The 72,089-nt window shown below is 39.5% G+C and overlaps 1 protein-coding gene across 1 annotated transcript; it reads right to left on the bottom strand.

Annotated features, from left to right (window-relative positions):
* Positions 1-53,515: 53,515 nt before the first annotated feature.
* On the bottom strand, positions 53,516-68,022 carry stk33 (serine/threonine kinase 33; the record flags this gene model as incomplete). The annotated part of the gene is made up of 14 exons (XM_083920327.1): positions 67,950-68,022; positions 61,279-61,395; positions 60,627-60,740; positions 60,372-60,476; positions 60,065-60,203; positions 57,731-57,816; positions 57,044-57,131; positions 56,089-56,164; positions 55,877-55,989; positions 55,615-55,700; positions 55,456-55,528; positions 54,652-54,809; positions 54,023-54,109; positions 53,516-53,659 (listed from the first exon to the last, which is right to left on the bottom strand). Exons 2-14 carry the CDS (start codon positions 61,393-61,395, stop codon positions 53,516-53,518), a joined length of 1,386 nt encoding a protein of 461 aa, XP_083776453.1. The 5' UTR covers positions 67,950-68,022.
* Positions 68,023-72,089: the final 4,067 nt, after the last annotated feature.

Raw genomic sequence — 72,089 nt, 5'->3', positions numbered from 1 at the left:
AGTGGAATAATCAGACACTTCCAGCATGTTGATTTCAATTTGTGTGTCCTTTTGAGTCTTCAGTGAGAGACAGCACAACATGGAGACAATTTGTATACATCCACCCTTAATAAACATGGCCCCGTGAGGAAGAAGATGCCACAGAAATTGTGTTTTATTTGCTTTTTTTGAAGTTCAGGGTTTAAAAACAGTAAATAGTGGACAAGTAATCAAAGGCATGTGATGAGAGATTTCACGGGTGGTTATCTCCAGGTCCTTGCTGCCATTTCTGTGTGTGCTGAGAGATTGTGGAGAGCTCGGTGTGCCAAGCGCCCAGGGCTGCTGCAGTGACTGCTCTCCTTTAAAACCATGCTGGCACAGAGCCCCCTATCGAAGCCAAGGCCTGACTCCGTAAGCATTCATTATGGCATCCATTAGAATAAACATCTCAACCTCCCCCAAGACCGGCTCCCTTGCTTTTAAGTGCCGTTTGACAAGGCTGCATCCAAGCTGCAAAATGAGAACAGTGCCCACATTTTATTGTATTTATTTATTCATTTCTGTATTTAGACCTTTTTCAGGCAAAATCCTCCTACTGTTTTTACACGAAGAGCTTTTTAAATGTTTGCCTCCAAGTGTTCCTGTCTCTATGGAAAACTGACAGTAACGGCAACAAAGAGTGGAAGAGGGCCAATCACTAATCTGCGCTCTTCTTAAGTGCAGGGACAGAACAGTATACGATGCATTTGTGTCAGCAGTTGAAGTATATGTATGTATCAGTTTTGTGAGCACAAAAACAAACCCAAACATTGTTTTGAATCCAAAGTTCTGAGGTAGCGTCATCTAGAGACAGAAACATGTTCCACGCAAGCACTTGAACGCAGACACACTGAAATGCAAGACCGATTTTACGCGTTGTTGTGATGTGATGTTGAGATGTCTCATCTGAAAGTCTGACCGGTTTAACAAAGCTTTAGCCGAACATGCGTCAGCATATCAATGACACTTTGTCACCTCTCCATTCAAACACACGGCCATGATTGATATATCTTTATTTCTTCCTTCTTTGCAAAAAGAACAGAAGTAAACATTCCTCCACAGAAGCCATGCCTGTTTACTACTTATGTCATGGAAATGCTTGGAGTTTTGAGGACTGGCGCTTGTTACCTCCGCCAGCACGTGAGAGAGCACATTCAATATGTTCAATGGGGACTTGGTTTGTGGCAGCTGGGTCAAGCGTTTTCATTTATGTTCACGTATCTAGTTTCCGCCCTAAGTTTAATTGAGGTGGGCTACATAATGTGAATAAATCTGACGTTGCGGCAGTTAGCGCAGGGTTGTACGGCAGTGTGGGAGTGTCTCTTAAATGGCCCGTTTGTAGTACAAGTAGACTTTATGTTTCACAATTATTGTTTTCTGTTAGAGCACTTTGTATGATCTTGACACTTCCAACCGCACTTGAAGGCAGCTTCATTTCACAATAGACTTTGTGCCAGATCTTGTTGCAGGAAACATTCAGCTATTACACAAACTCTAAAGCAGTTGGAGGTTAGTTTTTTTACCCCCATGGCTTTAAACTTTCTTGTAACAAAGTTGATTTCGACCCCCGCCGTGGTAGCGATAGAGCAGGGTTTACTCTGTAACTGCCTTAAAAAGGGACTGACATCGTTGAATTTAGGTTGTATTTCTCCAAAACTTGAATCTGTTGCAACTTTTGGCTGTAGGCCTCTGCGGTTATTTTTGGGTCCCCCTGTGGCCCCACTAACACTGCCCACATTGAAATGAATAGGAGGAATGGCATTTTCGCCATAGCTCCAGATATAGTTTGAATTCCACAAAACCTCAGGAAAGAAGTCAGTTTAGAAAAATCATTAATAACGCAAAGTCAAGGGATACATGGTGATCAATGTCTAGCATTTGATACACTGTAAATACACAAGATGCTTAGCCGATTGTGCTGCAGAGTTGAAAGATTACAGGAGTGCAATCTAATGACAGACAAAACTTTCTGCTTCAGGTCTAGAATAACAGATCTCTTGAGTACGGCATTGTTAAAGACAGATGAACCCGGGATCTGGAGTTTTCATCTCAGATTTTCAATTCAAAAAGAGAGGATCATAATAACAAAGTGCAACCCTCAATGAGAGAATTGTGTCATGTCCCTGCTGCTGCAGCTCTGCCAACAAAGCCTGTTTGGGTAGAACAACAAAAGAGAGCACTGAAACAAAACACCAGACATTATCATCACCATTATTGACAATAACAACAGCAGTAATAGCAACAACAAAGGGCATCCTGGGATATCAAGTCACATTTGTTTGCCCATTTACTGCATGAAACATACTGTAATATGGCTGTCTTTCCACTTTCATTTAGACTGCCAGGCTTGTCAGCGGGCCACGGACAGGAAGGTTTCATCAGTTCGCTTTTCACCCAGCTAACTCCACTCTCACCCTAACTAGGCCAACAGGCTTGACACTTTACGTTGGAGTATGAAGCCTCACATAAATGAAATGCAGATGATTTGTAAAATGATATGATACACAAAAGCAAGTGTCATCAGACTGTCATGTTTGTCTTGTTTCCCCTTGGTGTGTAGTGGCTCGCCTTGGGCAACGTCGGCTCTCCTCCCTCCACCCTCCCTCCTCCCTCCCTTTCTTCACATGCAGTCCAGGGACGGCGGCTGTCTGTATGACTGACAGGCAGAGGGAAAGATGAGCTGGATTGGGCTGTGTGTTCCCCTTAATGCAGACGGAGAAATAAAGAGAGACCAGCAGTCAATAACTTATAAGTAAATCTCTTTATAAGTGAAAGTGAAAAAGACGGTACTATAAAACTTTAACTTTAAGAGTCACGCAGGACGAGAGGAAGAGAAAGCAATGTCAGAGTGTTTGTAGAAGAGAGTGTTAGAGATTATGAAACTATTTTCCCTTCTCCTGCCCCTCAGGCCAGTGTCTGAGATTCAGATTAGGTCACTCAGATATTTACATTTCAGGGATTTAAAGCTGGTATTCTGCACCAATATCAGATCAGCACTATGTGAGTCTGGAGGGCTCATTTCTGCCGAGATGCTAATGCTCTGGCTATCACATGCGTCTAAATGTCATTTTCTAATTTAGTAAACAACTCTGTAGCGTGTTAGATCAAAGGTGGCCTACTCTTCTTCCTCCGTGAAAGTCTCTTAACAATTGCTCTGTGGTTCATTTGAATACAAGTTGATTTGCGTCACAGTCAGGCGAATCTGATGAAATTCTTGCTGTTCCTTGCTCTCTGTCTGTTGCTTTTTTGCTTTTTTATATATGGATATCTACTTGATTCCTCTTACCTTTCCCCTTCCTTTTACATAATAATTAAGTAAAACAACATCTCTTGACTACTATTTATGTGCTCCTCCATCATTCCCCTACGCAAACAATAGGGGGAGCAGCAAGGAAAAAACAGACTGGTGGTGTTTCTTGGAAATTAAGCAAATTGGATCATTTGCTGCTTGGATGCAGTAGAATGATGTTCCTCCTCTTCAAATTTACAAGTAAAGTACCTAATAATGCCAAGCAATTAGGAAGGACTGCCACTACACAACAGGGACTGGAGTGATTGCTAATGTGGATTAGGCTGCATTATCCAGCCCATGGAAGGAGAGGGGTCGACACTGAAAGGTGGTGTTATACGAGCACCAAGGACAATGCCTTAAATGCCACACTTCAGCGAGAAGGGATTTGTCTCTAATTAATTTCCAAAGATTTCTGTCGTACATGTTTCCAAGGCCAGTCTGGTGGAAACTCAACAGTGAAGTGCCCTCCAGTAGTTAATGCCCTGAACAAATGTTCAACATCATTGAAAATATAAAGTATCCTTTGCTTCCTCCCACTGCATTCTCTACCGCAGTTCTACTTTTTCAATCTATGATATAACAATTCACTATTGCAGTTAAAAGTTTCAGAGTTACAGTATAAAGACATGTCATTGCCTTTATAGTATTCTGTATTTTATATATATATATATATATATATATATATATATATATATATATATATATATATATATATATATATATATATATATGTATTTGAATATTCTATACAGTATACAGGTATATTATAATAGGTAAGTAAAATACAGTGATTTTTCATTTTTAGGTGTATCTCTTTCTGTTACAGTTAATATCCAATTTGCTTGTTTACTTGGCTGACTTTAGGAGATTTTGAGGGAATATCTTTCCCTTTCTTTCCTAAACTTTCCACCACAAAGTGCTCTTCTCTCATCAGAGAAATGACTGCAGGGCAGTTTATCTGAGCTCTGCCATCTGACGAAAGGGTTTAGTGGCGACGAGGGATGTGGTTCTGGATGACAGATTTTAATTACAGGAACAGAGGCTAGTGACACTCGAATGACCAGTCGCAGCTTACCATCAGCCAATCACTGCTGATAACCAGATGATGAGCACAGAGCGACCAATTAGCTGTGAAAGGGCAGCAGTGCCACATCAGCTACAGTGCTGCTATGCAGTATGATCTTCAGTGTAGGTGCAAAGCTCAGAAGACAGACTTCATAAATGTTGTCACAGCGGCTAAATGTGTGGTCTGTTAACAGGCCTAAGTATATTTAAGAACCACGTAACAGGTCTGAAACATGTTTTGCAGCCATGTTTTCGTGTCACTTCCTGATGGGAAAAATCAAGTTTCTCCTAGTTCATGATTTGCATTTCTAAGGTTGTGTTTTCTTGCCAGTAATAGTTAGGAAATTACACTAATGCCTTTAATGTAATAATATTGTAATATTATACTATAGTTTTTTCTTCACTTACAGTTTATATGATTTTACACATGTCTAGAATAACCAGTTAGTCTGGTGCAACAACTACTCCTAAGACTTGTGTTAGTTTGTGGTAATTTCATTCAGCATTCAGCACAGTGTTATTAAGAGTATGCACCATGTGAACATGGGAAACACACAAATTGTAAAGTTATTAAAACTAGATTTTGACTCAGGGCTCCTCAACAAGACAGAGAAATGAGCTTATAATGTAGGGCCCGGCTACAAATTCCTTTACAAAATTGCCGTTAATCAAATTATTAAAACCAATTAACATGCAGTGAATTTGGGGCTTTTAGGACCCAAGGGGGCCCAAAGCATTTACCCGCTTTTCCAAAACTAATTCAGCAAAAAGACATTCAGGCATCTATAAAATGGGCAAAAAGTTAATGTTTGCAGATTTCTTTGTTACAGATAGTGCTGTTTCAACACTATAACTGTGACTTTGTGTAGTTCAGACCATTAACATTAACATGAAATTATTGTCACTCAGACATCATATCCACACATGCATTAGCACAAAGCTTTCAGGAGATGTGATGTTTTATAATATAAGTCCTGTCCAGACATGTTCTGTACCACATTTAATGATGTTTTCTCAAAAGTTGTGGGAGGAGTAAAGGAGTAGAAAAAGAAAAGAATGCATTGCGGTGACTAATATGGATAGATTTGGTTCTGTGACTTAACGGTTCAAAAGCTAAAGGGCAAAACGTATAGTTTGTTGTAATAGCACCACAAGCTGGACAAGTTGAACCAAATACAGCACAACAGTCCCCTGGGTCCCTAGCAATACACCTGCTACAAATGAAATAGATCAGATGGAAGGTTCTCATGATAATTACAGATATAATTAGATATTGATTTATTGAATTGCCAGAAAATATGCTATATCGTGATATGTACATCGTTATCAAGATATGAAAGGACCTGAATTGGAATATAAGATTTTGGCCATATAACCCATCCCTATTTCTAACAGTAAGAGTTAAGAAGCAATTGGTTTATTTATGTCACTACTTGTGTTTGATGTTATGTTGTCTATAATACACACACATCATTTTGAATAAAAAAAATGTTTACTGCAGAGTACACAACAACTTTCAACAGCTGGCTTCAGTGCTTCGTCGCTCGAGTGTGGTTGTTGTAGCAGCGAGTGTAGTCAATATCGTTAACTGCGATCATATTTGCTTTAGATCAGTGAATGCTCCAGCACTGTGAGTATGTGATGCTCAGGCCAACAGCAACACACAGCAGAGGCCTTTCCTCCTGCTGTATGCAGAGCATAGAGTAGAACCTGTGCGGCTACATTCTCGTTATTCTGTAGTCGCAGCCTGCTGGTCTGTAGATACATAGGCATTTGGGCGAGTGGCTGGGAGTAGTGCAGTGTGAATGGTAACACCCAGGACAAATTACATGGCGAGAGAAGAGGGGCCTCTCTCCCGCTGAGCCATGGTAGCATCACAGGGGCGGAAAATGACAATTCCTTGAAAAGGTCATACAAGACGCCTGCACTGTGATACGAGCTTACAGCCAATCTGACAATCTTAATTCAAATCATGACATTCCCCCAAAAAGTAGAACGTTTCCATCCCCCCATGTCAGAACAGCAGTCTGACCTTTAGTATGTAAGAACTTCACTGAGTTTTAACAAATGCTAATCAGAGCCCTTCATTAGCAGGTCTGTCGCACGTTCCACACACTGCCCCATTCGCAATTTATGAATTTCACACTGAGCTTCAAAAGAGTAATAGGATTCCTGTTATATTCTATTAATAGTCGTATATTTTCTATGAATTGAGCCATCTCAAATGACATGATGGATTTCAATATGACAGAGTGATCATGATTAAAAGAGAAATGCCTTTTGTCAGACGCTGCAGCATTTAATAGTGTGTGTTTTAAATGCCCTCGTAACCTTACATTACGAATGCCAATAAGTAGGTTTATTTCTTCCTATTTTCCCTACATCGTGCATTTTTTCACCTTAACCGGAAGAAAGTATTTGACAATGAATTTCATGCTTCAACCAGCCACCTACCCGCATGGCCAGTGACGCCCCACACCTTAATACCACTGCAGATGAAATGTCATGCAATATTCACCTGCAGAGTTACAGACCCTACCTCTGTTCACAGGCGCTGTTTTTTATACTTGCTTTCTTATTAATCCGAGCCAGATTATATCAAGGTTCAGAAGCATACATTCTTAAGCATATTTGGTCTAAAGTTCACACCACTAAACACTAGAATATCAATGACATCATATCTACCATATTTCATTGTTCACATCAGAAGTTTTGAAGTTGGTTTTGCAAAGAAGCACAGTAAGGTCTGTTCCTTTTATGAGCCTGGTTCAGATTCAAAAGCTTAAATTTTGTGCAACACTTCCAACATGCATGCTAGGATCCAAGACCCGACCCGGGACCCCTACAGGTTCAGATTCACGGTTTATACGGCCAATCTGTTCGGGTCTGTTCAACATTTTGTGTAATACCCAAGTGTATCCAGGAAGACCCAACCGTGATAAGGCTGCGCTGATTCTAAACAAGTCACATTTGTCCTCTGTCACCGTGACAGCAAGTAGACCCCAAAGATTAAATAACGAGTGGCTCAGCCATGCTGTTTCAATGAGGAATAACAGAAAACCTGGTTGAATTTAACAAACTTTCTTGGCAAGCCAACATTGGAAAAATGGTCTATTATGTACCAGTCAGTAATACATTACCTGCATGCATACCTACGAATTACCATGAATTACCAACTAAGCAATAGGCTGTTTCTATTGGAGCTGCTCTGTGTCACTGTAACATTTATCTACCTCTGAGCTCTATCCCCATGCATGGAATAAAAGACTTTGTTGCTCATATTTCAGATCTACAAGAAGCTAAAGTTCAGGTTCAAAATATTCACAAGAACAGCGGTGATACGTTCACCAGTGTGCTCTGATCTGTGTTGCATTGACACGATCCTAAGCTCTGTATGAAAGCCAAACATGGGCGGCAATACCAACGGGCTACTGTGTGGACTGGGGGAGATAGGGCAGCGAGCACTCCTCACAGCTGGGTGCCCAGATTAATAGGCAAGATAGACATGGTGTATGTGTTTACTCATCACTCTGATTGTGCCTTTCATGGACAAAGGCTTTATTTGAACAGGTCAGGATTGTAGATGACTGTATGAGAAGCATTATAAATGGGGATATGCTGAGAGGCCCTGGTAGCAGCATACTGATGTATGCCCCATCATTTCAACCCTGTTTGAGCCACCAATGCCTTTTGAATATTTAAATCTACTTACAGTATCATACACAACTCCCCGTTCTCCTCTCAAAAACCATCCCACCACTTCAGAGAAAAAGGCCTTTAATATATAAAATGCCGAGGCTGCTGTGTCAGTTAGTGAGAGTTCAGGTTTTACAAGATGCAGCACTTCAGGATGTGACCCGGTGCCATGCATATCTTCTGTCTCATTGTAACATTTCTCTTGCCAAGGTTAATGAGCTTGACCCCGGGTGCCCCTCAGCCTGCTCAACAGACAGAGTTACCCTGCACTCCTCCCTCTTTTCTCCCTACGTGCCGTCAACCTCCAGCCTAATATCTCCGTGGCTGAAAACAGCAATTTCACTTAGCACATGCAGCCAGGGAAAAGTTATCATCCAGCAGAGTGCTCACCTGTGCTTTTCAAGGCTGTCCAGCAAGGTCATACGCTCAGCAATGAGCTGCTTGGTTTGTCAGTTGGAGCCTCTGAGGGATTAATTGTCCCCACCCTGTCTCATTAATTTCCTCTCTGTTTCATTTAAGGTGCTTGCAGATCATTAGAAGCATATTAATAAGCATTGGGCAGCATTATTTTTTACCAATCCTAATTATTTAATGACGAGCAAACATATGCCGATTCAAAGGACCTATCTTTAAATCTGTGGCCTCATGCATTTTTAATTGAACATGATTGTAGCATTAACAGCTGAATATGCAGCCAGCCTTTTCTCACATTTGTCTCAGCCTTACGTGAAAGTGCCTTAAATGAAAAGGCTATAGAAATCAATACATGTAGCATCCATGAGAGAGCACATAACTTCGACAGTGTGTCTCCTAATGCATCACTCACCACATGCTCTGCTCTTGTGTCTAAAAGCACTTAATGTGCAATAAGAAGCCGCCCACCTCAGATGTTGCCAAATACTGGAGATGGCCTGTCTGAGGGAGCTTAAAAGTTTGGTCTAATGCTACATTAATGGATTATCTAGCCCCGCCTCTTTGAAAGAGTGAAACTTACCACGCTGAGCAGCGCTGTCAAAAGATGTTAAATGGATGCTGGCATGCAACATATTCAAATGTAACATTGAGCTTTTTTATGATGCAACAAAAAAGAACATGTTGACAAGGTGCTTACAGGCAGAACTGCTTTCAGAATGAGACAATAATTTAATTCACATTTATTCAGTGCTGTGAACTCCGCGTGATATCTGGATGGCGATAGAGTGCCGGAGTAGCTTTTAATAATATATTTTTTAACCACATAAAAATACAATTCATTTCAGAGAGAGGAGAGGGGATGATTGGAAGACTCAGAATCTAAGCTTTCTGACACGGACAGAGATGGAGGTCTGCACTGTCCACTCAGGTCATTTCCACAAAACAATTTGATACAGATTTCTTACTGGCAGGCAATTGTCTGTTTTTCTTCCTTTCTTGGTATGTATCCCTCATCTTCCTTCAATTGGAGGCTTTATCCTACACATATACTCGAACACACAGATTTGTAAGAGCAAAATAGTGAATCTGCAGCGCCAGCGAGCGAGGCTGCGGAGGACTGCATGAAAAGAACTCATTAAAACTGTGACTCACACACGGAAACACTCCAGCTTGCACCGAGGTGAGATAATTTTGTGAGTAAATCCAAGACTGTTGTCCAACAACATATTTCTATTTGCCCCTGCACACACACGCACACTCTTGTACACTTGCAGACACCTGCGCGCGCACACACACACACACACACACACACACACAAATGCACACTTTATGGCACAAGATCCTCCTTCATACAGTGGGAGTCAAAGCTGAAAAATAGATGAGATCTTTGTCACTCAAATGGCTGTAGGATCCTTAAGTGCTGTCAGAGTACGGATGAGGCCAACATGCATTATGGAAGACAGAGCCTTGCTAAGCGCCTCGCCTCTCTGCCTGGACTACGGCACAAAACTGTCTAATGCAGTTGAAGACATGGTAATTTATGTGGCAACCTTAGATTCTATAATAATATCTAAAGTTGGAAGCTAATTAATCTCAGAGGTATATCCCCGGCTTAAGGCCTTTCTGCACTGTCTTGGTCGGCTAATTCCTTCCATCTGGGGTGCTGAAGAGCATTTATGGGAGTTTACCAGATTAGCTCCAGACACAGGATCTTTAAAGGGAACTCCTTGTTCTCTTCAGATTTAAGATCTGTCCTCCTTGCACAGCATTGTGGGGGATAGGCTAATAAAACCCTATTGTATGCTTATGTGACTGGTTTGAGTGGATGGCTAAAAATGGAACCGGTTGCCCAAGAGAAAGCCCTTTTTTTAACTGATGTGCAAAGCAGGACATGAGTGGTATTTACTTAAATCCATGTAGAGTGCATGCCTTTTCCAATTACACTTGAAGTGGACTTTCTTCCTTTGAATATGCACTTCCAGAAGAAGCTTATAGTCCATCGTGGTAGATACACATCTCTGTAGATTAGCCAAAAGCTACTCTATCACACATTTTGAAATTAGACTTATCCAAAACTATTATTGTAACTGTTTAGATGGTAGAGATCACTGAGTTCTCGTTGCTGCTACCATGGTTTATGGAGGCTAAATTTGAACCCAAAGACAGAAGAACAATAATATTTGTCTCTTCCAACAAATACATTTGATGGTAATATTATGTTTTGCCAGTTTTTGAGATCCAGACCTGTCCTGATAAGACCAAGGTCATCTGTTAGGAGTCTGCATAGGAAATGAGTGCAAACTCCCTGCAGACTCAGCAGGACGACTGGAGAGATTAGTTAATAGTCACTGCGCTGATTATAAAGTCTGTCTGCAGTCCTAGTTGAGTTCCTAATTCTCTGTCCAAGGCTGCCACAGAAAGTGAGCCTGTTGGGGAGAGAGACACTGGAGCGGGAAGACGGGAAGAAAGAGACAGAATTGATAGTGAAAGAGACACATAACAACGGAGAATAAGGGGAGTGTTCCCATAGTCATCCATCCCTTTCCCCTAATCATTTTCAAAATCATGTCCCCTCTGTAAAGCACAAGTCTCACTCTTTATTCACACACCAGAAATTCAGATTACCCACAGCGTTGCAGACTGGATCCACAGTTGACTATGTTAGTTAAGTGAATTTCCCCATGTGCCATTTTGGGTGAGCACGGGAAGCCGTCTCCCAGTTTGTGTCAGTCACAGCTGGCAATGACGAATTATTAAGGTGGATTTGACATGAAATGTTGGACGTAGTCACCCTCTACCTTTTCTCCACCCATTAGTCTCTGAGAGGGGTACTTGACAGGGAGTGCCATCAGCTAGCATCAGCTCAGGCAGCACAGCTCTCTCTCCTCCCCCGCAGATGCACCTTGGGCCTACAGTGGTCTCCTCCTCTCCTTTGTTCGGTGCATCTGTTCAGCGTTAGATGACAGCACTGATTAGCCTCACTCAGAGTCTTAATAAGACAACCAGAGTACAGCACAAGCGAATACACACACACACACACACACACACACACACACACACACACACACACACACACACACACTGGATCACCCAGTTGTAATCACTACACCCCCAGCCTGTATGCTCACCCTACTCCCTTACTCTTAACCTCACTATGACTCTGTCCTTAACCCTAATGAGCTCTGGAAAATGTCTCTCGCTATTGATGATTTGTTCAGCTTCCCCAGTCTTTGTGTCTCTGCTGTTCTTCCACACCGCATGGACTTTTTTTTATTTCTGTATCTTTCTCTTAATGTCAATCTCTGGATTTGTGTACTTAAGGGAGAATTCAGAGCTGTAATTCACACTGTTTTGGTTGCAACTATCTTTACTACAGTAAGTGTTCACCTGAATTGCAGACAGTTGAAAAAGAAATGTCCTTAAGCTTGAATAATACTAGCAGGGGGAAAATGGAGCAGGGGTGTTTTCCTGTCAAATTAAAGGGTAAAACAAGCACAAGACTGCTGCAGATATTCATCGAATGTTTTATAACAGCAGCCGTTGGCTTGCAAATTATACCTTTCACTGTATTCACATTCTGTTTCATTCGCAGAGTTTGTTTTCAATTATTTGCATGTTTGGTAACATAAAGTGCCACAAAAATAAGCAACTTAATACATTTCTATGTACTATGACAATTGACGAGTCTAACATGTTTCTCAAATCAGTGTTTGGGTGATTTATTAAATCTGAATGTGACATTTTAGAACAGCACAGGAGAAATAAACATTTAACATATTTTTGTTGTTGCTTCTACTCAGATGTGTATGTAGGTACGAGTGGGTGTGCAGCCGCAGCTCTCTGTAGGGCTGCCTTCCTGCCGGGTGAACTTCTCCCACTCATCGTCACAGTCTCCCCCACTGCCTCCTGGCGGATGCTCCTCACTCTGATATGTGTGTCCCAGCCCACCTGTTCAGGCCTCATTACTGTCAGGCCTGTGTTAATAAATATCCAGGTGTAGAGCGCTCCTCGGTGCCTGTACTTCATCACCGAAGAGCTCAGTCTGCTGGGCGCCCCCTCCTCTCCTGCAACAGGGCTGACAGGAACCATGATTACACTGTAAGCACTGTAGTTATTCACCTTCTGCCCAAACTCCGACACTGCACTCTATCTTACACACCGCCACGGAGACACGCACACATTCACTGCTCATGCACATGTACACACATCCATACAGGAACAGGTGCAGGTAACATGGATGATACTTTGCCAGTTGCAATGTTGGAACTTGCCTACAGCAATGTTTAGTGATTGCTAGGTCCAACACTGAGCAATCAGTTATACATATTATTAAAACATTAGAAATACGGTGGACACTTAATTTTTTTTAACTCAAGTCACATGAAAGATAACAAGGTCATGTATTTAATGAACAACTTTCTGATCAAATTGAGCCAATATTCACTGTATCAATTTTTTTTTTTTTTTTTTTATCCAGCATCTCCTTCACTGCATGTTATCAAGTGATTTTAATCTATGATTGAGTCCTAAAAGTCTTGCCTGTTTCCAATACAAACGCACTTACTTAACGGATGTTCTGGAAATGAGTGTCAGTGTCTAGTAACAAGGCCGAATAAAGTGACGGAAGTGATTTTTTTTTTTTCAAACCTGGAAATAGGTTAATATTATTTCACAGCATATTATGCCTCACTAACAGACAAAGAGATCTGTTCAAGGTTCCCTCACAGAGAAATATTTATATTGTCCTTGAATACATGCTAATTTTAGCGCATAATTACCTGCAGTTTGTTGTTTTATGTTTAACACAATTTTATATATTTTCAGTGGTCTAAAAATATTTTGGCATGTGTCAAGTTTGACACGCTATATTTGCATTTATATGATTGTTTGATCATTAATTTAGAGAACATTGTATACATTGAATACATGCTAATTTTAGTGTATAATTACCTGCAGTTTGTTGTTTTATGTTTAACATTATTTTAGATATTTTCAGTGGTCTAAAAATATTTTGGCATGTGTCAAGTTTGACACGCTATATTTGCATTTATATGATTGTTTGATCATTAATTTAGAGAACATTGTATTCGTCTCTTGATATGCACCCCAGACTCCTATGAAATATGAACAAAACAATGTAGAGAAATGTTTTAAAGGTTTAGCTAAAATGTGCAGTACTCAGAACTAGGGCTACAGGATTTTATCGATTCTGCGGTATAAATTGATATTTTGTTTCCATAGAAAGTATCGATTATTTCGGTCGCAAGTATCGATACATTAAGTCCCATTCAAATCCCCCTGGCACTCTGCTCGCTGCCCATTTCCCTCCCCCTTCGCTAGTGAGGCTGTAGAGCATTTCTATTTGTCTGTCCAGCAGAGATGAGGACTCGAGATTCTTTTTATCTATGTACTTTTCGGAGCGTTTAATAACTTCAGACACAGCCGAAACAAAGAATCGGAGAATGCAACTTCTGTGTTAAGCTCAGCTGCATAAACTATCAACGTTAGCTTGTTACTCATGTTAGCTTTGTGAGAGATTCATTTTTAGCTAACGCCGTTAAACCAGGAGAAATACATGTTAATTATTAATGTAAGTTAATGTTACAGGTTTATTGTTGTCCACATAACGTTAATGTTACTGTATTATTGGCTTTAACCATTACACCGTGTTTGAGAGGCTGGATGATTTTTTTTTTTTCCACAGAAAGTTCGCTGACATTAAACATCTCTGTGTCTGTCCTGAGACCGACAGCAGCATGACTAACAACGTTTCTGTCAAACATAATGAGCAGCCAATATAAAATACATGACTATAATACAATAAAAATACATCAAATAACAAGTAAAAAAGCAAATATACATCGAAATCGAGCATAATCATGAATGTATAATGCAGAAGTTATTATCAAATATCTTAAAATCCTCCAATGAAAGCAGGACCTGGAGTTTCAGGTGTGTCTGTAATTAGTACCAGGTAATGGGAACAGCAAACTTTGTTTCTTTTACTAGATTATAAGGTGTCATTAGTTGGGTCTTTGTGTAATTATACAATACGGTTGCACTTATTATTTATTAAAACCATAAGAGACTTGATTAGGACTTCCCCTCAGAGACTTGAGACTTGACTTGAACTTCCCCTCAGAGACTTGAGACTTGACTTGGACTTGCAAAAAGTGACTTGTTACAATCTCTACTGTCCAGTCAGAGCCATATTTTGTATTGTTGATTCTTTAAGTTTTTATTAATTCACACTCACAAGATGTCACCAAAATCACACTGTCCCTTTAAAATCTTTCAGAAAATGATGTGTAGGTGTATTGTATTGATTAATATCAAATCGAATCGTATTGTTGGCTGAATACAGTGTATTGTATCATATCGTGAGATTAGTGTATCGCTCCAGCCCTACTCAGAACTTATGTTGGTAAGACCTTCTTAATAATCAATAACTTTATCACACCTTTATATCTCATCGTTTTTTTAGGTTGTGGACAAACTTTTGTACGGTTTTCATGAAAGTAAGTCATAGGAGGGGAATTAACTAATAAATGGTAAATGGTAAATGGACTTGTACTTATATAGCGCCTTTCTAGTCATCTGACTACTCAAGGCGCTTCACAGTGTCTGTCACATTCACCCATTCACACAGACGGCAGTGGACATCTACATACCATCTAATCTGATCTCTTGTGTAGTTTCATTTTCACAAATCTGTAATTTTACTTAGAAGGTGTATACTTCACTCGTCATGCTTTAAAAAAAAAATTTGTACTGTGTCTGTAGGAAACATTGAGTTCCCAGCATTAAAACTGAAAAAAAAAAAACATTGAAGAGTTTATACTAAATCTAGAGGGAGTTTTTTCATCATACAGGTCATTCTGACATTGCTGAAAATCACCAAAAAGTCTCTCATATTTAAGTCACTTTGCTTAAAAACAATCTTGGCAGATTGTCATGGAATCAACACTCTTGTATCTTCCTGTGCAGGCCCTTGCCTCATTGCATGTATGAGGTCAGTGTGAATAAAGTGAGTGGGTTAACCAGGCCTGTGTGAGTGCTCTCGTCTCAGCAGCTCCAGGCAGCCGGGACGGCGATGGCGGTGGCCAGGAGAATGACAGGGAGGACTCAACCACTTGACTCTGGAGAAGCAATCAGACACTAAGGGGTTTAATGCACTGCCTTGAGTCTGAGCCACAGCAATTGGGTTTGATAGCCGTGTCATTATGAGAGGAGGGCGTCTGGAGGTCTTCAGCGGCCAGGGATTAGAGGAGAAGAGGGGGGACATAAAGACAGAAAAGAGAAGAGGAAGAGAGTGGGCAGCGGGAATCTCTGCGTCCGCCGCTTCGGACATAGGCCTTTTCTGACCTCCTCAACTCTCATCTTCACACTCCCACTGCTTTCACTGATTTCCACTCACAAAATCGTCAAAGAGAGCAAAGCCTTGAAAGGACAATACTAGAGGTCACACTCCCACGTTGTGTTTCTGAGCTTGTTGCACACCAGATGTTTTAATTTGCTGCCATGCAGACAATTATAGTTTGTTTTTTCAACAACAGCTAATTAAGAGGATATGATATCAGTGACAGTTTCTAAGCTCTTTCTCGCTTTGGTTTTATGTGCCTCCTCCTCCCTTTACCCTCTGTAATCAGTGTAAGAGGGAGACAATCTCACAACAAAAAATGGAAATGACAATTATAAAACATTCTGCATCAAAATATGATGGCTAACAATAATTTTGCTTAATGATCTTCTTTGCCAGACTAGCTTAACATGAAGATGTAACTTATTCCTCTGTGTTTACTCAACTTCTAGAAGCATGACTGTCAAGAGCTCATGAGCTACTCATGTGCCTATAAGAGAGAGAGATGTGGAGAGTGAGTGTGAAGGAAGTCAACCTGTGATGGATGCGATGGCAGATGCTAGGGTAAGAGTTGTCATCAGTGTTCCCGGAGCCTTATGGAAGAGAGCCAGGTACGCGGCTTTGATTGGGCCTGCTGTGGCTGTGCTGTTTGCTACTGCACAGCTTTGATTAGTGACTCCATGAAAATGTATGCCCTATGCTCAAAGAAAACTGGGGGAGTAACTATCTGTCAGGAAATTCACAAACAAGGCTACTTAGAGCACAGGGAACTGTATATTTTAAAGTCTAATATTCCCTGCTATTTCGTTTCATTTCATTGTGGGGGGCTTGCCTAATCCCTGCTTGAATCCCACCCTACCTTGCTGCACCCTAGCAAAAGGTCCCCAGATAAGGAGGAGGTACACTGCTATCCCCCTCCCAAAAGATAGGTGCGGGTGAAGGCGCTTCCTCAACCCACACAACAAAGGCTTGCTGCCAGATGCTGTGAATACCAAAAATCCTCACAACACACACACACACATACACACAAACACAAAATATATAAATTAATCAGAGTGCAGGTAAATAAATAAATAATGTATACGAGTAGCTAATTAAATGTGTTTATTCCTGTTATCATATGCTGCCCTCATTTCCACCACTTGAAGTCATGAATCATTAAGTGGCTGCTAAATTGGTCTCTGGGGCCGTCCTAGTGGCAGGGGGCGGTCAGATCCTGTCTGGCAGAAGGCAGGTGTGCAGCGGACGGACGGATGGCCTGTGCTCCTGTAGTCCTCGGACAGCGGCGCCTGACAGAGGGAAGCAGGCATCATGCTGGGAGGTGAGTGGCCGGAGGAAAGCCTGTAGCAGAGCGGCTGACAGGACCGCCCGTCACTGGGCCGGCTCTGCTTTGATTAATGAGGGCATTTGAAAGACAATTAGTGGGAGCAGATTTGCCTTCAACTACCTTATCAATCAGAACTCTTTTAATTCAATGTGTAGCACCCTCTGCACCAAAATGAGTGTGAAAGCGTTGTGCATCAGGGCAGGAACAGCCTGCCAGTCAACAGGAGGTAGGAGAGGAGGGCAATTCTATAAAATGCAAACGCCATCTCTCAGAGGACTTTAGAGACTTGAGATAGTGGTTGTTGTTGAACTTGTAGCAGCCAACTCTTTGTAAACTGCATGTAAAGGTGAGACATTATATGCATACTACACTACACATGTTAACATGAGTAATGTTATTCCTTTGTTAGACCTTAATGCAAGCATTAATGCAATTATGAATTGAATCATATATTTTTTCCTGTGCCATAAACAGTTTTGGCACTTGTGTGTGCAGATATTCATGAGGTCACATATGTAAGCCAATGCAACCCTATCACCAGGCAGAATATTGGGATTGGATTACGTTCAATTACAACATTGTTTAACACCCAATGCCAGAGTTAGTAATTGAAAATAAACTATGGTTCTGGTTGGGAAATTAAAACACTTGTTCAAGGTTTAGGCCTGACCATAGCTACCATTTTAAAAACATAATTTGTCGGCTTGTGACAATACAGGTGTTTGTGGTGAAAAGTGGCGATAGCGGCGAGGGTAGGCCAAGCTAATGCAACTACAGTAAGTATGGCCGAAAAAAACAAATAAAGAACCATGAATACAGGCAATAAAAGTTCGAAAACCAGTAAAGTGAGATCTGAAAACACACCTGCAATTACCACACAGGACTGCCAAAGAGAACAGAAAGGAGATCTTCGAGATTGTAACTTTAAGGTCACGGAAAGAAACAGTGGTCTCTTGTGTTAAAGTCTGACATTTTGCTGACCCCGCCCTTCTCCTTCTACTGACTTTCTGGCTCTAAATCACTTTCACTCAGCTTTTTTCTAAGCCAATATGGGCTGGGCACCATATGGTGCAGCACACTGAAATAAACAAATCAACAAAAACTTTCTTCTGTGCTCTCCACCTCTGGGCCTAAAAAGTGAAGCCAATGTGGAAGAGCCTTAAACCTGCATTCTTTCTAGTGGCCAGCAAGGGGAAACTCAACTTGTTGCAAAAAGAAGTCAGATTGTCTAGAAGACTATGAGAAAATTACTCTACTTGATTTCACTTGATTTATTACCACAGTCAAATTTTTCCCAATGTGTTTACGATCTCAATCGCTAGTTTCAAGTCTTTAACAATACAGCTAAATGTTCATTCTGTAAATTATGGTCCCATTTAGAGTAAAATAGACCATAACCATGGCAGTGTCCGTTTTGGGTGTCTGTGTTTTCATCTTAGAATTTTCGGCCCTTTCACATTTTGTTTTCAGTTCATGAAAATAATTGTAAAATTTTGGTCCCTTAAAAATGTCCTGTTCAGTCTATCATTATACTAAAACACATTCTAATCCATGTTTGATAATTAAGCACCACCCTTAAGCCTAAATATGGTATTCTCTCACTCCACAAAAAAAAACTGGATGGCGACAGCTAAAATGCCAAACACAAGACTTCAAACGGTAGTCTAATTCACACAGGCACCAGAGAGCTTTGTCACATAGATGTAATCGGTTGCCATTTTTGCTGGAACAACTGACTTTTTTGTTTAGTGTCTATTAGTCGAATGGCACATCCCCAATGATCCGTTCCTTGTGGATTTTCATATAGAGACATGCCAAACACCATTCTCCTGAACACAGTGCCCACATTGCCATGACACAGGCACACAGACCTGGATTAAATTGGGTAAAATACCTCTTTAAGGAGTGTGGATTAAAGATGGTCCACACCCTGTTACTGGTATAACAGCCTAATGGCCTCAACGCTGTTTCCAGCCAAGTTTCCCTGCTTTTATGTTACAATTGTATTTACTGAGGCTTTTTACCGCAACCAACATATTGACAGCTAAACAAGTACAGACAATTTTACTAAACCTGCTTGCCAGTTTTACTCACAAAAGTCTTCACTGCACATTTTACTAGTTTCTCTTAAGAAGTGACGACTGCAGAGGTCGATATACAGGAGACATTTTTCTAAGTTCATGACAGCTCAAAAGAGTGCTCAACAGATATACAGTTCACTTCAGAGCTGCGGCGTTTCATCCCGTTCTACATGGCCACCGTCTTGCACAATTACACTTGTCAATCATTTGTACTCATATTATTTGAACCACTGGAGAAATGATGTAGATATGCCAGTGTGCTTAAGAGGCTGAAAGATGTGTTTTCATAAAGCTGGAAACAAGCAAGTGAGGAAGTGTCTCTATTGATCCCACTGCCTGTAAATAAAACAGGGGCAATGAGCAAAAAGAAACAAACAACTCTGGCAGAGAGAACATGGGGAGAAAAAAAATCAATAGGTTCCCTCACTGGTGGGTCTTCTCTGGTCAGACTATTCTCTCTGGGTTAGGCTTTCTGCAGACCGTTAGGGGGGTAGCACACAGTCAACATCCTCTTGATTTCCAGATTTATTTTATATTGGGGCTCTACAGAGAATGCAGCTCATGTGCATTTAACCCCCACAGCTTCCTGAGAATAGGAAATGCAAACTGATAAAAGCTTTCGACAAAAGATGAAGATTAGTTTTAATACAGACTCAAATGATTAATGGTTTGTGATTTAAACAGGAACTTCCATTTATGAGTAGTGCAGTCTGTGAAAGCAATGTCTTCTCTGGCTCTCAAGGAGCTTTGTGAAGTCTGAAAAAGTGCTTAAGCAAGTTACTGCTTGTTTGAATAACTTTCAGGGAAGTTTAAAAAGATGAGGGAGTTAAAATGTGGTAATAGTAGGATCCATTGTTTTTGGAGTGGAGAGTAAAAGTCAAGATGTCTCATGACTTTTGCAGCACTAACTTTTTTGTGTATGTTTTCCATGTGTCTGAATAGTCTTGGCTGCTCCAACTTCCCCTTTCAAGTTCAGAGTAAATGACTTGTGTATTCAAGTATGGGTCATCTAAGTATGGATATAAAACATCATCTTTTTTATATATTTAGATATTTAGGTATGTCTTCTACATGGCAGATATTATCTCCTACATAGGACATAAATGATTATTGCAGCATATACAAATGTTTTTTACCTTCTCAGTACAACTACAAATGTCCAACATAAAACATAATGGAATTGTGCTTTGGCGCCAGCTGTTTTCTGTTTCACTCTATGCAAGAACCGCGTGCCCGCAACATCTAGGTTCCCACGAAGGCACATAAGCAGTCTACTCAGCGATTGAATGAACAAGCAAGAGAACACACCCACGTGCATATCCCGTGGATATAGTATAACTGCATTCTGTGTGTGTGCGTGTGCATGTGTGTGCGTGTACCAGTTCTGCTTTGTTTCTGGTTGGTGTATTTGGCCTTCTGCAAGATTCTGCTGCAAATGTGAGCTACTGTATTTACCCACAGGATATGAGTGAGAGTGTTACTCGTTTACTAGTTTGAATGCTCCTGGCTGTTTGTGGTGTATTTGCACTTATGCATGACTTGTGCAAATACTGTAGGGGTCGGCCACTTCTTTGACATGTAGTGCCATCTTTAAATGTTCTTGTTAATCAGTGTGCCATTTCAGCGTTAAACCTGCCACCGTCTACCAAGCTCTCTCAAGCAGTGTTTTTTTTCTTCCCACCCGCGATACATTCTGTAAGGAAGGCAACAAGTAGGCCTACCAGCCAATCAACAAAACTACTTTAAATAACAGGCCACACACCTTCCAATGGCCGTGAAAGAGGTAATTTGGCATGCGGATGAAAGGGCACCTCAAAATTTCCAGAAATCTCTGTTGCACTCTTATTGCTTGTGTGCTATTAGTTAAGTGTGCCTAAGGCTGCCGACCCCTGAGCTACTGTGTGAGAGCTGCAATGATGATTGTACAAACCCAACCTGTTGGCTGGTATTTGATATGTGCGTGGGAGGCTAATTTTATGATGGTTTAGTAACTGTAGTGTTATGTAACGTCCAAAAGAACAAAAATCAATCTTTCTTTCTCTTGCTTGCTGACTTGCTCGCTGAGTAGACCTGGACGTTGCGGACGTCTAAAAAAACTTTTGTATATTCTGCATTTGGCTGAACTTGGAGAAAGACCTTGGCCAACAAAACAAAAAAAAAGCAACAAAAAAATGTCACCTCACCTCTCAGGTTTTCCGTATACTTCCATTTATAGAACATTAAAAACAATAAAAAACAATTTAGTTATAATTTATAGTACTCGAGAGTAATGTTTTTTTTTTTCTTAATTTCTTTATGTAAAGATAAGTGGTCGTGGTGTTGGTTTGTCAACAGAATAATGACGGCCACAGTTGAGTGCCATAATCATGGCTCTGAGTCCAGCCCAAGACCTTATTGGTTATAATCGGTCTGTGTCATGTGTGTGCACTCTAGCAAAAGAAAACAACTTGTAAATAAAAAAAATATTATATTGCATCATAATATATTTCAGCAGTAAGTTTTGTTTGTCTAAATTGAATACAGAACAAAGATCCCTCAATCAGATAGCATGTAAATAGCATACCATGCAGTATATTTGGGGAAGTGACATCATCTTGAGCACAAGTGTATTTAACGCCCCGTTTCTGTAGATCCAGATCATATACTGTATATGGCTCCAGTGTGGTTAAAACCAGGCCGGTTGTGGACATCCGCCTCTGCCTGCCTCTCTTTCTTTTTCCAGCTTAGTGGTCAATAAGGAATGCTGCCTGCCGCCCTCTATTTCCCATTAGCTGTTTTATTTCACGGGAAATTTGCTTCCTGCTTGCTGTAATTGGTATCTAGGCACCTCCTGATGTGGGCATTAGGATTTTTAATACAATCTTTTACGCAGGTGAAAATGTGCATATATTACCCTTTCAGTATCACATTATTTGATTGTCATTCACAATTATTTACCAATGCACTGTGTGAAACAAAGTTAAAGATTGTGGCTAACGTTATTAGCTAAATGTAAGTGGGTATAACTTTGTTTCCACACCTTACACTAACAACATATCTGGGTACTTGGGTGTCATTTTTTTCCCATTAACGGCTCTGAAATGGAACCAAATCCTCAAAAGCTGGATGGTTTGCATGTTTTATATAGAATATTTGTCCCTGTAGCAAGAAAAAAAAGAGTTAATCTTAACTTCTGGTGATTAATTCCACCTTTGCCCTTTTAATTCATAGCATTTCTAAGGGTTTGGTTACTGAAAATTGGTAGTCAATTGTCTGTTTGGAATTCAAGACACATGCGGTTCTGAATGGTGAAATTGCTGCAAGTCTTTCTTCAGCAGAGGCCAGAACCGGGTGGCATAATGATATTCATTTTCAAACAGGAGAACATTCTAATGGGCAATTAAGATGATCAAGCCTGCCAAGATACACGTGAAGAACGGAGTGCTGGTGCCAGTGATTACATGTCCTCCGCCCCTGCCTCCTTCCTGCGCTGGCCCGGGCTTTGTCTTATGTGTGTGCATAAGTAGCAGGGAGGGAAAGAGGGAAAAGGCTCCAAAAGCACAATATAATTGAACTTTCCACATTATTTCTCACTAATATGTGCTGCCACTTGGTCTCATTAGTGGAATGATGTGCTCTGCCATTCTGGAATGAACTCTTTGCCCGAGTAATTAAGGCTCCTAAAGTTTCTAGTCCTTTGTTTAAAGAATTCGTCCTTGTGCTCTCCATGCCCCATCAGCTGCCTAATTAGCAGGACCTTTGTGTGATTAAAAATTCTCACAGAGATTCCGTTGGATATTTTCCTCTGTTAATGAGTGTTTGTGGACAGCTGGGAACGGGCGCAGGCTCCCTCCTCGTAAGACCTCCTGTGCATTGGGCAGACCTCTGTCAGGGCCCGAGAGTGAGAGCTGTCATTCCCGTAATAGGGATGGAAATTGGTCAAAACCTACTAAGGCCCCCGCAGGAATGGAAATGCCTTGAAATATAAATGAGGATGAATATTCATATTTCTTCCACTTTGATAAAAAAAAAGTGCTGAGTATTAATATACATGTCTGTCAGTTAAAGCAGCACCAGGAACTCTGTGTGCTATGTCTGCCCATTAACGCAGCCCTTGGCTTCATTTGCTATTATCCTCAGGTTCTTTTTCTCCCCAAAGTTGGGGTCACCCTCTCCACTGAGAATTGCACATTGGAGGCTTTCCTTTTGTTACAATTCTCCCACTTAGTGAGTGTCTCAGGGAGAAAGAGAGAGAGAGAGAGAGAAGGCCCTGAATGAGCCAGAAAGACATTTAATGAAGCCCACTCGGAAGTAAGGTAAGCAGGGGTCAAATCCAAATGAAACGAACAAGCCTGCTACGTGTGCAGCTGGAGGACAGCAGAAATCCAGAGGGAGTAAAAGGAGCGACGTTGGGAGGAAAAGGCCTGAAGAAGAAGAAGTCCACATTGGTTTAGCTGCCTGGGACAGATGCCCTTCAGCCTTGCAGCCAATTCCTCGCTTCCCCTCTGTCTTCATTTGTCTATGAAAAAAATGTTAATGCACTTGTTCATACAATACTTCATATCTATATTTCAGTAATGAGCTGAATCTTTTTCACATGGGAAGATCTCTCCAGTGTCCACAGCTTTAAAAAAAAAAAGGCTGCTCCTCAACGAGAGGAGACGGTGACGCCCTCGAAGCTTTGCGAGTGTCGGGTTGGTGAGGCTGGAGGCAGAGAGAAAATCAAAGTAATGATACAACTTGTCTTACACAGGGGGAGACTGTTGAACCCAGTGATGGAGCAATGAATATATATATATTTCTTAAGGCATCATTATAAACACAGACAGACATAATGGACTTATATTCCTATTTCAAATGACGAGATCTGCAGAGTAAAAATTATATGATCTGCAATGATACATCTTCATCATTGTAGAAATTACACCTGAAAGGGCAGATTTAGCCTTTGAGATAAAATCCATTCAAATTCTGCAAGAAAAAAGGAAACAGAAAATGATTATAAACCTCTGCTCAGTGTGATTTTCAGAATCATTGTGGATGCACTGAAGATAAGTGTCCACAGTGAAGGTTAACGCGATTGGATTGATTATCAAATAATAAATCAGCCTGTGATGATTTCCTATTTGCTAGACTCACAGGGTGCATTTGTGGATGTTTTTGACTCAGCCATCTTATCATATTCCATTTGCATATATTTCTTGGTCCTTAAAAGTCTTTTGATGTATTAACTCTCCTCTCAGCATTAATAGACAGTTCGGTGGTTTTTAAGAGTGCACCTGTATGCCACAGTTAAAAGTTAGGTCCTATTTGGATTGAGTCAAATTTCCTGGATGCATGGAGCTCCGGGTAATTTGTTTGTTTTTAATTAAAATCTAATGTAGCTTTCTCAGGGCCTGGCAACTCTTCAGCTCTGCCCAGTGACTGGGGGATATTTAATAAGCTGCACTGCTGAAAGTTGTTTCATTAGGTGTAAAAAGGGCTGATAACTCAATAGCCAACAGCCAAACATCCTCTCTGTGTCGGTTTCCTGCCTCTTTAATCTGTTTTTCATTCTGCCTGGCACGCTGTAGCTGTACAGGGGACTTCACAAAAAGGAAAAGACATTCATCACCACTGGGCCTCCAACAAACCGGGGTGATAGAGCGAGCCAGCCAGTTAGGCTGAGGAAGGAGACGATCAGACTGCAGAGCATGGTGGCTCGAGCGCTTCATGTGAACTAGATTACATGTGCGTTAATGTACCTGTGTAACTGTCCGTATTTAATCCTAGGAGTGTAATCATTCATTGTTTCAATCAATGTCAAAGACTCAAATTCCCCGTAGCCTTAAATGTCATTTCCCATACATTTATTTAATACTATTTATTTCATCCCAATCTTTGTGCACCACTATGACAGGTATCCGTATAACTGCATGGCCCTGGTGATATTTGTGATTATTGCGCGGTCATATTTAGGCTATGACTGAGTACCATATGAACAAAATCACTGTGCTTCACTAGCTGGTTAGATAGTGGTAAAACAGCATCATCTATGTATGGTGGCTGAAAAGCTCAATGCAGTGCAATGCAGGAACACATGCAAATAGACGAAGCAAAAGCAATTGCAAGAAAAAAATAAACACTGCAAATAGGTCAGACATAAAGCAGCAAATAAATAAACACATTCACCACTTTTACAATGCATTCAGAGAATATAGACACAATGAAAACTGAAAAATCACACATTTAGAAACAATGCAAGTTGACAATTTCACAGCAGAGAAATTAAGTCACACTCACAAAATAAGGACACAAAATTAACTGATCAACGTGATAGTTATTAGTCAAAGATAAAAGGCAAAAGATTTAGCCAATATGTGCAATAATGTTAAAACAATATTAGTGGTAATGTTCCAACATCATTGGTCAAGTTTCCATCCAAGTGCAAATGAAAATTAATGAATGTGTTGTTTGCATCACATTTGCTGATGGCGCTGATTGTCCAAGCGAGGACGGAGCATTGAGCTGAAAAGAGAGCTAGTCAAACCTCGAACAAATTATGTGGAAAAGCGTGAAGTATGGTGTTTATATTTCTTTCATGTATTCATTCGAGTGTCTTCATCATCCTTTTTCTTATTTTTCATGAAATAAACGCATCAGTGGTTGTCATAAGTCACATGCTTCATGTACGTTAACTTTTCCATCTTTTTCTCAAATATTTTTCCGTGCTCAAATTGGGTCCGACTTGGACAGAAACTACTCAGGGTCATATCGAGTTGGGCCTGATCATATCTTTAGCTCTAACACTAAATGCTAATAGCTTATTATTGACTGCTGAAAGGGAGCTTTTCTTTGCTTTTTCCATTTTTCACCCAAATGGCATAACTTGTTGATGATATTTATTAATTTCTTCAGAAACCTGTCCATTAACCAGACTTCTTTTGATCTTAATGGGTCCAACATGAGGCAGTATGAGCCACATTTACCATCCCCAAAAGCAAGTGTTTCAGTTTTAGCAGTACTCTTTAATCTTTGTAATTACTTTATTTTCTTTCTTTTTTTTTATTGACTTATTTTCGTAAAGGGCTTCAGCACTTTGCATGGCCTCGGTTATTACTTTGATCTCGCGATTCCTTTTTGCGTTTTGTAACTGCTGAGTGTAAACAAATGACAGCAAACCCAGAACGTGCAGACCTCTAATGAACAGCGGTGTCTGTTTCAAACATATCAGTGTACGTATACAGTCATACCACTCCTATTCTGCAGATATGCCCTCCTATGTTGAGGCAGTAATGTTCTGAGCATATCATTAAAGTTAAAAAAAAAAAAATCCACTACCTGAAAAATGTGACACGCCAAGTATCTCGCGACCTCTTTTTTCCTTACAGAACAGATAGCCCAGTCCCTAATTTGCTGCCAGAGATCTGTGGCATAGTCGAGTGTTCCCCTCCCTCGCGCACTCCTTCAGGGAGGACTTCTGAAGCTCTTACAGTAATAAGGCGACAAGTATGCCTTTACGTGTTGAACTACATCAAGCTCACTAATCTTTGTAGATTGAAGCCGCCCACTGATTTAGATTGTCATTATGTGTTTCATAAACGTTCCACTCTGAGGTTTTATATTCAAAAAATCTAGAGGGGTGAGGGGGAATAGATGGTATAAATGGTCCTTTCATTACCGTTCATCCCTCTGTATGCAGAGTTTAAACAGGGCAGCGTAGATGTGCTCACTCAATGGCTCTGTTCCACCTGAGATGAAAGGCTATTTACATCCAGCGATGTATGATGATGGCTGTTGGAGCGGCCGCTGTTTCCAGGCGACCGGGTTTCCCAGCTCACCGTCATTTGACAGGCTTTAAGGAGCACACTGTTAGAGCTCTGCAGACATTGTGACCATCACGCCTAATTGACCAGAGGGGCTGTGGCTTAAGTGAAACAGAAGTATAACAACTGAAGAAAATGAACCTCTGCCTCTGTGTTATCTGATGGACGTGACAGCACAGACAAATCACAGGTCACCACTTTAAATGTGTGAAGCCATATAATTGTCTAATTTGAGATACACTGAGGCTGATCTTTGAATGTGTAAACTATAGGAATAATGAGTATAAAGCCGGAAGGAACATTTTTTTTCTTTCTTTCTTGTCCTGCTCATTTTTATTTCATGCAGCAATGATAAGTTGATCGCTGATAAGTGTTATTCATTTCAATGAGTAAGCCAATTAAAAATAGAGTTTTATCTAATTTGATAGTTAGACATAATTTGCAAGAGTTTAGACTGAGAAGTATCAGTTAATAGTGTGGTTTAATTTAATTTTCCACTTTTTTTCTGGAGCATTGGATTAACAGGATTGAAACTTTGTCTTCCAATTGCACAACTCTATTGGGCAATTTAATTAGCCGCTTTTGCTTCTCAGACGTGTGCATAAAGCAAAATCCCATACCCAAATAAATGAATAATTAAAATAAGTGTATGCTTAAAGGCAATTAAAGCAGTAACTGCTTTAGCAGCTACATTAGTACCACTTGTCCTAGAAAGTGTGTGTGAGGAAATGTAAATGTACACACTGTTACTGAGTGGATGTGTTGCAGGTGGAGAACGGCTCCATGACAAACTTGAAGTAAGAAAGTGGAGCAACTGAAACAGGCTCCTCTATTTTTCATGAATAAGGTCACTTATCAGTGAATGTAATGTCACCAAGTTCTCTTCATCAATTCAATAATGGTGCCAAAGTGAAAAAAAAAATAGTTGGGTCATTTCTTTGTAATACACCCCTGGGCTTTTTATTATGACTTCATTTCCCGTTGTAATATTGGAACGTCTCTATAATTGTAAAAGTGTAATAGACTCTAATATAATTTCATTTTGAACCCTGAATGGTCTACACCATCTCTGCTCAATTTGAGTAGAATAATGATTTTTAATGTCCACACATGGCTTCCTGTGACCTTATTCAATCTCTGGGCTGATCAGGAAATATATTGATTCAATTACAGTGCTGATGACAAGCGAACAGAGGAGAGGAGGGGAGAAAGGTCAGCATATATTTGAAAATGTAAATCTTAACAATGTCTTTTGGGTTTGCTGAAAAAAGCCATTATCAAATGCCATTTGGTTCCAGTGGCATGCAGCCCTCTGCCTTTTTCTCCACACCAATGGGAATAGTTAGAATATTTAGGGAACCCATAGTGGATTTTTCCTTTGTCAGCATGTGAGTTATAATCTAGTATGAGCCTCTATTTTGCTTTTTGCTATATAATATAATGGCTCACATTATTTCTTTAGCATTACATGTCCACAACTGGCTTTTTGGAGACTTCCTAATGACCTTGAGGTAATGACTTTTCAGTGCTTTTGAATGTACCATGCAGCTCTTTTGCTGCATAAGCTGCTCTATAAGTAAATTAGCCTGTCTATACGCAAACATTGAACAAAGCTCTCAAATTCATTCCTTCTCAAATTACATGCAGACCACACCAGGCTCGACTAATTATTTGTTTGGTCATTAAAAACTCATTAAATTTAAATTGTTCATTTGCATACCACTGTGTGTTGCATCATAAATTATTAATTGAAGATAAATAAATGAATTCAATTAGAAAAATAAGTAATGTAACATATGCACCAACAGAGATCTGGTGCTTGTCTTTCCTTTGACATTGAGGAGAAAAACCTACTGTGCTACAGCTCCTTTTCCAATTGTCTGAATAAAGAGCTTGAACATTGAAAGGAGTCCTTGTTTAAAAAAAAAAAAGGGGGGGGGGTGAATATGTGAATACCAGAAAGCAGATTTAAAGTGATGAGTGTAGATCGCAATTGCAAAGCCAGGATGAACATACTGGTAAATTCTTTCTACAGACAGAGAATATTTTCCTCTCCTCAGTTGTACATTTGACTGATTTACTCCCTCCCTCCACTGCTGTCACTGTTTGGCTTTGATGAATTTGAATAAATTGACTTTTTCTCTTGCTGACAAATATTTAAGCAATCCAGCCAAAAAAGGGCTATTTTCTTTAACCCACTCATTACTTCACATCTGTATGTGTTTTGTGGTTGGATCATCTTGTCTCAGGGCTGGAATAATATCCTATCTCATTGAAAGCAATTACTCTGAAACCCAGCTCTTGTGCTTTTACATTGTATGTCATATATACGGTATATATATACAGTGTATATACGGTATATATAACTGGGGATATTTGCTGTTCTTGTTGCTCCTGTTGTTTCAGTTACTTTATGTACACAGTATTTTCCAGTTTCAGGGATTGGTAAATGTTCACCCTTTTTCAAATCACTTCATTAATTAAATGGGATTGGGAAGGGTTCTGAGATAATGGATTAGAGTGGGGCTGGCTGGTTCAGGCCTTTTACCAGAGGTCACATTTCATTTGCTGCCTATGTCAAGCGACCAGCAGCAGGGCCTCAGAGGCAATCTAATCAATGTCTGCGTGCCGTAGCCCTTGAATGAATCCATTAAAGTTATGTGGATGCATCCTGCACACAGAAAAAAAAGTCTCCTGATACCTCTGATAGAAATTAGCCTCTCTCCAATTAGGAGAGAAGCTGGGCTCATTCTGGATGCCAGCCAAAGCAGAATTAATAGGCCATCAGAGCCTCTTGTGTGTTAAATCCCATTTGTTCGGCGATGGTTTATGAAAGCTCCTCCTCTGTTGCTCCAGGCCTGGCGTGAGACCCCCGAACACCCACCAAAAAACTTCACTCATTAAATAAAGTTCTGGGAGGAGACGAGGCAGGGAGGGCTGGAGATCGGGGACAGAGCTGTAATTCAGGCTGGTGTTGTTGGAGATGATGATTCTGAGGAGTCGTACTGAGCTGGGGTTGTGATTGCATTTGGGGTTTGGATGGGCTTAGTCTGTGGCCAGGAATGAAGCTAAAAGGACTTTAGTGGGACACTGGGGGGACGGTAGTCATGTGGGCCTCTTCAGCACCAACTTTATCTCAACAGTGTCCACTAATCCCACAAATTGATCCTCAGTGTTTCTGTGTTTAAGTAGAGGAAAAGCTCTGACCAAATCTCTTTGGAAAAGGATGTCTGAAATGCCTAAACCTATAAGAGGGAGAGGTTTCAACCGTGCAATTTTTCAAGCACTTTGTGGCACACGATCATTATTTTCTGTATGCCTGAAAACACGCAGCATCATAAGATATAATTACTGGACATATACTTTACTTAAGGAGTAACAGCTTTTGGCATGCCTGACTCACAAAGTCGAGAAGTCGGCGCTTGGAGATTGTTGCTGAGAATAAACTATGTTCTTCTGTAAGATTTTACTCATCACTGTATTTCTGGTTGTCTACATAGTGTTTTCTATTTTTTTAAGCTTCAGTTAGACCAATTAATGAACAATTTTATTAAAGGACTTTTAAAGTACTTTCAAATCAGTCTTGCAGACAGTCAAATTTTAGCTAAAAGTTTATATAGAACTTTTCAATAAATAGCTGTGGACTTATGTTGATCTACTGAAGGTTGAATGTGCCTAATTAAAGTCGCTTTGGACTGAATTAATGTAATGTAACATAATTTAATTTAGTTGACTATTCACTAACCCTATCCCTCAAACATCGATTGCTTAGCAACCGTAACTAGTCACAGCAGGCCTGTCACTTGCACATTAAAATCCACATTGCACATTTTAATATAGTGTTTTATCTGCAATACTGTGCTTTTATTTTAATCCATTTTATTGTTGTTCATATTTTGTATTTTATATTTTATCTTATTTTTAGTACTTCAGATTGCTCTTTACCGCTGCTACGATGACCTAATTTCCCCTCGGGGATAAATAAAGTTATCTATCTATCTATCTATCTATCTATCTAAACTCTGACTTGACTGGATGGTGGTGTCTTTTGCATTTTCAAAAATACCAAAACACAACAGCAAAATATCCAGAATTCATTAAACAGTATTTGTCTGCTCTAACATAATCTGAAAATGTTAGCATTTATGGCTAACTAGCTAACTAACTACATTAGTTTTTGAAGTTAAAGCTATACCCAAAACACACCAAGCAGTGGCGAAGTGCCAATCGCTGCAGTAATCAAAATTTTCTACGGGCCGGACTTTCTGTCATGCTAAGGCAACAATGCTTATGGGTGTTGGGAAGTTAGTAGGGACAGTCAGTTGGGAAGTTGTGGTGTTTTCTGTAAGTATAGATGAAGAGAAGACATTTGATGCACAGCTACAGATGGCAGAAACTGTTATCTATTGGTCAAAAGCAGCAAATAACTTTTTAACGTGATTTTAACAAATTTATTGAAAAACAAGAAGGGTACTTGGAGAGCAAAGACCTCTGCCTGCTGACAAACAGACACCAAATCAAGCCAAAAACATGACCTACCAAAGGTAATCACACATTTTATGTGAATGACTTTAATATCTTTTAAAAAATTACAACCTTGGAGAGTGAACGTGCTCTGAGGAGACTTTAGCAAAAAAAAAAGCTAAGATGAGCTTTTCCTTGGAGATGTGGCTGCCTCATTTGAGCCACTGTATGCAACAAAAGCACTGACTCACCTTGACAAAAGTAGTGATAACCTCCAAATGAACTGCTCACAAATCAAGCAGCCAACCAAAATAACATAGAGATGTGCAGCTCAGAGGGGAGGCCTCAAACTGCTGCTGTGCAGAGAAGTTTACATACTGAACCCACTGGAGGGCCATTACAGCTCAACCGTTCTTTTCACTGCGCTGATAAACAACAATTCCCAGAGTCCCCGAGTCCCATTGTCCGAATTTACATGCCATTTGGGGGGCTTCAGCGTATGTGAGTGATAGAGGTCAGAGCGAGGGTGTATTCACAAACACACCCAACACAAGGAGAATGATAAGCATAACTTATCCCCTAACTTTCCCAAAAATGCTTGTCCTGAATACATTCTTGAATTTATCACATAGTTTTTAACAGAATCAGATGGTAGAAGAAGTATTCCAATCCTCTATTTAAGTAAAAGTGCTAATACTCTGTCAAGTAATTTATAGTTATTAATTTGCTCTATTCTGGATTAATCTGCTGATTGTTTTCTCCATTAATCAATTGATTGCTTGTAGAAAAATAATAATAATTTAAAAAATTAAGCACAAATTATAAAGCTGGGATGGCACGGTAGTTTGGTGGTTAGCGCTGTTGCCTCACAGCAAGAGGGTTGCTGATTCAAATCTGGGCTCGAGCCCTTCTGTGTGGAGTTTGCATGATCTCTATGTGTCTGCGTGGGTTCTCTCTGGGTTCTCCGGCTTCTTCCCACAATCCAATGACATGTACTTATTAGGTTAATTGATGACTCTAAATTGCCCGTCGGTGGTAATGGTTGTCCATCTGACGTTTGTCTCTATGTGCCCTGCAATAGACTGGCGTCCTTTCCAAAGTGTACCCCGCCGCAAGTCTGATGTCAGCTGGGATTGGCTCCAGTCCCCCCATGAACCCGGTAGAGACAAGCGGTTGAAGATGGACAGATGAAATCATAAAGCTGGAGCCATAAAATGTTTTTGTTTAAAAATGACACAGAAACAATTAATGAAATGCAAGTTAATTATATATCAATTGACTACTTATTTCAGAGCTTGAGCTAAATCTGAGCTAAATGCTGACTTCATGTTACCTCGCAAAGCAGCTGAATCTGAAGAACACGTGGGTTAACATGTAACAAGAAAATCCATCTTGTCAGGCTCCAGGTGACAACGACGTGAGAGCCGACCGCTCGTTCAAAATAACAACAAGTGCAACTCCTAAAGAGGTTAGGCGAGATGCTGCAGTAGAATCAGTTTTATCAGAACTGGAGAGTTTTTCTTCATAGAGAGATGAGAATGGCGCTGAAGGCTTTTCTCCATGGAAAATATGATTTATTTTTTCCCCCTGATTGGCTTTGGCGAGAGTTTGATAGACAGGTGGTTCATTTAATCACCTGCCAGGTGTGTTTTGAAAGCCCCTGCCCTTTCCTGATCACTTTCTAATGACGCCTTCTCAGATGGTCCTGTGTAACAAACCATCTGATGAGTCAGGTCAGACGCCCTGACACCACTACAGAACAGTTTGAACTAAGTTATATTTACTGAAAGGACTTGATATTTACAGCAGTATGACTCTGATCACTTTATATTCAAGATGACAAATAATCAATTACATTTACAGACTGCATGTTAGTGACATATGTCGTGACATTAATGTTGTAATCTTCTACTTTTTAGCCGTTATTTATCTATACAGCAACTATGAACAACACTATAATTAGGGATATACTAATCATTTTCTATCTCTGAAGCTGCATTTGACACTTTCATCTTTATTTTTACTTCACTGTGTTTTCAACTGAAGGTCATCCATGTTTATTTTTATGTAATACTACTACTCCAGTACGATAGGGTAATTTCTAGGAATTTAATTTACTTTTTCACAAATGTAGACAAATTAGCGTACTCAGTTGATGATCTGAAGAAAAAAATAATAATTAAAAATTGTCTTGTCTGAATCACAGAATGATTGTACACCTTTTTATTAGTCACATTTGTAAGCAGAGTTGCCTTCTCTTTGTCAGGTTTCTGTTTATGTCCTTCTTTACTGTATGTACATTTAGGAAATCATTGGATATAACTGTCACTTTTAAACATCCATCCAATTTTTGTAATGTTACATCACAAGTCATTCAAATACCCTCAAGAGGCAGCTTGTCGTTTAACCCCTTGAAGGTCTAACTGCGGGCCTTCAGAGACTGTAGCAGGTTTTAAAGCCAGAGTAAAGATATTGGTATCATTTGAAACTAGACAATCTTAGGAATCCATTGGTACTGGGGCTGGGGATCTTTATGGGAGATGCAACTAAACACTTTGAGATCTTCAGCTACTAAAAGTCTCGCCTCTCTCTCTGCCCTGAACATGATCTGGAAGTCAATTCTTTAGTTGGTCATTTTCTTGGACTTTAAGGGCGCACTCACACTGTCCTTCCACACCGGGCCAAAACCGTTTTTTTGGCTAAAGCCTAGTGCATTTGACCAGTGCGAGTGCACCCCCTCTGCGCTTAACTGCGGCCAGTGGGCTGTTCACGGCCCGCCTGAGAGAGGTGGGCTTTTGTAGAGCGCGTTATCACATGTACGAGCACGAGCGCGCGCACGTGTACGAGCATAAGGACTACGACGGTTTCTGACGTAATTTATGTGCGCCTGTTCGGACATAGGAAATAGAAGGACGGACCATGCGCGGACATTTAACAACAACAACAATGGCGGTGAAAGGTTCATGTTGGTGTGATGCGGAGGTGGAGTGTTTACTGCAGATTTGGTCGGATGAAAATATTCAAAAACAGTCGGACAAGACGCACAAAAACTCAATGGATAGATTTGTAAACAAAGCGACGCATTGCGATGACGTCATCAATGCGTGTAACTTGTTACGACGTGAGGATGTATAGGCAGGCAAGAAGCATTGGCCGAGGCCCAGGCAGTGTGAGTACAAACGGGCTGGCAAGCGGGGGGAGAGGGAGGGGGGGACAAGTACCCTAAAGCCCGGGGCGCGGTGCGGAAGGACAGAGTGAGTGCGCCCTAAAGGTCAGATACGTTATGTTTGTTTTTTGTCTGTTTTTTAGGTTTTATATCATTGTGTACCTTCTTAATAGTGTTTCTTATGTATTGAAATCCCAACTATCCCATTTCGGTTGAAGTAAGTATGCTTTAGTGTCAAAATGATGTTTTCCCAAGCCTTTCTAAACCCACCGCTGATCCAAAACACACAACACCTCCCCATTGCGACTGGTGTGGTCCTATCCCAAGATGATCTCTAAAATGATATTATTGTATTAATTATATGAAATATTTTGTTCTTTACTTCACTACTCCAGTTGCACATTGTAAACAGCAAGTCATCCTGCTCAGTGCGTTTTACAAAAACACTTTTTGCATCCTGTTTCTGTTGGACTCTGACTGCACCATTTGGGATGTTCTTTTTGGTTTTATTTGTCACTCCACTGTTTATTTATTTATTTATTCCACAACCCCCCATGAAACATTTGTTCCTCCACATAGCTGAAAAAAAAACAATTGAGACAATGTGTGCACTTGTCAGGGGATGCAACTGGTCAACCTGCAAGCTTGTACACCATGAGCTCCTACTGTACCTGGCCAAAGTCACAATCAGCAGTAGGAAGATATTTTACTCTTTTCTCCTGGAGAATTTGATCCTATGTTTTTGAATGAAAGGTGTCAGCTACAGTCCCTTCAGAGGTCATGTTTTTGCCCTCAGGCCACTACGCCTCAGAGGCACCTAGGATTTCACTGGATGGTCTCCTAACCGGGGGGATCATAACAAGTGTTACCACTACCTTGGCTCTTTGACCATCCACATTTGTAATGAGGGTGTGTTTTGGACTTTGTTCAAGGACACGATCAAAGTCAGTTTTTTTTGGTATGTTTTAAATACTATGGCCAGGGATGGTCCACAGTCAATTCACATCTTGTTTTTTTTGGTATATTTTAAATACTATGGCCAGGGATGGTCCACAGTCAATTCACATCTTGTTTCCACATTGACCTCTTCTGCAACACAGTACATGTCTCCACCAGCACATCACCTTTTATGATCAATAATTTTAGAAACCTCCAGCCAGCACAACCTGTCACAACCCAGGCTGCCAGCTCTGCTGTGCTGTAGAAATTTCAAAAACAAACTTTTAAAATGCTCGGGAGCACAAGTACACCTGTGTGTACACATCCGGTGTTCATGTCTCCTGAAACGTGCACATTGCATCTTCTTATGCACATGCACACACATTGAAACGTGGTTCATGCTGTTATAGACACACTATATGTAAATGAGATCTAAAATGGCTCTCATGCTTGCCCTCTTCCTCCGCTGCCAGAGTCACGCATCATTGTCAGCAGCCAGCAAAACAAGATGAAATAAAATTCTAAGCCGTCCTGGCAGTCAAGGACACCATTCCCTCACCGTAATAGCCTGTATCGCCTAGCCACTCCATGTGTAGCTTTTCTTCATTGCTCTGGGCTTTTATTCCTGGCAATAAGCTCTTTATCACTCCTCAACACAATTCATTTAAAACCACCGTCAAGAAGCAATCAAACCTTAAGTAAGAGGATTCAAAGTCAGTGTGTTATTGTTAAGCAAAGTAGCATTTCTTCATTTCCATAATGCACCCAGACAGAGATGCCAAATAGGTAATAATAAAGAACACTGTGCAAGAAAATAAACTGTTAATATTTTTTCTCATTTTTGCTTAATTTAAATGCAATACTTTATCCACCCGTGTCATTTCCTCCTCTCGTCTTTCCTGCATTTACCCCTTTTGTGCCTCCAGAATGACATTATGTTTGGGTTAGTTGTCTTTCTGCCTTGGACACCTATGATTTAGCAATTCTTGACATATCCATTACATCTCATAGATTGGCTGTTCTCCTTTCCCCGTGTCTTGGAAACCTATAGAAATGACATGTACCCTTCCTTTTTTTTCTCAGATGTCCTCGATTCACAGGTGGTGCATTTAGAAAGAAGTGGATTCTAATTTCAGGAGTGTTCCCTTACTATTAACTATAGCTACAGGAGAGACATCAATCTTGACAAGGTCTTTTTGAACCACATCTCAAAATGCAATACTATTGTGTATTTTTCACCTGCTCTCCACAGCCTGACCGTAGATGGGCATTTCGGCTGCTGGTTTTATGATTTACTATCTGCATTATTTCTGTCTCTATAACAGTGTTTGGAAAATGGTTCACATGTCATCATTATGTATCTTTTATATGTTGATTGCTCAGGTAGAAGGTTAAGTCTCCTCTCTTCTGCAGCAGAGAAGCAATGGATTTTATAACAGGTGCAATAATAGATAGAATCAGGGTCATCATCACCACAATCATCTTCATCTTTAGAGCAATGTTTACTTTAAACCTGCCTCAGCTTCCAGAGGCATCTTAGTCCTCTTGCATTGATGTTTACTCGTGGATTGATCTTCATCCTTATGTGTTTGCAGTTCTATTGAATCTTGATTTTTACATTCTTGACCGTCGACATTAATTGATCCAGTGAAAGATGAAGTTCATCATGCAGCAACTGCATCAACGTACCAATGGATTTTGTAAGACCGCATGGCCAAAAGGTCGCTATGTGCCCCCATAACAATGAGTCTGGTATCCATATTAATTAAACAATGACTTCTAGTACAAAGAAAATGTGTTTCTTTTGGATACTCATGGGTCTTTTTAGAATTCAGCTGTAAATTTTACACATACAGCACTATATTTTGCACGGCGATACTAATCTTTTTTTTAACGAAAATATCACTTTAGGCATAAAGCTCAAGCTGGAAACCATCCCTTTAGCTTGATATTTTTTTTTATTAAATTCAAATAAATGTAATTTGATCTCACTTCACAAACACTATTAACAGTCCCATATCATGCTCATTTTCAGGTTCATACTTGTATTTTGGATTTCACCTAGAACATGTTTACATGCTTTAATGTTCAAATGACATTATTTTTTTCATACTGTGTCGGACTATACCTGCATTAGCTCTCTGTCTAAAACACTCTGTTTTCTCTTTAAGAACCATTTCTTTAGTATTTGCGCTATCAGCGTCTCTGCACTGCCATTGCATCCAGGGAATGTGGTGTCACTTTCTACCTATATATAGTATAGTATGTGACATCACAACTGCTCAGAAGTCCTGGCGGCTCGTTTAAAGGCACAGTTTCTGAACACGGGCTGTGTGCATTGGTCTGTGGATTGAATGTTTTGATACTTTCACAGTTTTTATATAAAATCTCAGCCTGTTGTGTAATTTAGAAAAGACATGGAAATGTTTTCTTTAACAGAAAGGTATTTAGACAAATAGCCCAGTAAGTGGTGGTGTTTGTTAAACATTGTAATAAGTATGATGGTTTAATTCCATGTCCACTCTTCCCTCCCTCTAATGCTTTCTGTTTTATACCCCAACTTCATCACCAGGGAGATTAAGGCTAATGCCTAAAGGAGTAGAGCCCAAAATCGAAAAGAATTAACAGTAATTAGCACGCTAACAAATGGCTAATATGATGGCAATTGTTAACTTTTAATTATATAACCTGTAATCTTACGCTTGAGAACTTCTTTTTAAATTATGGTGAAATGCGGTATAGGTTATTTTAATATCAGTCATTACAATTTGGTAAGATCTATTCATCAAATAAATGCAGGGTAAAAAATGTGTATTTTTTAATAATTTTCTTGCTCTGCTCTGTTCTGACCACGGTTTCTACCTTATTTACTTCATTCTAGAAAATGTAACAGTGCTAAAGACAGGTAAGGCCACATTAAGCGCAGCATCATTACACCGACACCACAGCCACAGCAGGCAGTACAGCACATAAAAGACCCTGCTAACCGTTCCTTCAGCCTGTAAACTCAGCTAATTAACAGTAGCTTCATGCCTTTTGTACGTTGCCAGCTCTGTGTGTTTCTTCAAGGCCACAGGATGTTAGCCCTGCAACAATCTGCAAGCCAATTGTCACTTAAAGAAAAAGTGAGATGGGCAGTAGTGAGCAGGGATTTATTGGCTGTGATAGTTATTGGATGGGGTTGTTTTTTTCCCCCTCTTTTCTCACCTACTGCTTGCTGCTGCTGCTGCCATCACTGGTGTCTTTCCACCCCAACTGTAATGAAAATAATAATAATGATAAGAATAGCATCACTTCAATCTCACTTTCAGTGATTACATTGTTCCACGCGTTTCCGTTTCTGCTTAAATTATATTTAACTTCATCTGCTGTGGTCTGCAAACAGGATTACTGGTACTTATCTGAAATGAAAGTGCATTTTTAACGCAGTTTAATAACGAGAGTGGAAAATCCAGTCCATAGCAATAAAGCTGAAACTAATTCATTTCAATGGCTGTCGCCACCGAGTGTTTCAATTCTTCCTTAGATGCCCATTCCCACTGTTAAAAACTGTAAAAGAAAGAAAGCAGAAGGCCATTTTGTGTAATCTGCTGCCGCCTGACATGAGCGTGGTGATCAGAGAACCACTGACGGATCTTCATCCAGCTTTTAAGAGCCTCTTCAGAGAGCCACTAAAAGGCCAACTTGAAAGCAACGGAGATCATCAAACTCTGCAACTTTTCTTAAAAGTCTTGAGCAGAGTGGAGGGTGAAGGGGTGGACTGGTAGGATGGAGGAGAGAGAAACTGCTGCACGTCCTCATGCATCTAAAGTGGTCAGCAGTTTGAACCTGTCCGTGCCTCCTGTTCCATTATGGAATAGTAGCACAGGGGCCTGTTTGTTCGCCAAACACAATTAACAAGGTTTCTGCTGCACATCAATACAGCTATTTGCATAGGGTATTGATCTGAAGTCCTTATAATCACAAAATGTTAATTGCACCAATTAATTCTCAATCTGTTTGTGCCCTTGTCTGGCCGCCTTGAGCCCTGAAGGTCAGTGTGAAAATGAACTGCTCTTTGATTCTCCTCCAGGAAAAGATTTTTTCTCAAGACAACACAGTTTGCTACTCCCAAATCAAAGGCCCTACCATCCTTTATCATTATTATCATTCCCTGTGAGTAGCAGCTAATGGGGTTGAAATCTTGTGATCTGGTTTGTCCTTTTATACAAGGTTTTTCTTGTCTCGTTCATTAACCAGGGCGCCTCCCCTTCTCTGCACAGCCGCAGCTATTTACACCTCAAAGACACAGTATCCCCCTTTATATTGACTAATAAGTCATTTTCTGAGACAATGCATTGCCCATTTGATTCATGGCCCATACGCTGTGCCTGTGAGTTTCCCACTGTCTCTGGTCCTGCTGCTACGCCATGTTATTACATGCTGAAACATGACCTCCTGGTTTATTGTCTGTTTGAGATGATCAGAATAATAAGTCAGAGCTGTCTTCTCTGCCGCTCCTCTGTCTGTGATATGTAGGTAGGTAGGCCCCCTTCCTTTTTTTGTGTGCTACACTCATTTGTTTTATCCTCACTTCTTATATTGCTGTAGATGTGTATAAAATTATACATACATGTTATATACGTATAGAAAGTATAAATAATTATTTATTAGTATATGAATGTGTACATATCTAAAGTAAGTGTATTGCTTCTTTAAGTGGTGAGAATAAATTATATTTTCGCACTGGCTGTTTTTACCAGTATTGATCGGAGTTAATTGCTTTTCCCGCTATCTTCATTCGGTCAACAACAGGAACACAATTAAAGCTTTTGCAGCGTGTTTCACTCACCGATATCTGTACATAACAGTGCAGAAGGACCTCTCCTGCAGTCCCCGTCATCCATGCCTGAGCACAGCCAAATGACAAATGAGCCACCCTGTGTGAAAGATGAATTTCAATCCACTACACCTGTGCCACCCCACCAAATGAAAGGACTGATTGCCTCCAATTGCATATTTAAAATGCTTAATTCCTCCATTAAGAAACCTATTTACATGAATTAGGTACAATTAGCATTTTCAGACCCACTTCAACTTTGTTCGCCCCCATCCATTAACATTTGAAAGTGTCGGCTGCCAGACACAAGAAAGCCCCTCTATCTGATTTGTTCTGACCTCCTATGACGGCTGCCTGGATGGACTTTTTTTTTTTATCTGTACCACCTAAAGGAGGCTGTTGGCCCGGGGTCTATAGTAAGTCACCTCATTATGGTTAATCAACAAAAGTCAGTGCATGAAAGACAACAGAGTGAAGGGCAAAGGAGGGTCTAACTCAAAAAAGCTAAGGTGCAGGTCTTCAACCTTACACACCTTTTATCTAAGAGATATTACATTTCTTTTCAGAGCAGGCGGGTTTTTTCTACCAGTGGGTTGTACACTGAGCACTCGAGGGAAAAGGAACAATCTGTGGCCTCTAAACTGCCAGTAGTTAAGTGGAAATAATAAAGAAAATGTTGATTACAAAGGAGACGGTGAGTATCAGGATAGGCACCTGTCAGGTTTGTGAAGTTATTAGACCTCGTAGCTCAATCCAATCTACACAACTGAAAATGAGGCCTCAGTAAAGACTGTTTGTGCAAAGCTTTGAGTACTTTCATTGGCCAGCAATTGCAGAGTCTGATTCAAAGCACTTACACATACTTACGATGAGCTCTTTGATGTAGAAAAGTTGTCATCGTATAATGAAGACGACAGGGGCTGTCTCACTCTCCCTCTATGTGTGCTTTTTATTGCTGTAGTCAGGCAAGAAGGCAGAGCTTGTTTTGGTGATTATTCACTGTTGAAAATATATCAATATCTCTTGCATAAATCCTGTTGTGTGTGTGTGTGTGTGTGTGTGTGTGTGTGTGTGTGTGTGTGTGTGTGTGTGTGTGTGTGTGTGTGTGTGTGTGTGTGTGTGTGTGTGTGTGTGTGTGTGTGTGTGTGTGTGTGTGTGTGTGTGTGTGTGTACGCGTGTGCGTGTGAGTGTGAGTGAGTGAGTGATTAAACCATTACAGTATAGTGGTGCACATGTCTATGTCTACATGCACATTGTGTTCCTACGGGTCTGCTTATGGAACTAAAAAACAACGGTGTCCTAAATTTAACAATACCATGTTTGACCGATAAAAGGGTAGAAATCGCTTATAAATAAATGACGATTTTGAATGTATTTTAAAGACCCAACCTAACTTTGCTGATGCTGCCACATTTGAGACCTGAAGCTAAACAGTATTTTTGCTTTCTTTCATCCATGTCTGACTGTTAACTCATGGCTGTTGTCTCTTTCCCTCGTCCCACTGGGTATTTGCATATTGAATTGCATCACATGGGTATTGGTACTCCTTCATTGGTACATACTGGGTATTGGTACTCCTTCATTCAATCCTTTTTGTACAAAGATCTAAAACAATGTGTATGATTTTACTCGCAGACAATCACCACAGGCGTTCTACGATTAATTACAACGTACATACAGTCTGTGGTGTGGTCAAGTCATGCGCAGTGTATTTTACCCCTGCTTACCCCCAGGGGTATGAAGCCAGGAATATAGTTATGGAAGCCATGATTCACTATGAACATCTTGAATTCAGACCTCGAAAAGAGAAAATATGCAGCAGAAGTAAGCTGAAAATGAAAGTGACACACATTGGAAATGAGAGAGGGTGGTTTTCTGCTCAATAACCTCAGAAAAAATGTAAACCTAACCAAGAGTTTTGTTGGCTAAAGGGCTTTGCTCCTGAACTAAGTTTGAGGAGTAAACGGACGCGGCTGGCTTGAAATGGCCAGCAGTTCAAACACCACTTTGTACAAATAAGAGGTAAACACTGAGATGGTTGACCCTTGAGTTTGAAAAAGCCTTCTCTATTGCGCACCAGCAGAATTTTCTTTGTGAGCAGTATGCAATAATTACACTAGCTGGTGAAGATGTAGACAGAAGTATCTTCTCATGCTACCATGAATGAATACCATCACATGTTGCTTTTTGTCTTGACATTAGCCATAACAGTCTGTAGAGGAACAGTATTCATCTAAAGCTCCTTTCACACATGCACTGCAATGTGAAATTAGCTAGACATTACCCGGAGAATCTGTATGTGAGAACACAAATGTCTGAATCAGTTCAGTCCAAGATCAAACAGACTTTACCCTGCCAGCACCCTTGTACAAAGTCTATGTAATGTCCAAATGAGCCCATGTGTGCGAATTCACTGTAAACAAGTTAGCGTGTAGATGGCGTTTCTATCATGCGGTTTGCATCAAACAAACATCCAGGAGTAAAAGAAATTTACACAAAGACACTAGAAAATATCTAACTGGAGAGACAACAAGATTCATGAACTTTTGTTGTTAAGGACCAATGCCAAAATCATCAGACAATTTCAAGGAACAGCAAGAGACTCGGTTGATAATGGTCAAATTACAAACCATGTCATGTCCTTCCTTCTGCAAGAATCACCCGTCCCTTGTCTAAACCAAGTGTGCTACACTTGGACCATGCCCACATCTGATTTGTCAGACATTGTCCAGGGTTCATAAGAGAAAACGACTTAAGTCTTGATGGACGTTGAAGGTGACCACTAACCAAACTCTGCAGGACATCCACTGACTTTCCAACCTTGCTGCAACTAGATCAATGAATAGATTCTGTCTTTTGTGCGTTCTTCTTCTTCCACATCCTGCATCTAACATGTCTTCCCAAGACAGAGTGTATTACCTGAATGTTGGACTCAGATTACACAACCTTACATTATGTTATGTTATATTAAAGGGCATCAGTGCTCTGCAACAGTAAGTAAAGTGATCTTAAAAGGTACCCTGCGGAGCTTTCGTTGAAACCAAACACAGTTTAGTTTTAAATAATATTACATTGAACCGTGTTTTTTTAAACATGTAAAATAAAATAAAAATTCATAAAATTATGTTTTTTAATTGTTATTCCTGCTTTCTTTTGTGACAAGGGAAATATGAGAAAGGTTAATATGTGACAGATAACAGTTTATATACAGGGTGGGTAAAAATGTGCAGATATTTACATGAGCACATCTATAACATGTCATACATATGTACCGAAGTTATTAGGCATGTGTGTAGATACCTTTCCACCAGATATATTCTCTTGATTTGTTGCTCTACAGTATGCCAGCTCACATTTTCCAACCCGTGGCTTCCCTCAGCTCCCCTTGCCTGTGTCTGCTCAACAGTAATTCCTTCATGACTCATTTAATATGACATACAGAGCAAATATGAAACAATGATTTCTCTGTCTGAATACACAGGTTTAGTTTGTTTTTTCTCTTCAACACTTGATTGTGCCACCAATCATAAAGTCCTTGCACATGTTCGATCATCCACCAATGTTAAATCTGACGCTAGATGCACATTTTCTAGGTACTTACAACTTGTGCAGTTTATCTTCCTCACAACTTTCATCATCTGTGCTTATTTCTGCTCTGCTTGCCACCTTTTACTTGGTCATTTATTCACTTGGTTCTTTCAACTCTTATAGAGTGTTGTTCTGCTCAGTGTAGAGTTACTTGTGCCAACACATAAGCATCCATGTCTGCCAGTTTGTTGTATTTTGTTTGAGGTGATGAAGGAATAAAGCAGATTTGTCCAATGTGCTGCCTGAATGACATAGAAGTTAATGATGACTAAGTTGGCTGTTTGCATATGAAACTTAAAAACTGAAATTAGCCAGTTGAAGAATGCCTGGTAGATGAAAAAAAGTAATTTATCTGGATAAACTGTAGGTTTATACCAGTACTTCAAGATGGCCCTGAGAGCACAGTGTATTACAAATTAAGAAAACACATGCAAATAAGTAGTTAAACCACAAGAAAATGAAGCCATATCCCAGCTGTGTGCATCAATTTTTAGTGTCCCCTGGAAACGGTTTCTGTTGCCGTGTGCTACAGAATTTCTGTGAAGATATTTTCTTGCATGTGTTCTCTTATTTTGCAATGTATTGAACTCTCAGGGCCACCATACACATGTTTTTATAGAAGATGCATGTATTGTAAAATTGTGGTTTCTTGTAATCCCATGTGGGAAGGGCCAGATGTTCGGCATGACACAGAAATGGAGCTAACTAACTAAATAAATAACTAATTTAAGAAAATAATCTGATACAGTTTCATAACCCTAAATTAGTTTGATTTTTTGCCAGCTTGTTGTGTTAAGGCCCAGACACACAAAACCGATATCAAAGAACTAGTGCTGACAAAGGCTGACTGTTGTGCCGCCGATTCAACATCCTGAATCGGCCAAAAAGTCGCTAACAAGGACTGATTAGTGCCAACAGTGCGGGACACACCGCAAAAACTAGGGCAACAGATGTTCATATTGACCGTCAGATGCTCTTGGCCTGGGGTGTCAGAACCTTTAGATCACCAACATCAGACGAAGCAGCTCAGAGTTGCTCTAATATTTCAGGGCACACCAAAGGACAATCAAACTCAATCGTCTCACTGGATTTAGCAGCCTTATTGTACTCTCCCCCTGACAATCACCTCCCAACATATTGCAAAACAACCTCCATAGTTTACAACAATTCACAGCAATGTTTTTTCTTTCTTACAGAGAAGTCCTTGGTACATTTATTAGGATTGTTGTGACCATCTTTTCAGTGATATCATTAAATAAGCTGCCTGAGATAATGAGTGTCACCATAAATAAATAAATAACTAAAGGGATACCATTAACAATGTATAGACATCTACACAAGATCATGCTGTGATAGACACAATGCAGCCTGTTTGAATGCACTTATTGTCCGTATTACAAGGACAAGTTCTATCATAATTGTGCTATTGATTATACATAACTCACTTTGTCTGATTATGATTACAATTTAATATTGAATTTATGCGTGCGATGAATTCGCTCTCTTGGTGTCAGTCTTGTTGACTTGTATGATCTATGATTCATCAATACCATTGATTCTCCCAAAGTTCATCCATCCATATGTGACTGGCACATCAGTATTTTACATAAAAAAGATTGAGGGGAGGCTATCTGCATGTCAGCAAAATGTCACCATAATTGAGCCTGGCTGATGTTATTGTCCCTTAACGAAGTTCTGACTGTTTTATAAACAAGGCTGGGACGAGAGGCATCAGTCACAAGGGAGACTGTTAACATTACCAAGGACAAGAGCATCACACATTTACACAGCAGCAGCAGATGTGCCCCACCCTCCCTCATATGGAATTTGAATCTATCTACTGTATATGTCTGTCTGTCTGTCTGTCTGTCTTGACTCAGACAAGCCACAGTAATGGCAGGAAATGCGTTTACAGCAGTTTACGGTTACAGAACAAAAGGAGGACATGTGGTCCTACAATAGCACACAAAAATGACAGCACACTGAGGCTAATTGGAAAAGGCCTACTCTGTTTGTGTTTGTGTGTCTTGCGTGGGTGCATGGCTATTCGGTCCACACACACCTGTATCTCTGGCGATTGCTCTGCTGGTGGACACTGCTGTGACAGTGGGCTGCCCTCGAAGGTCTCTGGATATCCAGTGTAAATCCAGCCCAGTGGAGCTGTGAAAAAAGCTAATAATATGTTATTGCAGTCTGGGTCCCCCTGTCGCCTCTCCATCAGAGCACCACTGTCACCTTACACATGGACCACGGTGTGATAATGGACAATAATGCGGAGTAGCTGAGAGTGAGAAGTCCAGTCTGCCTCCTGAGTGGTAAAAGGGCTAGAGGAAAGCACAGCCCATATGCTGTGAGAGCCTCTGACTCCGAGGCCATGTGTCATCCTATCATGAACCTCTGGGTATCCCTTCCAATATGTAAGCGTACTTCTGATTGATTATCTTATTTCATAAATCGGGAAGGTTCAGTCTTGACAAGAGAGAGCCTGTTAGATTCCCTCTTTCAAAATTCTCTAATTACATTCTTTTCCACCAAGAAGAATGGCTAATTTGTGAAAACTACTCCACAGCTTTGTTTGTGATTACAGGATTTTTTTTTAGGCATCCAGATACTTAAACCAGCTACACAGAGGACCATTGCCTAATTGTTTCATCATGATGTGTATTCATATTTAATGTAGAAGCATTTTCTCCTGCAAAAACATGGTCATTAGTGGGAGCTTCACAAATAAATAAATACGCAGATTTGTTGTGAGCGTTTAAATCTCTCAAAGAGAATCTAAAATCATGTTATCAGTTGTGACTTCAGGCATGTTTGCAGTTGCTGAAGCACACAAGCACATGATATATTGTATTGTTGTCCTTTCTTTGTTCAGAACAAAGTTTTTGTATAACCTTCAGAACATAAGTAACAACTCCGTTTTCAAACCTAAACACATTAAATATGCTTCCTTTGATCAAGCTAATGTTTCTGGTTAAGCTTACAGTGAAATGTTTCCCTGTGGAGAAATGTTAAAACATAACAAAACAAAAGTTACAGCAAAACTGTACATATGAAAACAAAAGTGGTGCAACTTTCAGCCAGACTGAGGCCCCTAGTGGCAGCTGAAGGCACCATCCTCCCCACTAAAAGTTACAATGTAAACACAACAATGTAAGGTGAAGGGTTTAAAGGGATAGTCCAGATTTGAAGTGGGGTTGTATGAGGTACTTATCCATAGTAAAAAAGACCCACCTAAAAAAATCGATATCAGTTTAGTGTTATATGTTATATTTTCATTGCTTTACCTTGCATTCAGAATGCCAAGTTTAAGTTTACGATCCACAGCAGTACATTGCTTGGACCCGTCTCCAGCGCCAAAACCCATGGGAAAAACTTGACGCCTATCGTGAAGTAGCACACGTGGGATCATCGACGTTGCAGTCTTTAATGCAGATGAAAATTTTAGAAATAACGTTTTATGGACGAGTTAATGTATTAAAGTTTTATTCAAGTTGCGACATAAAATGAAAAAAACATTCATAACGGTTGAGGGGCTACCTTGCTACTTGCTAACGTTACCGTTGCTATCGACTAACAACCAACACAGCTGTGTTATGTGGTGATTTATCTTATACTTGGTCAAAATAATCATATAAATTACTTTGAGTGTTAAAAGTTGTTGTAATGTAATGTTATGTTGTACAACATCAATGCCACTGTAAAGTATACTTATTATAAGCTCAGCCACACGTTCTCCACCAGTAAAACCCAGGGAAAACAGTACAACCTTAATATTAATTCAAACTTCATTAATGAAGTATGAGGCATGCTATTGTATACTCCCGATGTAAACAATTTCTGGTGTCACTGCTTTCTCCAAGCTGGGAACTCAAGGAGTCCGACAGAGGACATGAATCCGAGCCTGGAGCTCTGCAACTAGACCCTTCTCAAACCACCCCTTTAAGGACGATCTATGAATTTCATGATCAACTTCACAATCTGATATACGTTCTACATATAGTATACTGTATGTGGGCATATTATCTCGGTGGTTGCAAAATACAGTTTAATATACAAACTTAAAGCTGTACTTATTTCTAATTTCTAAATCTTAAATGTAAGTGTGAAAATAAGAGAATAATTTTAAGTTATCACACATGCATCACAGTAAGACACTAAATTGCATCTGACTTTCTATTTGTAATTATTGCGATGTTGAGAGGGCACGGGGGGCATTTTATTTTCTGTCTGATGATTGAATTCCTGCTTCTCTCCTGTGCCGAGTTGTATTTTGGTGCGTGACCACAGGCTTTGTGGTTTTCCTAGCCTCATGGGACCAATTCCCATTATTTACTTGACTGCGACCCCGTATCCTGACCCCTCAAGTCTCTCATTCTCCCGAAGCCTACTTTTAAATTGCCCATCTAATGGCAACCTGCATTTTTACTGAACTGTAATGAATGCTCCAATTACGCTGAAGGTGATGGAGGTGATTTTCCTATGATAGAAGAGGTGATTGGATCTCCCACACTCCATTTCACTATCTCTCTGCTCTTCAGGCATTCCCACAGACCTGTGGTCAGCACTAGCTGTTGGGGAGGAAACTAAGCCTCCACTTGTGATAATGCGGCTCTCAGTGCACTGCCAAGCTATGCACCAATGAGGTGACTACAAAATTAAGTGCTTGAAATAAATGAATTCATTCTGGCAGAAATGTGTCAAATGACCTTTCCGCTGCTCATTACACATGGTGCACATTACACCAGAGAAATGCTCCTGTTGTCTGGGCTCCTTTGTTTCCTCCCTCCCTTCTGCCTTGTCAAAAGGGAATGGTAATTAATTGAAATCATTTCCATGTGTAAGGTTGTGTAGATCCCTCCTCAAGGTGTTTCAGTGGGTCGATAGATATTTGGAGTGTACAGCAGAGTCAGGTGATAAGAACTCCAGTCATACTGTGCTAAATGACTGCCAAAGCTCTATAAAACCAATTCAAGGGCAGAGGAGTTTAAGGACAGAAAGTAACAAAAAAGAGAGAGGGGGACAACGTCCTGACAGCAGTTATGATGGTTGCTATCCACAGAAATTGAAATATTTTGGATCACTCAAGGCTGGGCACATTTTTCATTTCCCACCCCTTTTCCCCCCTCTCTGATTAAAAGGTTATTTGCGAGAACTGAACAGTCTCTCCTTCTCTGTGGTATCCTCCTTCTCGACTGAAAGCAGGGCATTTCACCCAGCTCTGTGCACAGGAGAGGAGAGCTTATCCTAACGCAGACGCTGCCTGTCTGCCTGCCAAGGAGAGATGTGGCTTTAAGAGGCCCATACATGGTGCTGATTAGTTTTACTGAGCGGGTATGCAGAGACCAATAAATTAAATATGAATAAATTAAAAATGTACTCTAGCAGAAAATTGCTTGGAAAACAACCACCTCCCATTAAAATATGTATAGTAATGCCTTTTATGTGAAGTAACTTGGGATTAGATATCACTGTAAATTAACACGCCACCCAACCGTAGTCAAGAACTTTTCACTTTTAACAAGGACTTATAAAAGAGGTATTTACTACAGTGTGTTCAGTAATTAATTTGATATTCAAATGAGCTTGTAGTATGTATTATAATTGCAAATATCCCAAATAAGAGTAGTTTTAAAAAGGGGGCAGTGTAAACAAAGATTGATGAGGCTTGCTTTGAAACCGCCATCTGTTTCAAATGTTTACTTGAGGCGGGGTCCCCCCCTCGCTCTTCTTCTATGGAAATAGAGGCATCATGGTGTATTTATTGTTGATGGGTTTTTTTTTTTTGGGGGGGGGGGGTTGCAGCAATATACCTGAACACACAGACACACATGCGCCTCCATGCAACGTAAACATTGAAGGGGATCAGGTACATCAGCATGTGTGATGAGCTCCCACAGATAACGTCTCCGCAACATTTCCATGACATTGTAGCTGTGTTACCTCATTACCACAATGTCACAGCAGCAGTGTGAGGATGTTTGGGGTGAGAATGGAGGGGAGTACCATGCGGGTGTGTGTAGGGGGAGCGGGAGGTTCAGCTGCAGGTATCGGGTCTCTGCAGATGAGCTGATTAATTAAAGGGAGCTCTATTAAGGTTATTGAGATGCACCCCCACCTTCCCTCTCCTAGCAGCCCCCTCCACGCTCCTCAGTGGTTAAAGGCGGATGGAGCAGAGGGGGAGCCGACGGAGGGGAAGCATCCTTGCCTTTTTTGACATTAGCCCGTATGCACCCAATTCACACACCCCACGGCTCGCCACAAGTGCCTCTCTGCTCCCCACCTTTGCGGGAGTGACACTCTCTTCAGGCTCCAAAATGGGACTGCAGTTTTAATCCCTCCAGCCCGTCAACCCACCCACCCTTACTTCCATCTGTCAGGAGCACTGCTGGAGGAAAAGGGGGGAGGGTTCGAGGGGAGGACGCATCCCTTGTTCCATCCCGACGAATTTTCTAATTTCCTTTGCCTCCATGCTTTGTCCCAAATTCACGCCCCTAACCTATCCACCATACAGCCTCTCTCGTTCTGTCCCCCCTCCCCTCCCACCTCTTTTCTCTGTTGTTTTGGCCAAAGGAGTAAAAGTAAAGCTGGAGGCTCCTGTTGGCTTCCAACAATACAAACTGACACTATTTAACACCATCCGAACCTTCCACATTTTTTTCTTGTGTTTCAGTCTCTTTAAATTTGTTCCACTCTGAGTCATGAGCAAGCACTCCTTTAATTTGCTCTAGGCTATAGTCTGCTTGCACAAATCAGTTTGGAGGGGTTTTCTTCTTCAAGTTTCACTATAATTAATCAAAAGTCTGGCACATGACAATGAGGACCATATGTTCAAATCTAATCTCCCCTTCTGACAAAAATTAGCCACACAGGAGGTTGTCAACAGACCTCCAGTGTAGTAGTCTAAAGGGAAAAGAGCTTCAACTAAGACAAATCATTGTTGTGTTTTGGTTTTTATTTCATAAATTATCAGCCAATAAAATCACATTCTGTGAATAAGACAGCACCCAAAAAGAAGCATATCTTCACCATTTATTTTTTTTGAATGGACTATGAAGACACAACCATACAACATATTAATCAGTTACACGTTACATGGACATCACAGCTTTAATGGGCAGTAACTCAAGCAATCAATTCTAATTACACATTTCCATGCACAAAACTAGGTAGTAAGCTTCAGGGGTAGCACTTTCCTGTCGATTGAACTCCAGGAAATAAATTCAGCAACTTACTATAGCTCCATCTGCTGTTTATACCAGTAAACCAAAGGCAGACAGTATGTCAATAATGTTGCAGTAATGTTGCAGTCTTTTGGCAAGCAGCTTGGATCATTCGCATGTCATTTGTTCATTCTAATACACTAAAATTAATCCAACGAAAGACAGTGGAAAAACTGTTTGGAACATCTACTCACTATGCTAAGAAACATCACCTGAAATCAGTATGTCTACCTGGACTGAATATGATAAAGGTTCACATCCTGTGTCCACACTTTTAATAACCTCTTCCCTGCAATTTAGAAATTCCCTTTAAAAACACTTTAAACAAATGAATGCTTCATTTACAGACGCACTAAAGCACACAGCCTGTGCATGAGCACGGAGCCCCATTGTTGGCACTCATTCACTTCAAGATGCAAATGGGTGGATTTGAAATTCAGCCTCTGTGTGTTATGCTTGGCTACTTTAATGTTGTATCTATGCTGGGGATTATTCTCTCTACAGCGGAAAAACCTGTGCTTGAATGGCAGTGCCCTCAAAGTAGCTCCTACTGCTTTCAATGGCCTCCAAATGAGATTAGACCCGTGGCTGCCCTCAGTCCCAATCCTCTGCATTCAGATGGAGCGTAACCAGCCTGTGTGACGGTTTGTCTGTTTTGACACTGAGTGGGTGCAGTCATAGGGTGTTTTGGAATTGAGAGGTCAGAATAGAAGAAAGAAAATCCCTAATGCTCACTTTGGCGTTGTGAAACAATATCCAATAAAATGTCATGTACTGTTTATTACAAGTATTCTCTGCAATTCAGGATGTTATTATAAAACAATTAATAATATTTTGTCATGTTATTGAAAATACAATATGCACAATTTTGTGCAACAGTTAGTTACAGTTATGATATTTGGCACATTTTATATTTTTTTTAAAAATTATATAAATATACATACGAATATATATATATAGTCAAAATGTGACCATAACAAGTAGAAGCTGTCTGTAAATCAGTAATAGTAGATAAAGGATATTTCGGTGTTCCAGGTACATACATATACCTGGAACACCACAGCAACGGAGTTATGAATGGAAACGCCAGTCATGCCAAAGAAGATATATACATATATGTGTATATATATATATATATATATGTATATGCATATATATATATATATGTATACATATATATATACACACACATATATATATATATATATATATATATATATATACACACACATATATATATATATAAACACACATATATATATAATCATATTTGAAATATCCTTTATCTACTATTACTGATGTACAGACAGCTTCTACTTGTTATGTTCACATTTCTGACAAATGCTAAATTTTTCAATTTCTTTTTAAAAATATGTCTGTGTTGATGTTGAAAATATTAGACCAGATTATTAAATCCCTGTTAACCTCTAGACGATAATTATTATTTCCCAACATAATAACTTAATATTCACATAAGAGATTTAATCATTTCTACATGGAAAAACCATACATTCACAGTGTACATAAATAACAAGATGACATAAAGAATGACAAGATATGCTGCTCGGTAGTAGGTAAATTACTAAATAACAGTTTTATTAAGGAATGAGCTGTGCTGTGCTCAACTCCAAGCTAGCTTTCTGTTACTCTAGGTCGCCACTTTATAATCAAAGCCTTCAATCAGATGCCACCAGTAACATCTGACAAACTTACTCAATCTCTGTAATTCCTGACCAAAAAAGTGTGAGTCTGTTATTGGGCTGTGTGGCGTTCTCAAACAGTTGGCTGTGCCACAGTAAGCATAGGAACACCTCAGACTTCCCTTCCTTTGGCACGAGGCACTCCTAAGGCTCGACCCTCAGCTGCAGTGCTCTTGGACTTCCCAGTACTATTTTCACACACGGATATGAGGCCCATTTATTTGTCACTGCTGCACTGCTTAGTATCTGGTCATTGATTGATTGATTGATTGATTTTATTAGACACTTTTTTTCATTAAAAAAAAAAGACGACCCCCACTTAGCCCTGGCAGAGTACTTACATAAATACACCATTATCACCATAAAGGTTGCACCATTCATTCGCAGCAGTTTCATTCACATCACAGCTAAAATCACAGAATTACAAAAAATAAACAGAATAACATTAAATAAAGTGTTTATCAAATTAAGTCCAACACCTAGTTTCTCTCACTTTGCCCGCCCACTTGTGTTCTCTCTCACTTTCTCATGGCTCGTTTTTTTAGTTACTGTATATCCTGAAGTTTGCGGGGGCTAGTGCTACTTTCTCCTGGAGGTAGAAGGTCTCTGGTTGTCTGCATTTCTGAGCTCAGAGGCTGGTTTCTGTGCTGTACTGACCTCCTTGTGCCGAGGCCTGCGCTGATTTGCACTCAGCTGTGTGGAGGGTTTCACACCGGCATGAGACTGCAGGGATAAGATTCATATTCTTCTTACATAACAGAATTAACTATCACATCCATTTTAAAAGAGCTGCATCGCTACACCTTTATGGCCATCTTCTGTAATAGGTAAATTTGGCACCATCTAGTGGTAACTGAATATGAAAGGCAGTATGCAAGTATGCCTATAAAAACACTTGAATAAGAAAGCTTGGGTTTTAAAGCCAAAATCTAAAATTATAGATATTTTTATTTTTTTATTTAGATCAGAACCAGACAAATTTAAAACTACAGGATATGTCAAGCCCCACTAGACATGTCATTAAAACCTATAAAGCAAAGAATAAATTGAAGTTGAATTGAAAAGGCCACAGGAGGTTCAACAAACCTGTGTTGTGGTGGGTCGAAGCAGTCCCAGTGTGTCAGAGCTGTTGTTGTGCTTGTCCCGCTGGAGGCAGCCACCACTCTCTTTAGTCTTTATTCCAGGATACAAGGATAACCCACAGGGAAAGATGAGAGATGAGAGATCAATACCTAGATTCCATGACCATAGAGTGGTAGTTTTTTTTTGTTTTAACCTGTTTCTTGAACAATATGAGAGCCAGAGTTATTACATACCCCCATACATACCACAGTAACTTACAAGAACACAGCATGAAGTGACACCAAGTACCTTTGCAAAATCTAATAGGAGAATGTTAATACCATAGATTTTTTTCCTGATGATGTAGATTATATGGTTATTATGGTTTATTCAGGGCCTGTTATGTTGCCTACCCAGGTGAGCTCTGCAAGTTGGTGATGGAAAAGTGATTATGAATAATGGCCAAAAACTTCAGAAACTTTAAAATAAAATAAAAAACAAGATCATTACAATAATGAGGTAAGTAAGCACACATAACGGTACTTAAAAAGATTTTTAAAATTATTTGGGAGCCATATAAAGTCCTGAATAAAAAAAACACATATGGAAGGTGAGGTCAAAATGCAGAGCTATACTAAACAGACATACAATACCGGCTTGGTGGATGTGGAGGCTGTGCAGAAGGTGCTGTTCCTCTCAGCACGCCTCCTGCAGTTGCTGTCGGTTTTTGTTGACACTACCCTGGGGAGTGGGGATGGGTCCAGTGTGCCCTCAGAGGAGGTGAGGGACAAGTTCTCCAGAGTCTGTGCTCCTATTGTGGATGATTTTAAATAACATCAGCATCAGGTAACCTCATGTGGCTTTCACCTCGCTCTCTGTCTGTGTCCTTCCTCTCTGTTCCTCAGTAATCTCCATGCATGATAATCAAGTGGCTCATATTTATTACAATCAGTTACTCTGTAGATTTTACTAATTTGCCCTTTGACATATCCCATGGTACTGGGTACTGCACAGCCATTCCTGGTGAGAGAAATTGTTTCTGAATGGCTGGTCGTATCTAGGGAAATTATATATCAGGACACCTCTAACACATTATTGTGGCAGTTCAGCAGGTTAAAAAACCTCAGAGTAAACTGCAGGTAATCATAGCAACAATACAAAACACTTCATGCTATGTAACCAGTTAACTCTCACTGCTGAAATGAAATCAACCATGAAAATTAAACAATTTCCCCCTGGGAAGTATTTCTGATTCTGAGTTAAACTGACTACAATTTTAAATACATTTTAAACTAATTTGAACTGAAATATTTTCTCTCTACTTTATCCATTATTTTCATACACCAGAATGCGCTTTCATATATTATCACTTGCACAATGTTGTTTATTCAAATGATCTACTCATGACCGGGATTAAGTTTTTTGAATTGAGTTAAATCTTCACTACATCGTCTTACTTTCTTTCTGTTCCAGGTGGTTGCGCATCATCTCCAGCACATTGGATGGCATAGCAGGCACATTAGTGTCACCCTGTTGGACAAAGCACCCCATTACAGACCCTTGTGTGACTCTTTTGGTAAAGTTTATGAATGCAGCTGGAACAAACATTGCCTTACTGTAATCCAGGGGTTTTCTAGTAGCTGATTAGCAGACATGCGGTAGGCGGGGTCCGCCTTCAGAAGGCAAGTCAGTAGATTTTTTGCTGTCGAGACAGACTCAAGCCAATCGGTGAGTTTGTTAGTAACAGTCTGAACATGTATGCAACATCCTGTACTGCTTGTCAATGAAAGAATAAATTCAGTCCATTCACATTTCACTCCATATCACAAACAATTTCTCCTTTTTTGCAGGTTTACATTTATTTATTCTAAGTGTCACCTGCATCACTGACTGTGGCCCAGATGGGTTGAGTAAATTTGACTTCTTTGTTCATAATCTCCTTAAGTAGGTTTGTCTTTGTTTTGGACACAAACGGAGGCTCCCCACACAGCCTACAAGGACACACATCTGAGACACATGTATTCACAGTATGTATGTGTGTATATAAATACTGTATGTGTATAATATAGTGTGTGTGTGTGTCTACTTACAGCATATACATAACAACTCCTATGCTCCACACATCACACCACTGGCTGTAACCACAACCGCTCATTACTTCAGGGGCTGAAATTCACACGTAGACACAAATGGATCACTTTTCTTCAGTCAGAGATATGAAAATTTCAGGACCCAAAACTACTAGTTAAAACTAGTTTTTGGCCTTCAGTGGTGCTTCTGGGCAATGATTCAATGAGCAAATCGCACACACAGCCATTAAAGGGAGCAATGCCCCAATAAAAATGGAAGAGCATAAGAGGACTGCAAACCAGAACAAGGTTTCACAAAATAAAAATTGAAAATATTTTACAGGTCGATTGTTATTGTGTAGGTCATGCAACAACTGTTGCAAAGCAAGTATAAAAATCATATTCAGTGTTTCTCACCCAACACATTAAGTGTATCCTTAAGGCCTAACAAACAAGTTGAATGCACTTCCATAAAACATTCACAACCCCTTTTTTTTTTTTAAACAGCATTGTTTATATCCATGTTGCCTAACAGGCTTCTTTTCCTCTGCTTCTTCTTGCACATTTTTTTGTGGTCTCAGAAATGCAATGCCTGCAAGCACTACACATTTGTATATGCGATTGCTAATAAAGCACACGGTACAGACAAATCAGGGACCTGCTCATAAAAACATTGCTCCATAGCACCACTATAGTTCAAAAACTCTGCAGGGTGACTTTTCATAACAATACGCATTGATATAAAATATACTTGATACAGTCCACATGCCAAAATAGAATTACACTTAGAACCTTTAAATCACTGTACGAAATTTTAAAAATGTCTAACTTTGCCACCCCCCAGTGGTAGAACCAAGAAATACTGAAGCAGATGGCAAAGTATGCTACTACACCGCTCATTCAAACTTCTCAAGGTATGTCCCTGTGGTCATCTGTGGCTCTTACTAGCATGCTGTATGAGATATAGGTGTCATACCCATATAGATAAGGGTCCCACAGGCCTCCGTCATTATGTTCTCAATCCCTACACCACCTGTCTCCACCGATAATCCAAAGTCTGTCACCTAGGTAGAGATTAATAAAGTGATACAAATAAGAATGGGTTAGATGTGCTGACAGAACACACATGTAAGTCTTAATTATGTCAGTAAAACAAGGCTCAAACTTGAACACATCAATAATCCTTGATGATTTACATCAATAGCAACACAGGTGTTAAGGCCATCCAGATCCACATATTTGCAGAGGGGGTATCACATTTTTACAAAAGTAAACAAATCCATCAGAAATAAAACAACTCCTGTGAAATGAAAGTAATTTATGTTGTGCCATGACAACACTTTCTTACAACATGTACAGTATGTGGGTGTTTTATGTATGTGTATGAGATAGAGAGAAAAACAGAGAGGGGGACTTTTATGCCATGGTCTAGCCTTGTTTTAGCTCACACACCAGGTATCTTCTTCCGCTGGCTCATTGTCACACAACATGCTGTGCTCAGCTGGTAATTTGTTTAAAGATACAGTTGAGTCTCTTTGTAAAGGTATACTATAAACAAAGACCTGAGGGAGTCTTGTCATAATGAGGTAGTATCTAAAGCTTTTACTAAATATAGAGGAGAAGCGATGAAACTAAAGTTTCACAGTTTGTGTCACCATCTTACCTTGATAATAATCCTGCCATTATCATCCCCGTCAAGGTAATTCTTTACAAGAATGTTCTCAAGTTTCAAGTCTCGGTGCACTATGTCTAGAAGAGGTGAGGAGGAAAACATTTACACAGACCTATTGGGTTTGAATACAGTTTTAGCAGGGATGTAGGTGGCATTTAGTTGTTGTAATCAATATTCATTCATTTAACAATATTTATATATAATTCTGTTCTTCTTCCTGCGTGACAGTGACGTAGTTGGAGCCACGGAAGAACTACAGGCAATGCCTTGTGGTACATGAAGGCACTGCTGGCACGGCTCCACAACAATGAGAACTCCGATCTCTCTGTCAATATAGTACGCATTGGATGAAGTTATTGCTTCAACTGACTATTTACCATCAACACTGATTGACATCCAATAAAAAGCTAAATTTCCCTTTAATAATAGATCAAATGGGTGAAAAGGATGTTGCTCAAAGATGATGGAACTACTGAGAAGTATCACACAACTCTGCACTTGTCACTGTTGCTGTGTTGCTGATTTTCTCAATTAAATACCTTTCCTAAGTACATCATGGATCACAGCCATAGCTCTGAAGTAAATAAATAAAGTCTGTGATCAGAGTAAAGTGCAACATGATTTGCTAATGTCAGTCACCAGAGTAAACTACACACACAAACACAGCGATCTGTTTACCTTGCTTACAGTAGGTGATGCTGAAGGGCCTCGTTAACAAAACTTGGTGGAGTGAGAGAAGGCAGGAGGAAAAATACAATTTGCCCTGAGCAGTCCTTTTTACTGCACTGTTTGAAGCAACCAATTATAAAACGCAACAGTGTTGATGGTGTGTGAAAGGTATGTTAGACCAACTAGTGTGCACAAAACCAACACCTGAAAATGCTCTGTTTTCCTTCATCCATTTAATATATGTTTAATGATGGCCTGTTTTTTCTACTGCTTGCTGGCAATGTCTTTATTTACATACTGTAAAAAACAATTACCCATCTTAAAATAAACTAATTTGTTCTGCATGTCTTTTAGTTGTTTAATAAAATATTGCTTAGAGGGAAATTGCATCATAATTACCAGTCACAACAGTTTTTGGTGTATTATATTTCAGTAATAATCACTCTCTAGTTACATGTATATGCAAAATGTACCTTGTTGTTACCAGGATGTGTTAGCATTAAAGCTCACAGCACAGCTGAGCCTAGGCATAACAGCTGAATGTTAGAAACAGCAGTTGAGTCTGACAAAAGAGCAAAAATGTGATTATCTGAGAGAACATCAAAAATTTAAGCTTCAGGTTTGGCCATTTAACAAAGACGGTTCTGGCTACTTCAAAACCAGGACTATCTCATTAGTATCATTCGTCTCTACAGATGTGATGCAAACCGGCACAGAGGGACATTCCATGTGAAAACACACCTATTAATCAGTATTGCTCCCTAGCTTGTTGTAAATTAGTCATTAGTCACGCGTAATGGTGCCTCATTGTCCTAAATTACCTCGAACCAAAGATTTCGCCATTAAAAGGGGAAACGGAATTTCCAAATAAAACATGTAGATTTAATTAAAATGTTTATCATGTGTTTTTTTTCTGGAAGTTGTTTATAATTGCTCATTTATCAGAATGAGCCACACTTGTATGATGACTCAAAGCCATAATGGCAAGACATCCCACGTCATTGAGGGCAACACAAATTGAATATATTAATGGCACCATGGTACCATTACAATTTAACTGAAGTACACTTTATTGAAACACAGCCTGAACCCCATACTGTATATTTACAATAACTGTTACACTACTCATTGACTGCCAAGCTCCCCATTTCTTATGTCCATTTGGTGTATGTGTGTATTTTTGTGTTACTACCTTGGGCCGTGGGAAACAACATATCGTTTCCAACATCTCTGTATATGGAAGTGACAAATAAATGAAAACTTGAATTTGAGGCCTGAGGTGTTGTCCAAATTCCACCTGCGTATTTAATTTTAAATATAAAACTATACTAAAGCATCATCCAATACGGTTTTCTCCACACTAGAGTGTAATTACTGTAATAATATAAAGTGATTTAACATGCTGAATAGCACAGTTTCACTTATCTACTGGTTACAAGTTTAATCTCTGCTGGATAGTAACCACATCCAGGTTTTGGCACACACCTGTAAACATTCCTGTCAGTGATTTGAAGATGTTACAATGCCTAAGCGGCCAAAGAGGACAGAGGACTGCTGAACGAGCAGCAAGGTGAGGACCGGAGGTCATCAAAAACTTGACTGTCAGCTCACATAAAGATGATTTGTAATACTATTAAAATGTCAATCTGCAATTACCTCTTTTGTGAAGGTAGACAACGGCATCAGCTAAGCTACAGATGATGTGCCTTGTCTCGTCCTCTGTTAGGAACTTTTTTCGCTGCAACAGCTGCTTCAGTTCACCGCCAATGCACAGCTCAGTAACCAAATAGGTCATCTAGAAACACCAAAAGAAAATGCATCTGACCATACAGTCCATTTGTGTGTGCTTATCTAATATTTATCGGAGCCACAATAATAGGAGATCATGATATGTGTCACATGCATAAAGCGTAATCCACTCTCTCAAATTTGAGTTTGTTACTTTAAGGTGAGCAATGCTCACCTTAGCCGTGTGGTAGACTTCCTGGAGATGTATTATGTGTGCATGATTCACTTGTTTGAGGATGTTTATTTCATGCCCCAGCATCATGGCTTTCGAACTTCCTGCCTGAAGCAACAGAAAGTTAAATCACAGCTGATGGAGTTTCAGCATGGTTGTGGCCATTTGTTTCTCTCCAAACATTAAACTTCTCTTATAAATGCAACTTTTTATCACGTTAAAAAACAGGCCGCCCAGAGGGATGCTAAATGTACTCACCGCTGGTCTGCAAACCTCCTTAATAGCCCATTTTGTCTGTGTCTCGATGTGGGTGGCTTCATAAACAACTCCAAAGCTACCTTGACCCAGTTTCCTTCCAAATTCATAGATTTCCTACGGGGATGAGGAAGAAAACATTAATACATTTGTAATCTACACCTGTCATCAGTCAGAGACAAGGAGGATTTCCCTTGAGTTTTTTTCTTTTAGACTTTAGGATCATTTTACTGTTTTGGATTACAAAAACATTATGTCTTAACTCAAGACGTGAATTCCAAAGTACATCCTAATTTCAAGCTCTCTGGGAAAAAAAACATTTTCAGGTCTCTGGAGGTGCAGAATATAGTATTTCTAATCAAGTTACAAATGATTAAGTTGCTGCTGCAGTTCGTTCAATCTCAGGTCTAATTAACTTGATCATTATCTGTGTGCATGCAAGGCTGAGCACTGGCTGCTTCGGATTTGGCAAGGGGAACAGTCGAATTCCCCAATGAAGGGGGGCTATACAGCAGCAAAGTGAAGTTTGATCCTCTTCTGGTGCAGATAAGAGTGTACTATAGAGGTCACCAGTGAGTATGTGTGACTTCTTCAGTGGTCGCCTCATAGCACAGCACAGGGCTGCAGTGGAATCATGTAAAGAAGCTCTCCATACCCTGAGGTCAGCATCATCCTCCAGGCGTATTAAAGGCACATTCCTCTCCAGTGTGTCCCTGCTGGTCCGCGGGGACACCATGTTCATGCCTAATCCACTAACATAGGCTTGTGTCATCTAGAGATGAAAGGAGACAGCAGTCATTATCTCACTGACATTTATTTGCCAGGCCATAGGATGATAGGCTGTTTATTATCAAAGAATAACTTTGACGACCCAATTAGTTATTTTATTAGATAAATATGTGTGCAAATTCAGTCGTGGAGAGGGATTTCTTAAAATCTGGTGTTTATAAAATACCAACACGTTTTTGAATATTGTTTAGCCACAGAGATGACTAACATTTATATGAATTACTGATTACTAAAAGCACATGTTTAAAAAAAAAAAGTCTTAAAAAAAGACTAATTGACCAAAGTTGTAAGGTGTCCTATTGTCAGTTCTCTCATTCTTTTGTGACCCAATTTATAGTCATTCCTGATCATGAGAGCCTTTGGCTACTCAGTAGGTGGCTTTATATAATGGACAGGAAAAAAGCAGCAAATTCTGACATTTGAGATGTTTGACATTAGAATCAGCACTACTATCAATCATCTATTATTATTACAATGAACAATTTTCTGTAACTTGACAAATTATTTCAGGACTAAGACAATTACATTTTTCCAGAAACAACCAGTACACCAAATACCAAACCGTTCCAATATCGTTTCTAATTTATAAACATTTGAAAATATAATATTAAAAAGAAAATATCTAATACAAGCAATCATCCCTCCCAGAGGGAGAGAGACGTCATTCTCTGCTCAGGATACCATTATGACACTAACACTTTACATAGCAAATATCTGTTTGCTGCTATTTAAATGCTCTGAATGTTGAGTACAGCTCCTTTAATTGAAGCTGAAGAATTTTATCAGTATTGAGTCTTTAATTTTTTTACTGAGCTCATAATTCATTCTACACCTTAAGAATTAGTGTACAGAATCACTGAGTCTTCACTTCCACTAGTCTAACTTGTATTTTTTTTTCACTGGTTTATGACCAAACTTCTGTCTCTGACTGAGCTTGTATTAACTTTAAGCACAATTTACCCGGCTTGAAAAACAGTCTCTAAAGCCAAATTAAATGTAAAGCAATTATCAAGTGATGACTGGGAGCAATGAAGTGGATCCACCACATGCACAGCAATTAATTATTAACAAGGAAGCAGTGTCTTTAACCTCTTCACTCTGATGCATTATTTTAGCCCTGACAGGGCTCTCATAACAGGCCTGTCTCTCCCATTATCTCCTGTCTATTTTCCAATCAAAATGATTGTGACAGCCTCTGGAAATTCCAATCACCTCAATCACAGCTCATTTGTGGAAGACAGAGGCATGTGATGAGTGTATCACTGGGGACTTAAAGTGACTGGAGAAGGAGGGTCCTGTGCACCTCAGGTGTCTCTAAGACAGAGCTGTCTGGTCCTTAGCCCCAGATCTCTGATGCAAAGGAAATTGGATATCAGGGTCAGGTCAGGGTGAGATTTCTGACCTCAAAAAGGGTCACTAACAAACACAGGTTTTGAATTGCTTTAAGCCTGGGGTTGTCTATCTGCGATCTTTAGACCTATGTTACTAACACTACACACCACAGGTCAAAACACAAAATAGATGACTGACTTGTTTATGTTTTTTAACTTATTAATGACTTAATATGTTTACACTGCAGCTTCTACCCAACCAAACCCCAAACTAAGGGACTTCAGGAAGAATTGCAATTATATCACATCCATAATAACAAATTGATGATGTTTCCGGAAGGAAAAAATGGTAACGGGACATCTCTAATGAATTACTGCATTTGAACCCTGATCGATACTGATATGCACAATACCTGTGCCTCTACTGTCAAGTGAAAAAAAATCTTGGAAATTAATTGTAAAAGCTACTGAGAATAGCTACCAATTATTTTTACCCACCAGAAAGGAACTTCGCCAAGAGAGTGGACTGTAACAGACAAAAGGTTCCTGACATTCCTGAGCTGACCCAAACAACACTCAAGAACCACTAATGCAGTAACAAGGACATGAATCTTTCCCGGCTTTCCACTTGGACAGTTGTGTTTGTTGCATGGCCAAATAGATGGAAATAAAACATCTCAGCAGTGGTTGGTAAGTATTGTGCCCCTGTACCATCTATTTACCTGAAATGTCTTCCATTAAGGCAAAATTCTTGGTTCAGGTACCTGTACATCAGTTGCACTAATGTGGGATTTAAAAAACCTCATTGAAAGCCAAGTTTAGGCTGCTTTATCTTCTTTTTGTTTACTTGATTAAGTCAGAGTATGAATCTTTTTTATAGATAGAGAGATAGAGAGATAGAGAGATAGAGAGATAGATAGATAGATAGATAGATAGATAGATAGATAGATAGATAGATAGATAGATAGATAGATAGATAGATAGATAGATAGATAGATAGATAGATAGATAGATAGATAGATAGATAGATAGATAGATAATTATTAACAACGTCCAATAATGATTAAATAATAGTAAACAAATGACACAAATTAACAATGTCAAAACCTAATGGCCTTTGTTCACACACAGACACACTGGAAGATGAGCAAACATCAGTATACCCCAACCCTATGGAAACACATGGTGTGGTCCACCTTTTACATTGAGTTACCTCATCTCAAGTTTCAGCAGAAAGTAATTAGAGCTGACGGTTCATCACAAGTCAAGCCCATACTTGCCTCATCTCTCCATCATTCTGTCAAACAGCAATTTGTGTTTATTTACACTGCTGAGTGATCAAATATACGTAGTGCCTAATGACCAGGAGTGCGAGTGATACTGTCTAAGAACTTAGCACACAAAATCAATGTCACTTTAGAATAAAGAGAGCATGGACATTCAAAGGATGTCTCTGATACCGTGTAACTGGTCTTCCCTTAAAACTGCTCGTCTTTCATTATGTCAGGGTAATACATATTTAGTCTTTCTCACATCCTTAATGTCAATACGACTGCTAGTAGCTTCTATAAGATTGTTACAAGCCCCTGGAGGCTGCAGTGTTCTTTATATTTTGTATCTGCACCATAAAACTGTTGAACAGGACTAACACAGTTCTGACAAGGGAACCTGCAAGTCAGAGGGGGTGTCTGTCAGTAGAACCCAAGTGATATGCTGAAATATTTGTCCATTAATCACTACATGTATCAAAATCAAATTCATTTCTGCCCTATTGGTCGAAACGTCTTGTTTCAAGAAGAGCTTTTCCAATCTGCAATAAGGACTCTGAACTCTTTGCCCTGAAATATACCTCTGTATGACGTCATGCACTTAAATATCCACCTTTCTTTTCCTACTTAATACCATGATTATCACTATGATATCTTATACTCTATTGGTGTTGGTCAATGTATGATGTCATATCTATGTGCAATGATGCATACTGTGAACTATGTTTACCATTTACATTTATCAAGAAAAACATTTTATGGTTTCAGCTTTTCAAATGTGAAGATTTTCTGCATTTCATTGATTAATATACAGTAATTGTTAAATGAACATCTTTGGACTGTTGTTCTGGGCAAAAAAGAATATACGTACTTTACCTTGGGCTGTGTGAAATCATGACAGGTATCATCATGTATCATGATGCCATTTGTAAGTGGCATTCGCCAGTACCAAAATTCAGCAGTGGTGTTTTCAAAACAGAAATAGCATGCTCTAGAAACCAGTGTCAAAAAACAGTTAACACTTTTCAATCTCACCAGATCATCAAGATATTACACATTATAATTATTGTACAGGGCCTTTGCTTTCTTTAATGGAATAAATAGAAGAATAAATTGTGCTTAAGCAGCTCTCTAATGACGGTGCCTCGAGCTGTAACAAGCAGCTGCTGAAAAAGAACCTGAAAATCATAGAAAAACAGAATCTTACTTACTGCAATTAAAATGTACACTGCTATCCGTTTTGCTTGAGCCCAAATATTACATTTTCCTCATGTGAAACTTAATCATTTATTGACAGCTTGGCTTTGATGACAAATGATAAACTTCACAGTCCTAATGAAGCGTGGAATTACATTACCTGATGAGGCAAGAAATTGCATGTTTAGAATGCAAATATAGACCCCATCTACTAAGTTATGAGGTGACTCCTAATATTATGCAGAGAGATTTTCAAAGCCTGTGGTCTAAGTGAATCATACCAAGAACACATCAACATTAAGCCATTAAAGCATACAGACTTACTAAAGAGTTGTGAAAATATACTAGACAGCCGATGGACTACAGGCCAAGCAAAAAGGAGGTGCTTTAAATTCCCATTCCTGCACTCAATCAAACAAGTAACACGTGTAGTATCCTTATAAACAAATCATTTAAAGGTCGCTCCAAGAATTCTCCAATGGTCATGTTTGATAAGTGTCTATTGGCAAGAAAACATGCTTTGCCAAAAGGAAGGAAAAGATAAATTTTTGCCATTTGCTCAGAGCGCTCCACATGTTGCTAGAAGATAAGGGCCAACAAATTCAAATTTTCTCATTGGTTTAATCCTGGTTAAGGCTAATCTCTGCCCTTGCTGGGCTCAGCCTTGGGAAGCTAGGAGGCCAGACATCTTGAAAAATGTAGGCCATAGCAGAAACAAGAACAAACCAAAATCATTTCAATGACAACCCTCAGACAAAGCTCAGTATATTAATATCAGAATACACAGATATCTCCAGTTATGAGTCCTTCAGTCAAACTTCAGTCAAGATAAATGTTTTTAACCAGTTAGAACAAAAGATGCAGGAACACACAAGTTAACCAATGTGACCATGGCAGATTTCAAACTGATACATTATGAGGCTTGATTTTCAACTGACTCAAAAAATCAAAATTAGGTATATTGTTGCATTTATTCTGGAGCTATCCATTAATGAATCCATTCTGATCAAAAATATTAGCTTTTTTTCCAGGGTTTATCATACAACTCTCTTCTCCTGACAGAGGACTCTCTAATTCTCCCTCTACACATTCAAACAGCTTTATTGATGGCCATGGTTCTAGCGGAAAAAGAATAATTCTCAAGTACTGTAAAACATCAAATCCAACTTGTTTCAGAAACTGGCTACATTAACTTGTTTAGGTGATCCACATGGAGAAACTGCAGACTAAGTATTTAAAACATAAATGGGAAGAATTTTGTTGTCCTTTTTGGCAACACCTGGACGCAATTTGATTCTACTTGTTTTTATATATATGTACTTATCCTTGTTTTTCCATAGATTTTTTGTTTTTTGTCTGCCTCTGTTTTGATTTTGTATGCATATTATTATTATGTATTTATGTGTTATAGTCTTCTTGACTTGTGGTTAAGATTAACTGGGCATACTTGTACCTCTCCTTCCCTGTGTGTGAGAGTGTGTGTGTGTGTGTGTGTGTGTGTGTGTGTGTGTGTGTGTGTGTATGTTTGGGTTGGGTTTTATTAATTTTAATATTGTGTTCATATTCTATGAAAAAGAAAAAATTGTGCTTTTTCATCCAGGGGTGTTATAACAGTTCATCCAGGGGTGTTATAACAGTTAGTAAGAAGGCAACAGATAATCAGTATACAAATGCTTGAAGCACTAGACATATTAACATAATTGACATCGACTACTCCAGGCACGCTATTAGTTGAACTAATTAGGTTAACGTTAGTTAGGACATCTAAATGGATTTGTGGAGGGGATTTCGTGCTCTGAAATGTTGCAGATATGTTTACAATTGGCGTAAATTAAAGGTTGCATATAGAGAATGATCACACTAATGAACACCACTATCTAGTGTCTCAAAATCGGAGTTGCAACAGCAAAATATAATTCCACCACTCAGGTTGCCAGGTTCGTCAGATCCGGCCCAGTAGCCTACAGGAGACCAGAGTCTGTTTGAGCCTGTTTGAACCCATTCCCTCCGGCAAACCGCACCATAAAAACAAGTATTGCAGAGGATATATATGTATATATTAATTCAGACTTATATTTTTTTAATGGAAAACCAATACTTTCATTTTGTACCCATCAAAACGCCCCATGGGTGAATTATTTATTTATTTATTTATTTTACAAATATAGCTTTTAATGAAGATTCTACATATTCAACCTTTATTGTAAGGTTAATGTTCAAGTTAATGGGAAACACCGCCTTCAATTTCTTCAAATAAGTTAACGCAAAGCTTAAGTTACTTCATTTATCGTATGTGCTTCGCCCTCTAACGGGCTTCGCTATTGGTTTATCCACCGAGGCACCCGTTGAAGGGCTCCGCACATATACTCATAGAACTGGAGTTACATCCAGGTAACTATTATATTTTTAATGGGATAATCTAATAAATGTAGCCTACATGATGTAGAGACAGTTGGTCAACTTACTCCGCCGTTGGCTGTGCTGTAACACTACGATGATAAAAGTTAAACGCTGCACTGAAAATAATACAGAGAGCTAAGTTATAAGTTACAGTCATTTTTAGGTAAGCTAGCGTTCCCCCATGCCATACGTTGTCACGGTAACGAAACATGAAGTTGCACAAGCGTTTGCTTTTAACAAGATACTGATGAAAAACACTGTTCTAAAACAATATCCGTGTGAATGTACATTGAGTAAAATGTGACTAGGGACGTTAGAAGACCAACCCGTACGTATCTTACCGCTTAGAGTAGATCATTTTCATTCAGCAGGTTGTGGTTGTGTCCCATGGTTGTCTAGTTTGCACACTAAAACTTTTTCGGCGAGTGACTAGGGAAAGCGAAGAGGGACAAAAATACAATTAAAACAGGGGTTTCTCCTTTTTCAGGGGCTTACAGCGCCCCTGGAGGCCGTGCCTACTAAAGCCCACTTCACGTGTCTATTGTTCTTGTATTCAGCACATATGTGGTATTGTTTTTTTCCTTATAAGTTTGTATTTTGTATTAAATAAATAAAGTTTGTTCTAAAAACTTGAATGAAAATCCTCATGATTACAGTCCCTGGAGATTTAGAATTTATTTTTGAATAAAAACAATCGAAGTGTGCTAGAGTTTAGCAGTCTGTCGTTTTCACAGCTGTGTGCATGGTTAATTGAGTTGGCATACAATGGAAAACAGCTATAAGCATTTATTTCCAGGATTGTCACCACTGACATCCAATTAATAATACTGCAATTAAACAAATATTGCAATACTTTCATCAGTCAATCACCATTGTGAAACCTCATTCGACGACCGACATTTATTTAAATGAAAATCCTCTTATTACAGCTTTAAGCTAATGGGGAACCTTTTATTTCTCTTTGGCACCCTGGATTTTTCTTTGTCCTTAGTCTCCATCTAGTGGACATCCAGTGTTTTGAATGAGTAGTTAGTCTTCATTCCTTTCAATTCATATTTTTTTTAAAGAATTAAGCCAGTTTATCAACTGTGATGATAACCCTACCAGTCGATAAATTATTATTTTAAATCAGTCCCAATGACATTATAATTTAAAGATTAAGAGTAAGTGGCGACCTATTATTCAAACAGTTTATTCCTGTGAAGTGAAGCAGCAAAGTTTTACAAACTCCTCTCTCCACTGTAAGATATTTTGCCAAGATATACTGTAAACCCCCAGATATCAATGTAATTTGGCATGATCTCACTTTTACGGACTTACAAGAACATTTACAATCACATTTCTTGTAACAGCAGAACTACAGCACTTGTTCCCACAATTTGAATGGGTTTGTAAACAAGTTTTACTCCAAACTCAGACAACAGTCACATTTTAGTTTTTATTGCTGCTTTACTGTTCTTTGGTAAACTATTGGAAAACACTTTTAACTGAGTTAGGTTACAGGTCCATTTAAGTTCAAATTGAGCTGTTTGCATGCAATTTAGAGTGATTACTGGAAGGAGACCTCTGCCAGTCTTTAACCTTAACTCTTATTTTGGCAGCCTGAATTTTAATCTTGGCATGACGTTTAACTGCACCCTAGCACACCATATTTTAATTAGGTCTAAACAATTGCTTTCAAGTAGGTCTTCTGGATGCATCTTCATCATTTCTTCCTAAATTAAGGAACACATGCTATTTGTATTACAAAAATATGAAAACACAGATGTGAAATCACTGGTTTCAGTAAGAGAAGGTACATTGATTCAATTCATTGTTTTATGGTGAGATTTTATATTTTGTACCAATTTAATCTTGACAGTTTTTAAGAATCTTATTCTGGATTTACATCCTAAAGAAGGACATTTAAAAGGAAAAGGAGTTTTAGGGGTATGCTGCTGTGCAAACAATCAAATTATATATAATTATTTTCAAAAAGTGAGACGTCATTCAAGTTCATTAAAACTGCTAGCCTGGCATCATCAGACTAATTTGCAAATGCATGAGCTCGGCAGATTCGTCTGGTTCCCAGGCCAGGCATTTTATTCACATATTCTACATTTGCATTTCAACATACAAGTTTTCTGCCAGGCTATAAAATGTCATGAGTATCCAGACAAACAGTACACTGTATTTAGTTACATTATAATTAGTAACAACTGATTTCCTGACTTCTGCTTTTTACTAAAGACATTATTGATGAGTTTGTCCATGGACTTGGAGCCACTGTATCGTCTGCGGTCTGCACAGTCCATGATGGATGAGTTTCATGAAGGGGTTGGATATCCCCAAGTAGTCCTCAGCTGCAGATGCTTCCTGGGAGTGGCAGACGTCCTCCTGAGCCAAGGATCAGCGCCTGCAACTCCCACCAGTCTGCCAAAAAAGAGTAAAGAAGGGTTACGCAACAACCAGTGAGCCAGGGGGTGAAGGGGCCTAAGGCAGTCCAGATTCATAATAGTGGTGATACCAAAGGGCAAACTGACCGAACAACATCAGGTCTTAGAAATTCACAAACTTTAAGGTTAAAAAATGCTCAGGGCTTTCTTTGGCGTGTACAGAACATCTGAGATTGAGCCTTTCTGAGATTAAGCCTTTATGGCCGTTCCAGAGTCGGTGCTTAAATCTAAAGGTGACCGTGCTTTTGCCATTAGAGCCTCTCAGCTCTGGAACGACCTGCCTGAGGAGACTCATGGAAGACATAGGAGACTAAATGTCTTAAAATGCATCTTTATAGACTTGCTTTTATGTGATGTGGTCTTTTTATTGTTGTCTTTTTATTGCTGTTATTGTTTTATTTATATTTATTTATAATTCATTTCTTTTGCTTTTAGTCTGACTGTTTAGCTTTCTGTTGTTATATCATCTTCTGTGTCCTGCTGTTGTTTTGTCTGTCAAAGCACTTTGTAAACTTTGGTCTTGTTTACTACATGTATTAACATTCATTTTTCACAATTTTATTGCTTTTCATGCTCTGTATTGCTTACAGGAGCACATCATATACAATATATGTGGTGAATTAGAACCTAACAATATATTATAATGTCCAGAATAGCATTTTTAAAAACATCGATATTCTCTTTTTAAATTTTTCTTCTGCACACTATTTAAATAACGGTTTTGCTGTTAATTTTAATCTTCTGTTCTTTTTTAGGTTGATTTTAAGCCTATTTGGCTAATTCTGGCGTGGTTTATTAATGTGCATTTTTCCTTGTCAAATAAGCCAATAAATCCCCAAATAAACCGAAATTAGTTCTTCTTAAAACAGTTCCTCAGTACTCGTGTATCTTATGATAACAATAATAATGTACTCTGTGTGCTTTGACTAGACGGTGGATTATCTAAGCTATTGTAAATATTGAGTGTTTACTGTTGGTTTTCACTTGGTATCAGCTGGAGACCATTTCATGTGATGGATGTCATGAAATGGTTTTTCAGTGAAGCGCAGATCTGTAATACAGATGCTGGTGAAAAAGAAATGCCGAATTTAAGTGTTTTTTACATCCTCTCTGCCACTGTTCATCCACTGTTTCCATCTTGAAAATATGAGTCCAAAAATACAATGTGCTCAACAAAGTGTACTCGGGTCCATATTGATACTGTTTGACTACAAAGTCAAACTGTACTACATTACAGAACAGTTTGTGGGAATGCACTCCTTAACTCGCAGCATACCCAGCTGATCCTCTCCCTGATTGGTCTGCACACAATCATCTCAGGAATGGGACTCAGTAGCTCATCAAAGTTAATCCCTCAGCTCGGCTTCATTCTCAGCAGACCACGGTCACTCACCTCTTACAGCTCTCGTTTTGATCTGCAGCAGGATTTTGGCGTGGATGAAGGACAGTCAAGACGGTCAGTGGCATTGTACACCACCACAAATCCATCTGCCCAGTTCACAGACTCCTCCAGGATAAACCTGCTGCTTCCTCTCTGACACAGCAAAGGTGGATGACGAAAGGCAGCACATGAGATACTTATTCTCTAACTTACTGTAGAGTAATGTGAAAAGTGATGAGAAACATGTTAAAAACCTTTGCCAAACACAGATCCTTTTATATGAGACTCTGGAGTTTTGCAGTCACTAAAAGTGGGCTTGATCATCAGAATGTCATGTGATTTGACCTTGATTTGATTTAGTTTGATCTGAACAGTGATTTTACTCGTCTTGCTTGACTTATAGCAAGGTCTTGACTTGCTTGATTTTTGCTTGCTGTGACTACTCCCACCTCTGCAGGACACTAGGATAAATACCCTCAAACCAAAAATTAGTGTTAACATTTGGTATGTTTTCTATGCTACACAACCACAATTCATTACCAAAATAATCTTAAATTTCCTTATATTATTCCAACTAATTAGTACTCCCTGTGAACATGGATTAAATATAACCAAGCTGCACTGTCTGCCATCAGTGGACATTATATTGTATAAAGAATCCTCAA

This window comes from Echiichthys vipera (genome assembly GCF_963691815.1).
Source record: "Echiichthys vipera genome assembly, chromosome: 1".
Taxonomy (NCBI): domain Eukaryota; kingdom Metazoa; phylum Chordata; class Actinopteri; order Perciformes; family Trachinidae; genus Echiichthys; species Echiichthys vipera.
Note: the sequence above shows the minus strand (reverse complement) of the source record. Positions and strands in the feature narration are given on the sequence as shown.